The following is a 58,914-nucleotide window of genomic DNA, read 5'->3' on the forward strand; positions in this document are numbered from 1 at the left end:
CCCCAGTAATATAACACACCCAGAGGTCTGTATATCTCCATACCCCAGTAATATAACACACCAGAGGTCTGTATATCTCCATACCCCAGTAATATAACACACCCAGAGGTCTGTATATCTCTACACCCCAGTAATATAACACACCCAGAGGTCTGTATAACATATCTCCATTCCCCAGTAATATAACACACCCAGAGGTCTGTATATCTCCATACCCCAGTAATATAACACACCCGAGGTCTGTATATCTCCATAGCACTGTAATATAACACACCCAGAGGTCTGTATATCTCCATACCCCAGTAATATAACACACCCAGAGTAATATAACACACCCAGTAATATAACACACCCAGAGGTCTGTATATCTCCATACCCCAGTAATATAACACACCCAGAGGTCTGTATATCTCCATACCCCAGTAATATAACACACCCAGAGGTCTGTATATCTCTACACCCCAGTAATATAACACACCCAGAGGTCTGTATATGTCTATACCCCAGTAATATAACACACCCAGAGGTCTGTATATAACACACCCAGAGGTCTGTATATCTCCATACCCCAGTAATATAACACACCCAGAGGTCTGTATATCTCCATACCCCAGTAATATAACACACCCAGAGGTCTGTATATCTCCATACCCCAGTAATATAACACACGCAGAGGTATGTATATCTCCATACCCCAGTAATATAACACACCCAGAGGACTGTATATCTCTACACCCCAGTAATATAACACACCTAGAGGTCTGTATATCTCCATACCACAGTAATATAACACAGCCAGAGGTCTGTATATCTCCATACCCCAGTAATATAACACACCCAGAGGTCTGTATATCTCCATACCCCAGTAATATAACACACCCAGAGGTCTGTATATCTCCATACCCCAGTAATATAACACACCCAGAGGTCTGTATATCTCCATACCCCAGTAATATAACACACCCAGAGGTCTGTATATCTCCATACCACAGTAATATAACACAACCAGAGGTCTGTATATCTCCATACCCCAGTAATATAACACACCCAGAGGTCTGTATAACATATTTCCATATCCCAGTAATATAACACACCCAGAGGTTTGTATATCTCTATACCCCAGTAATATAACACATCCAGAGGTCTGTATAACATATTTCCATATCCCAGTAATATAACACACCCAGAGGTCTGTATATCTCCATACCCCAGTAATATAACACACCCAGAGGTCTGTATATCTCCATACCCCAGTAATATAACACACCCAGAGGTCTGTATATCTCCATACCCCAGTAATATAACACACCCAGAGGTCTGTATATCTCCATACCCCAGTAATATAACACACCCAGAGGTATGTATGTCCATACCCCAGTAATATAACACACCCAGAGGTCTGTATATCTCCATACCCCAGTAATATAACACACCCAGAGGTCTGTATATCTCTATACCCCAGTAATATAACACACCCAGAGGTCTGTATATCTCTATACCCCAGTAATATAACACACCCAGAGGTCTGTATATCTCCATACCCCAGTAATATAACACACCCAGAGGTCTGTATATCTATACCCCAGTAATATAACACACCCAGAGTAATATAATAATATAACACACACCAGAGGTCTGTATATCTCCATACCCCAGTAATATAACACACCCAGAGGTCTGTATATCTCCATACCCCAGTAATATAACACACCCAGAGGTCTGTATATCTCCATACCCCAGTAATATAACACACCCAGAGGTCTGTATATCTCCATACCCCAGTAATATAACACACCCAGAGGTCTGTATATCTCCATACCCCAGTAATATAACACACCCAGAGGTCTGTATATCTCCATACCCCAGTAATATAACACACCCAGAGGTCTGTATATCTCCATACCCCAGTAATATAACACACCCAGAGGTCTGTATATCTCCATACCCCAGTAATATAACACACCCAGAGGTCTGTATATCTCCATACCCCAGTAATATAACACACCCAGAGGTCTGTATATCTCCATACCCCAGTAATATAACACACCCAGAGGACTGTATATCTCTATACCCCAGTAATATAACACACCTAGAGGTCTGTATATCTCCATACCACAGTAATATAACACAGCCAGAGGTCTGTATAACATATTTCCATATCCCAGTAATATAACACACCCAGAGGTCTGTATATCTCCATACCCCAGTAATATAACACACCCAGAGGTCTGTATATCTCCATACCCCAGTAATATAACACACCCAGAGGTCTGTATATCTCCATACCCCAGTAATATAACACACCCAGAGGTCTGTATATCTCTATACCCCAGTAATATAACACACCCAGAGGTCTGTATATGTGTATACCCCAGTAATATAACACACCCAGAGGTCTGTATATGTCTATACCCCAGTAATATAACACACCAGAGGTCTGTATATCTCCATACCACAGTAATATAACACACCCAGAGGTCTGTATATCTCCATACCCCAGTAATATAACACACCCAGAGGTCTGTATATCTGAATACCCCAGTAATATAACACACCCAGAGGTCTGTATATATCTCCATACCCCAGTAATATAACACACCCAGAGGTCTGTATATCTCCATACCCCAGTAATATAACACACCCAGAGGTCTGTATATCTCCATACCCCAGTAATATAACACACCCAGAGGTCTGTATATCTCCATACCCCAGTAATATTACACACCCAGAGATCTGTATATCTCCATACCCCAGTAATATAACACACCCAGAGGTCTGTATATTTCCATACCCCAGTAATATAACACACCCAGAGGTCTGTATATCTCCATACCCCAGTAATATAACACACCCAGAGGTATGTATATCTCCATACCCCAGTAATATAACACACCCAGAGGTCTGTATATCTCCATACCCCAGTAATATAACACACCCAAAGGTCTGTATATATCCATACCCCAGTAATATAATACACCCAGAGGTCTGTATATCTCCATAACACAGTAATATAACACACGCAGAGGTATGTATATCTCCATACCCCAGTAATATAACACACCCAGAGGTCTGTATATCTCCATACCCAGTAATATAACACACCCAGAGGTCTATATATCTCCATACCCCAGTAATATAACACACCCAGAGGTCTGTATATCTCCATACCCCAGTAATATAACACACCCAGAGGTCTGTATAACATATCTCCATACCCCAGTAATATAACACACCCAGAGGTCTGTATAACATATCTCCATTCCCCAGTAATATAACACACCCAGAGGTCAGTAAATCTCCATACCCCAGTAATATAACACACCCAGAGGTCTGTATATCTCCATACCCCAGTAATATAACACACCCAGAGGTCTGTATATCTCTACACCCCAGTAATATAACACACCCAGAGGTCTGTATAACATATCTCCATACCCCAGTAATATAACACACCCAGAGGTCTGTATATCTCCATACCCCAGTAATATAACACACCCAGAGGTCTGTATATCTCCATACCCCAGTAATATAACACACCCAGAGGTCTACCCAGTAATATAACACACCCAGAGGTCTGTATATGTCTATACCCCAGTAATATAACACACCCAGAGGTCTGTATATCTCCATACCCCAGTAATATAACACACCCAGAGGTCTGTATATCTCCATACCCCAGTAATATAACACACCCAGAGGTCTGTATATGTCTATACCCCAGTAATATAACACACCCAGAGGTCTGTATATCTCCATACCCCAGTAATATAACACACCCAGAGGTCTGTATATCTCCATACCCCAGTAATATAACACACCCAGAGGTCTGTATATCTCTGTACCCCTGTAATATAACACACCCAGAGGTCTGTATATCTCCATACCACAGTAATATAACACACCAGAGGTCTGTATATCTCCATACCTCAGTAATATAACACACCCAGAGGTCTGTATATCTCCATACCCCAGTAATATAACACACCCAGAGGTCTGTATATCTCCATACCACAGTAATATAACACACCCAGAGGTCTGTATAAGAGGTCTGTATATCTCCATACCCCAGTAATATAACACACCCAGAGGTCTGTATATCTCCATACCCCAGTAATATAACACACCCAGAGATCTGTATATCTCCATACCCCAGTAATATAACACACCCAGAGGTCTGTATATCTCCATACCCCAGTAATATAACACACCCAGAGGTCTGTATATCTCCATACCACAGTAATATAACACACCAGAGGTCTGTATATCTCCATACCTCAGTAATATAACACACTCAGAGGTCTGTATATATCCATATCACAGTAATATAACACACCCAGAGGTCTGTATATGTCTATACCCCAGTAATATAACACACCCAGAGGTCTGTATATCTCCATACCCCAGTAATATAACACACCCGGAGGTCTGTATATCTCCATACCACAGTAATATAACACACCCAGAGGTTTGTATATCTCTACACCCCAGTAATATAACACACCCAGAGGTCTGTATATCTCCATACCCCAGTAATATAACACACCCAGAGGTCTGTATATCTCCATACCCCAGTAATATAACACACCCAGAGGTCGGTATATCTCCATACCCCAGTAATATTACACACCCGGAGAACTGTATATCTCCATACCCCAGAAATATAACACACCCAGACGTCTGTATATCTCCATACCCCAGTAATATTACACACCCAGAGATCTGTATATCTCCATACCCCAGTAATATAACACACCCAGAGGTCTGTATATCTCCATACCCCAGTAATATAACACACCCCGAGGTCTGTATATCTCCATACCCCAGTAATATAACACACCCAGAGATCTGTATAACATATCTCCTTACCCAAGTAATATAACATAACAGAGGTCTGTATATCTCCATACCCCAGTAATATAACACACCCAGAGGTCTGTATATCTCCATACCCCTGTAATATAACACACCCAGAGGTCTGTATATCTCCATACCCCAGTAATATAACACACCCAGAGGTCTGTATATCTCCATACCCCAGTAATATAACACACCCAGAGGTCTGTATATCTCCATACCCCAGTAATATAACACACCCAGAGGTCTGTATATCTCCATACCCCAGTAATATAACACACCCAGAGGTCTGTATATCTCCATACCCCAGTAATATAACACACCCAGAGGTCTGTATATCTCCATACCCCAGTAATATAACACACCCAGAGGTCTGTATATCTCCATACCCCAGTAATATAACACACCCAGAGGTCTGTATATCTCCATACCCCAGTAATATAACACACCCAGAGGTCTGTATATCTCCATACCCCAGTAATATAACACACCCAGAGGTCTGTATATCTCCATACCCCAGTAATATAACACACCAGGTCTATATATCTCCATACCCAGTAATATAACACACCCAGAGGTCTGTATATCTCCATACCCCAGTAATATAACACACCCAGAGGTCTGTATATCTCCATACCACAGTAATATAACACACCCAGAGGTCTGTATATGTGTATACCCCAGTAATATAACACACCCAGAGGTCTGTATATGTCTATACCCCAGTAATATAACACACCAGAGGTCTGTATATCTCCATACCCCAGTAATATAACACACCCAGAGGTCTGTATATCTCCATACCCCAGTAATATAACACACCCAGAGGTCTGTATATCTCCATACCACAGTAATATAACACACCCAGAGGTCTGTATATCTCCATACCCCAGTAATATAACACACCCGAGGTCTGTATATCTCCATACCCCTGTAATATAACACACCCAGAGGTCTGTATATCTCCATACCCCAGTAATATAACACACCCAGAGGTCTGTATATCTCCATACCCCAGTAATATAACACACCCAGAGGTCTGTATATCTCCATACCCCAGTAATATAACACACCCAGAGGTCTGTATATGTCTATACCCCAGTAATATAACACACCCAGAGGTCTGTATATGTCTATAACCCAGTAATATAACACACCCAAAGGTCTGTATATCTCCATACCCCAGTAATATAACACACCCAGAGGTCTGTATATCTCCATACCCCAGTAATATAACACACCCAGAGGTCTGTATATCTCCATACCTCAGTAATATAACACACTCAGAGGTCTGTATATCTCCATACCACAGTAATATAACACACCCAGAGGTCTGTATATGTCTATAACCCAGTAATATAACACACCCAAAGGTCTGTATATCTCCATACCCCAGTAATATAACACACCCAGAGGTCTGTATATCTCCATACCCCAGTAATATAACACACCCAGAGGTCTGTATATCTCCATACCCCAGTAATATAACACACCCAGAGGTCTGTATATCTCCATACCCCAGTAATATAACACACCCAGAGGTCTGTATATCTCCATACCCCAGTAATATAACACACCCAGAGGTCTGTATATCTCTATACCCCTGTAATATAACACACCCAGAGGTCAGTAAATCTCCATACCCCAGTAAAATAACACACCCAGAGGTCTGTATATCTCTACACCCCAGTAATATAACACACCCAGAGGTCTGTATATCTCCATACCCCAGTAATATAACACACCCAGAGGTCTGTATATCTGTATACCCCTGTAATATAACACATCCAGAGGTCTGTATATCTCCATACCCCAGTAATATAACACACCCAGAGGTCTGTATATCTCCATACCCCAGTAATATAACACACCCAGAGGTCTGTATATCTCCATACCCCAGTAATATAACACACCCAGAGGTCTGTATATCTCCATACCCCAGTAATATAACACACCCAGAGGTCTGTATATGTCTATACCCCAGTAATATAACACACCAGAGGTCTGTATATCTGCATACCCCAGTAATATAACACACCCAGAGGTCTGATTATCTCCATACCACAGTAATATAACACACCTAGAGGTCTTTATAGCATATCTCAATAGCCCAGTAATATAACACACCCAGAGGTCTGTATATCTCTATACCCCAGTAAAATAACAGACCCAGAGGTCTGTATATCTTTACACCCCAGTAAAATAACAGACCCAGAGGTCTGTATATCTCCATACCCCTGTAATGTAACACACCCAGAGGTCTGTATATCTCCATACCACAGTAATATAACACACCCAGAGGTCTGTATATCTCCATACCCCAGTAATATAACACACCCAGAGGTCTGTATATCTCCATACCCCAGTAAGTGATGGTGTTACCAGGTGTGAGAAGGAGTATCTGGTATGAGGGAATTTTATCAGAAATGAGAGTGTGTCTTTCAGGTGTGATGGTGTTACCAGGTGTAATGGTGTTACCAGGTGTGAGAAGGAGTATCAGGTGTGAGGGAGTTTTATCAGAAATGAGAGTGTGCCTTTAAGGTGTGATGGTATTACCAGGTGTGAGAAGGAGTATCAGGTGTGAGGGAGTTTTATCAGAAATGAGAGTGTGTCTTTAAGGTGTGATGGTGTTACCAGGTGTAATGGTGTTACCAGGTGTGAGAAGGAGTATCTGGTGTGATGGTGTACCAGGTGTGAGAAGTTTTGTGCAGAGTAGTGTGTCAGGCGTAGTAGGGAGTTTGTATCAGAAATGAGAGTGTGTCTTTAAGGTGTGATGGTGTTACCAGGTGTTATCAGAAATGAAGTGTGAGTATGGTGTGATGGTGTTACCAGGTGTGAGAAGGTGTATCAGTGTTAGGGAGTTTTATCAAAAATGAGAGTGTGCTTTTAAGGTGTGATGGTGTACCAGGTGTGAGAAGGAGTATCTGGTATGAGGGAATTTTATCAGAAATGAGAGTGTGTCTTTAAGGTGTGATGGTGTTACCAGGTGTAATGGTGTTACCAGGTGTGAGAAGGAGTATCAGGTGTGAGGGAGTTTTATAAAAAATGAGAGTGTACCTTTAAGGTGTGATGGTGTTACCAGGTGTGAGGTGTATCAGATGTTAGGGAGTTTTATCAGAAATGAGAGTGTGTCTTTAAGGTGTGATGGTGTTACCAGGTGTGATGGTGTTACCAGGTGTGAGTGAGGGATATCAGGTGTGTAATGTGTGATGGTGTTACCAGGTGTGAGAAGGTGTATCAGATGTTAGGGAGTTTTATCAGAAATGAGAGTGTGCTTTTAAGGTGTGATGGTGTTACCAGGTGTGAGAAGGAGTATCTGGTATGAGGGAATTTTATCAGAAATGAGAGTGTGTCTTTCAGGTGTGATGGTGTTACCAGGTGTAATGGTGTTACCAGGTGTGAGAAGGAATATCAGGTGTGAGGGAGTTTTATAAAAAATGAGAGTGTGCCTTTAAGGTGTGATGGTGTTACCAGGTGTGAGGTGTATCAAATGTTAGGGAGTTTTATCAGAAATGAGAGTGTCTTTAAGGTGTGATGGTGTTACCAGGTGTGAGAAGGAGTATCTGGTGTGATGGTGTTACCAGGTGTGAGAAGGTGTATCAGGCGTTAGGGAGTTTTATCAGAAATGAGAGTGTGTCTTTAAGGTGTGATGGTGTTACCAGGTGTGAGAAGGAGTATCTGGTGTGATGGTGTTACCAGGTGTGAGAAGGTGTATCAGCGTTAGGGAGTTTTATAAAAAATGAGAGTGTGCTTTTAAGGTGTGATGGTGTTACCAGGTGTGAGAAGGAGTATCTGGTATGAGGGAATTTTATCAGAAATGAGAGTGTGTCTTTCAGGTGTGATGGTGTTACCAGGTGTAATGGTGTTACCAGGTGTGAGAAGGAATATCAGGTGTGAGGGAGTTTTATAAAAAATGAGAGTGTACCTTTAAGGTGTGATGGTGTTACCAGGTGTGAGGTGTATCAGATGTTAGGGAGTTTTATCAGAAATGAGAGTGTGTCTTTAAGGTGTGATGGTGTTACCAGGTGTGAGAAGGAGTATCTGGTGTGATGGTGTTACCAGGTGTGAGAAGGTGTATCAGGCGTTAGGGAGTTTTATCAGAAATGAGAGTGTGTCTTTAAGGTGTGATGGTGTTACCAGGTGTGAGAAGGAGTATCTGGTGTGATGGTGTTACCAGGTGTGAGAAGGTGTATCAGCGTTAGGGAGTTTTATAAAAAATGAGAGTGTGTCTTTCAGGTGTGATGGTGTTACCAGGTGTAATGGTGTTACCAGGTGTGAGAAGGAATATCAGGTGTGAGGGAGTTTTATAAAAAATGAGAGTGTGCCTTTAAGGTGTGATGGTGTTACCAGGTGTGAGGTGTATCAAATGTTAGGGAGTTTTATCAGAAATGAGAGTGTCTTTAAGGTGTGATGGTGTTACCAGGTGTGAGAAGGAGTATCTGGTGTGATGGTGTTACCAGGTGTGAGAAGGTGTATCAGGCGTTAGGGAGTTTTATCAGAAATGAGAGTGTGTCTTTAAGGTGTGATGGTGTTACCAGGTGTGAGAAGGAGTATCTGGTGTGATGGTGTTACCAGGTGTGAGAAGGTGTATCAGCGTTAGGGAGTTTTATAAAAAATGAGAGTGTGCCTTTAAGGTGTGATGGTGTTACCAGGTGTGAGGTGTATCAGATGTTAGGGAGTTTTATCAGAAATGAGAGTGAGCCTTTAAGGTGTGATGGTATTACCAAGTGTGAGGTGCATCAGGTGTGAGGGAGTTTTATCAGAAATGAGTGCGTGCCTTTAAGGTGTGATGGTGTTATCAGGTGTGAGAAGGAGTATCTGGTGTGATGGTGTTACCAGGTGTGAGAAGGTGTATCAGATGTTAGGGAGTTTTATCAGAAATGAGAGTGTGTCTTTAAATTGTGTGATGGTGTTATCAGGTGTGAGAAGGTGTATCAGATGTTAGGGAGTTTTATCAGAAATGAGAGTGTCTTTAAATTGTGTGATGGTGTTACCAGGTGTGAGAAGGTGTATCAGATGTTAGGGAGTTTTATCAGATCTGAGAGTGTGTCTTTAAATTGTGTGATGGTGTTACCAGGTGTGAAAAGGTGTATCAGATGTTAGGGAGTTTTATCAGATATGAGAGTGTGTCTTAAAATTGTGTGATGGTGTTACCAGGTGTGAGAAGGTGAATTAGATGTGAGGGAGTTTTATCAGAAATGAAAGTGTGTCTTTAAATTGTGTGATGGTGTTACCAGGTGTGAGAAGGTGTATCAGATGTTAGGGAGTTTTATCAGAAATAAGAGTGTCTTTAAATTGTGTGATGGTGTTACCAGGTGTGAGAAGGTGTATTAGATGTGAGGGAGTTTATCAGAAATGAGAGTGTGTCTTTAAATTGTGTGATGGTGTTATCAGGTGTCAAGAGACAAACTGGTTACATATATATAAATACAAGCACAATACATAGAACAATTGATAAAGTTTTATTTGTGATGATCATCAAATCAGGTGACTGTCCGTTTCACTTCCAAACCTTATTAATAAAAATATGGTTCATAACACATCATTCCATCGAGTTATCTTTATGTTTGAGCAAGATTCCCAAAACTTATGTAAAGTTTACAGTGAGAGTACAGACCTAATAATACAAGTCTCACTGTACCAATTTATACAGCTGTAGCTATCAAAGTTTTCTCTTGGATCATCCTCACCAACGTTTGTCTATTTTTCCTCTTTTCTGACCACTGCAGCAAGGAACAACACTCTCCTTTTATATTTCCTCTGAGTCATCTTCTGGTCAAAATCTCACAATTTGCACAAAGCAGCATTTTAAATATGTACAACTATTCTTATAAGGATCTCATCCCCATATATATCCCTTACAGGGCCAGATCACCTATTTACACAATCTCCTCTCCTGAACCTGTCAGGGATGCTTCAGGATTAATTTGGTCAAAATCGATTCAGGGACAAGGTACAAATTCTATAGCAGAAGCTTTCCTTGGACTAGGTGAGTTAAATATGAGATAAATGGACATCACATTTTGTGTTTCTGGTATAAACAACACAGACTTGCAAGTATCTGTACAAAATATATTTTATTGTAGAACACATTGGTGTTCCAAGTGTGCTTTCTCTACAACATTCCATAGTTTGTTTTTACATGTTTGTAAACAGCTTCATCTGTACAGTATAATACAGTCATACTGGAAGCATGAGAACACAAGTGGTTATACACAATACTGCACATTTATAAAACACCAAGCCATCTCAACAGATAGGGACAAGGAAGAATACCGCTCGAAGGTCAAGACTAACATTAGGGCGATGGTCATTACAAAGGAGTGAAATGATGAGGAAAAAACATATTCAAGGTAAATTTAAAGGGGCTGGGTGAGGGTCAGATGAAATCGGTGAGAATGAAAAAGGGGTTGGGGGGTCAGATGAAGTCACTTAGAATGAAAAAGGGCTGAGGGGGGGGGAGTCAGATGAAGTCACTGTGAATGAAAAAAGGGGTTGGGTGGGGGGTTAGATGAAGACACTTAGAATGAAAAAAGGGGCTTGGTGAGGGTCAGATGAAGACACTGTGAATGAAAAAGGGGTTGGGTGAGGGTCAGATGAAGACACTTCGAATGAAAAAGGGGCTGGGTGAGGGTCAGATGAAGACACTGTGAAAAAAAAAAAGGGGCTGGGTGAGGGTCAGATGAAGACACTGTGAAAGAAAAAGGGGTTGGGTGGGGGTCAGATGAAGTCACTGTGAATGAAAAAAGGGGCTGGGTGAGGGTGGAATGAAATCGGTGAGAATGAAAAAAGGGGCTGGGTGAGGGTCAGACGAAGACACTTCGAATGAAAAAGGGGCTGGGTGAGGGTCAGATGAAGACACTGTGAAAGAAAAAGGGGCTGGGTGAGGGTCAGATGAAGACACTGTGAAAGAAAAAGGGGTTGGGTGGGGGTCAGATGAAGTCACTGTGAATGAAAAAAGGGGCTGGGTGAGGGTGGAATGAAATCGGTGAGAATGAAAAAAGGGGCTGGGTGAGGGTCAGACGAAGACACTTCGAATGAAAAAGGGGCTGGGTGAGGGTCAGATGAAGACACTGTGAAAGAAAAAGGGGCTGGGTGAGGGTCAGATGAAGACACTGTGAAAGAAAAAGGGGTTGGGTGGGGGTCAGATGAAGTCACTGAGATTGAAAAAAGGGGCCTGGTTAGGGTCAAATGAAGACACTGAGAATGAAAAAGGGGTTGGGTGGGGGGTTAGATGAAGACACTTAGAATGAAAAAAGGGGCTTGGTGAGGGTCAGATGAAGACACTGTGAAAAAAAAAGGGGGCTGGGTGAGGGTCAGATGAAGACACTGTGAAAGAAAAAGGGGTTGGGTGGGGGTCAGATGAAGACACTGTGAATGAAAAAGGGGTTGGGTGAGGGTCAGATGAAGACACTTAGAATGAAAAAAGGGGCTGGGTGAGGGTCAGACGAAGACACTGTGAATGAAAAAGGGGTTGAGTTGGAGTCAGATGAAGACACTTAGAATGAATAAAGGGATTGGGTGGGGGGGGGGGGGGGGGTCAGATGAAGACACTTAAAATGAAAAAAGGGGCTGGGTTGAGGTCTGATAAAGTCACTGAGATTGAAAAAAGGGGCCTGGTTAGGGTCAAATGAAGACACTGAGAATGAAAAAGGGGTTGGGTGGGATCAGATGAAAATGCTGAGAATAAAAACAGGGGCTGGGTGGGGGTCAGATGAAGTCACTGAAAATGAAAAAAGGGGTTCGGTTGGAGTCAGATGAAGACACTGAGAATGAAAAAAGGGGCTGGGTGAGGGTCAGATGAAGTCATTGAGAATGAAGAAAGGGGTTGGGTGGGGGGGTCAGATGAAGACACTGAGAATGAAAAAAGGTGCTAGGTGAGGGTCATATGAAGTCATTGAGAATGAAAAAAGGGGCTGGGTGAGGGTCATACGAAGTCATTGAGAATGAAAAAAGGGGCTGGGTGGGGGTCAGATGAAGTCACTGAGAATGAAAAAAAGGGGCTGTGTGGGGGTTAATATGCAGGGGGGAGAGGATGAGTAAGACAACTCTGAAAGTGAGATTTATCCAAGACACGGGTAATTATAATACATAATTTACCCAAGAAAGAGGGAATTACATAATTCACCCAAGACAAAGATATCTACATAACTTACCCAAGACACAGGGAATTTCATAATTTACCAAAGACAAAGATAATTACATAATTTACCCAAGACACAGGTAATTATATTACATCATTTACCCAAGACAAAGGGCGTTACAGAATTTACCCATGACCATGGGAATTACATAATTTACCCACAACAAAGGCAATCGCATAATTTACCAAGACACAGGTAATTACATAATTTACTGAAGACAAAGAAAATAACATAATTTACCCAAGACACAGGGAATTATATAATATAAAATACCCAAGACACAGGGAATTATATAATATCAAATACCCAAGACACAGGTAATTACATAATTTACCAAAGACAAAGGGAATTACATAATTTACCCAAGACCATGGGAATTGCATTTTTACCCATGACAAATGAAACTGCATAATTTACCGAAGACATGGATAATTACATAATTTACCCACGACAAAGGGAATCACATAATTTACCAAGACACAGGTAATTACATAATTTACCCAAGACAAAGAAAGTTACATAATTTACCCAAGACGGAATTATATAATATACCCAGGACACAGGGAATTACATAATTTACCAAAGACAAAGATAATTACATAATTTACCCAAGACACTGGGAATTATATAATATCAAATACTCTAGACACAGGTAATTACATAATTTACCAAAGTCAAAAGGAATTACATAATTTACCCACGTCAAAAGGAATTACATAATTTACCAAAGTCAAAAGGAATTACATAATTTACCCAAGTCAAAAGGAATTACATAATTTACCCAAGACACAGGGAATTATATAATTTACCCAGGACACAGGGAATTATATAATTTATCCAAGACACAGGGAATTATATAATTACCCAAGACACAGGGAATTATATAATTTACCCAAGACACAGGGAGTTATATAATATATCCAGGACACAGGGAACTATATAATTTACCCAAGACACAGGGAATTATATAATATATCCAGGACACAGGTAATTATATAATTTACCCAAGACAGGTAATTATATAATTTACCCAAGGCACAGGGAATTATACAATTTACACAGGACACAGGGAATTATATAATTTACCCAAGACATGGGGAATTATATAATTTACCCAAGACACAGGGACACAGGTAATTATATAATTTACCCAAGACACAGGGACACAGGTAATTATATAATTTACCCAAGACACAGGGACACAGGTAATTATATAATTTACCCAAGACACAGGGACACAGGTAATTATATAATTTACCCAAGACACAGGGACACAGGTAATTAAATCACTGTGAGGAATAAAATCTTTTACAATACTCTGTTATTGGATACCACTGAAAAACAAGGATTTGCATATTTTTTATCACTGGGCAGCAATTTTTAGGAAGTGAAACAGAAAATGTTCAAAAAAAAAAAAAAAAAAATGCATATATCAAGATAATAACCATGACAGCCACTGGTCTAAAAAAGAGAGTTTAAATATACAATGAAATTAAAATCATTTCATTAACATTAATAATTCTTCTCATCATCAATAAAAGTTGGATGTCAAAACACAAGCATACCAAGATATAAAATTATCATGATCATTCATGATCAGCATAAAAACAAGCAAAAGGCATAAACGATCCATATCATCATATACAACTGAATGCCCAATGCTTTTAGCAAACATTTTTTATTATCAACCTTTGACCTTCAAAGTATGTCATGGTTAAAAATTTTGAAAAATAACAACTGCACTACAGAAAAAAATATTGCTAATGTTAGCAGATAACAGATCATTGCAGAAAGTGTCATTTTTTCCACTATGGTAAAGATCTTCACTTGAAGGAACTTCATCATGTATACTCTAAGCTTAGGGCCTGTGACAGAATACACCAGTCAAAGTATGCAATCATACCAGCAACTGCAAATAACTACACACCTCAGCATTGGAAGTTGTAAGAAGATTTAGGAGTTATGACACCTGTAATGAAGCCACTCCAGTCACTCAGTCTAATACACATACACTACTTTATAAATTGACTAGGTCAGGAGATGATCAAGCAAACAGAGCTCAATTTTGTTTACAATGAGACATCTTAACAAACAATGTATTTTTACAATTAGACATCATCTTTAAAACATAATAATGTTTATATTTAAAATGAGATACTGTACCACTTGAGAGACTGTACCACGTGAGAGACTGTACCACGTGAGATGCTGTACCACTTGAGATACTGTACCACGTGAGAGACTGTACCACTTGAGATACTGTACCACGTGAGAGACTATACCACTTGAGATACTGTACCACGTGAGAGACTGTACCATGTGAGATACTGTACCACCACATGAGAGACTGTACCACGTGAGATACTGTACCACGTGAGAGACTGTACCACTTGAGATACTGTACCACGTGAGAGACTGTACCACTTGAGATACTGTACCACGTGAGATACTGTACCATGTGAGATACTGTACCACCACTTGAGAGACTGTACCACCACATGAGAGACTGTACCACGTGAGATACTGTACCACTTGAGATACTGTACCACTTGAGAGACTCTACCATGTGAGATACTGTACCACGTGAGAGACTGTGCCACTTGAGATACTGTACCACTTGAGATACTGTACCACGTGAGATACTGTAACAAGTGAGAGACTCTACCACGTGAGAGACTCTACCATGTGAGATACTGTACCACGTGAGAGACTGTGCCACTTGAGATACTGTACCACTTGAGATACTGTACCACGTGAGATACTGTAACAAGTGAGAGACTGTACCACGTGAGAGACTGTACCATGTGAGAGACTGCACCACGTGAGATACTGTACCACGTGAGAGACTGTACCACTTGAGATACTGTACCACGTGAGATACTGTACCACATGAGAGACTGTACCACGTGAGAGACTGTACCACTTGAGATACTGTACCACTTGAGAAACTACCATTATTGAGAGACTGAACAATTTTTAACAGTAATTTACAGTTGAGTTATATCATTGTTAATAAACAATATTATATCTTTTCTAATTCAATATTCTGAATGAGGAACATTTTATCACATTGATAATGTAATTACATCTAATACATCCATGATGTTATAACTATGTGTAATAACATGTCTAGAAAAGCTAGGTTTGGCTAAAGGTTCCCTTAGTCTCTTTTGTGACGTCATAACTTCACGGTGTCAAAAGCATTTCAACATTATCAAAGAAAGAAATTTATAGTTAGAATATTGCCAATTTAGATCACACATCAGCTCGATAAAATGCTACTTTCACAAATAGCTGTCAAATTATCATATGTTTACCATTTGATGTTGATAAACAATCATGTTTACAGATATTGTCTCTGATAAACATTATGAATACAGTAAGATATTATACTTACTGAAGATTATCATAATTATGTATGTTACCAAGTAATTTCAGGTGAGTAAGATAAACATGTTCCACATCACATGCAAATTTACTACATGATTTGTATATAATTTGATACAATTGTTCACATGCTTCATGATTATGCAATATCATTTATCCAGTAAATCCAGATCTTTAAAGACATTAAGACTCCCCCCCACCCCTTCCACCAAAAAAAAACAAAACAAAATAGTAACACAACAGATCTCCATTACTCCACTGGATATAGCAATCATGGAAAACTATAACTATATTGATCATAAGAATTATGAAAAAGGAACATTAAAAGGGGTTGGGGAGGGGTGTGTGAAAAAGGAACATTAAAAAGGGGCGGGAAGGGGTGTGTGGAAAAGGAACATTAAAAAGAGGTGGGAAGGGGTGTGTGGAAAAGGAACATTAAAAAGAGGTGGGAAGGGGTGTGTGGAAAAGGAACATTAAAAAGGGGCGGGGAGGAGTGTGTGTAAAAAAGGAATATTAAAAAGGGGCAGGGAGGGGTGTGTGTGAAAGGAACATTAAAAAGGGGCGGGGAGGGGTGTGTGGTAAAGGAACATTAAAAAGGGGCGGGGAGGAGTGTGTGTAAAAAAGGAACATTAAAAAGGGGCAGGGAGGGGTGTGTGTGAAAGGAACATTAAAAAGGGGCGGGGAGGGGTGTGTGTAAAAGGAACATTAAAAAGGGGCGGGGAGGGGTGTGTGTGTTTCCCTTCGGCTAATTCATTTTGCATGTCCATGTTATAAGGTGCTGATCTCCAATGTTTTTCAAGTTTTAATTCAAGGAATAAGACCCCATGGGTTTGTAAGATCCTGGGAACAGTAGCATGAACTGGTTGTGTAAAACCCAGCAATTATATACAGAGATAGGAAAAGGTGAATTGATCATGTCAAACCCAGCAATTATATATACAGATAGGAAAAGATGAATTGATCATGTCAAACCCAGCAATTATATATACAGATAGGAAAAGGCATCAAATTTATTTTCTATGATTCTGTAAATAAGTTGTATGAAGTGGGTAGTCAATCCCAGTAACATAGTTAACATTTCAAGTGTGGTAATTGTACATACGTTTAGTTATAAAGATCAAGAGAGGCCATTCACTGGGGTGAGCAAATACATACATAGTCACAACAATCCAAGGGAGAAAGTTAAGACGTTTGGCTAAATTAGTCCTCCTTTCATAAGGAGGACTTTACATAATCTCAATTGAACAGGATCAATATTCCTCAAACAAATTTAATAATGCAACATATTCAGATAATACCTATTTGGTCATTTCTCTAGGCGACTTGAGTTATTTCTGGGAGTTCTCCTTTATAGAATTATTGACACCATTATCAGTATATATACTCACTGGTTCAATACATTAAAAAAAAGAAACAATAAATAAACAGATTGTAAGGAAGCAAAACAAATTCTGAATGCTGCTAAGTCAGTGAGGTAAAAACATGTAACCCTGTTGTTCTAAAATACATAAATTATATATCTACAGCAAGTGTACATAGCTTACATAGAAATCAGGAGTTGGCTTATTGAAAATAGTAACTACAGATTACAGATTAAATGGAATTTGGCTTCATGGTCACTAAAAAGATGACTTTCATATTAAATTGCACACTAATATATACAATGAATAAGTATAATAATCTGTTGTTTGTATAACATTATGGACTAGCCACTCTCAGTGGACACTAAGGACTAGCCACTCTATGTGAACACTAAGGACTAGCCACTCTCTATGAACACTAAGGACTAGCCACTCTCAGTGGACACTAAGGCCTAGCCACTCTCAGTGGACACTAAGGACTAGTCACTCTCAGTGAACACTAAGGACTAGCCACTCTCTATGAACACTAAAGACTAGCCACACTCTATGAACACTAAGGCCTAGCCACTCTCAGTATACACTAAGGACTAGCCACTCTCAGTGGACACTAAGGACTAGCCACTCTCAGTGGACACTAAGGTCTAGCCACTCTCAGTGGACACTAAGGACTAGCCACTCTCAGTGGACACTAAGGACTAGCTACTCTCTGTGAACACTAAGGACTAACCACTCTCAGTGGACACTAAGGACTAGACACTCTCAGTGGATACTAAGGACTAGTCACTCTCAGTGAACACTAAGGACTAGCCACTCTCAGTGGACACTAAGGCCTAGCCACTCTCAGTGGACACTAAGGACTAGTCACTCTCAGTGGACACTAAGGACTAGCCACTCTCAGTGGACACTAAGGACTAGCCACCCTCAGTGAACATTAAGGCCTAGCCACTCTCAGTGGACACTAAGGACTAGCCACTCTCAGTGGACATTAAGGACTAGCTACTCTCTGTGAACACTAAGGACTAGCCACTCTCAGTGGACACTAAGGACTAGCCACTCTCAGTGGATACTAAGAACTAGTCACTCTCAGTGCACACTAAGGACTAGCCACTCTCAGTGGACACTAAGGCCTAGCCACTCTCAGTGGACACTAAGGACTAGTCACTCTCAGTGGACACTAAGGACTAGTCACTCTCAGTGGACACTAAGGACTAGCCACTCTCTCTTTCTTTCTCTCCATTTATGATGTCGGATGTAGATGCCATCAAGTTCTGTCACTTACATCAACCAGGAGGCAGGATCAGCCATATCAGGATGATCTGCTCAACATCACATGACCATAGGGCTGGTTGTCACATGATAAACCTACTCAGCATCACATGACCACATAGCTAGATATCAAATGACCACACATTTCAGCATCACATAACCACATGGCTAGCTATCATGTGATCATACTTCCCAGATCGTATGACCACACAGCTGAATATCCTATGTCAGCAACCCTCCTGGCTGTATGACAATTCACAATATCTCAAGAGTCAGATTATCAAACACAGCCAGTAAGGAAAGACCAGATTAACAGGGCATAGATTTGTCTTATCTAAACAAGCGAGCAAATTCCCTCAGTCCGTTGGACACCTGCTTCACATTTTCAGCGCTGGAAGAAAAAAAAAATTATTATATATTGAATAAATTAAATCCAGGGGTAGAGCCAACGCCGTAAACTCTTATTGAGGTTCCGTTGGTTCTTTATATCCCTTGCCCAGATACCACTCGGTATGCAGGAAGGTCCTGAAGAAGCCCACTGTTCGGGCGAAAGCGGTAGACGTTTCATACTAATAAAAACTCAACTTATTCCGAACCTGTTGCGATTGACTTATGTACTTAGTTTTCTCTATTCTTCAAGGTCCTGAAGAAGCCCACTGTTCGGGCGAAAGCGGTAGACGTTTCACACTAATAAAAAATCAACTTATCCCGAACCTGTTGCGATTGACTTATATACTTTGTATAAATTAAGGAACAATACAGGAGTGTTGAGCAAACAGACTTAATGAGGAATGATAATTGAAACCAGAAACAATCTAGACTGCAAAGAAGATGTTAAAGTTGACAATTCCATGGAAATCTGTGAGTGGCTCATGAGTTTGAGACACCATATAGTATTAACTTTTTACCTGGTCACAGCTTTGTGGAAATCTGTGAGCTGCTTGTGAGTTGCTGTCACTGCACCTCCACTACTCTCAGTCTGAAGTGACTTTAACATGACTTCAAGCCATTTACAGAAAACCTAATAAGAAACATTAGATATTAGTTATAAATACAGCATCAAAACATAAAAGGTTAATTATTAGAATAATCAATCATTTACACATCAATCTATTCACTAACAATGAAATACACACTGAAGCACACTGATTCATTCAAGGTCAGCAAACCTTTTGACCCCACTCCATCCTTCTAAGGTAAGATCCTACTTTGGTCCTATTCCATCTTCCCAAGGCAGCCACACCCTTTGGTCCTATTCCATCTTCCCAAGGAAGCCACACCCTTTGGTCCTATTCCATCTTCCCTAGGCAGCCTCACCCTTTGGTCCTATTCAATCTTCCCTAGGCAGCCACACCCTTTGGTCCTATTCCATCTTCCCTAGGAAGCCACACCCTTTGGTCCTATTCCATCTTCCCTAGGCAGCCACACCCTTTGGTCCTATTCCATCTTCCCTAGGCAGCCTCACCCTTTGGTCCTATTCCATCTTCCCTAGGCAGCCACACCCTTTGGTCCTATTCCATCTTCCCAAGGCAGCCACACCCTTTGGTCCTATTTCATCTTCCCTAGGCAGCCACACCCTTTAGTCCTATTCCATCTTCCCTAGGAAGCCACACCCTTTGGTCCTATTCCATCTTCTTAAAGCAGCCACACCCTTTGGTCCTATTCCATCTTCCCAAGGCAGCCACACCCTTTGGTCCTATTCATCTTCCCAAGGCAGCCACACCCTTTGGTCCTATTCCATCTTCCCAAGGAAGCCACACCCTTTGGTCCTATTCCATCTTCCCTAGGCAGCCAAACCCTTTGGTCCTATTCCATCTTCCCTAGGAAGCCACACCCTTTGGTCATATTCCATCTTCCCTAGGCAGCCACACCCTTTGGTCCTATTCCATCTTCCCTAGGCAGCCACACCCTTTGGTCCTATTCCATCTTCCCAAGGAAGCCACACCCTTTGGTCCTATTCCATCTTCCCTAGGCAGCCACACCCTTTGGTCCTATTTCATCTTCCCTCGGCAGCCACACCCTTTGGTCCTATTCCATCTTCCCATGGCAACCACCTTTAGTCCTATTCCATCTTCCCATGGCAGCCACACCCTTTGGTCCCATCCCTTCTCTCCAAGGTAAGCCACATCCTTTTGTCCAAACCAATCTTCCCAAGGAAAGTCACATCCTTTGGTTCCACTCCATCCTTCTTAGGTAAGCAATATCATTTGGTCCCTTCCCCTCTTCCCAAGATAGCCACACCCTTTGGTCTCAACCCAATTTCCCACATTAAGCTACATCCTTTTGTCCCATTCCATCCTTCTTAGGTAAGTCATATCCTTTGGTCCTTTCCCATCTTCCTAAGGTAAGCCACATCCTTTGGTCCCCATTCCCAATCTTTCCAAGGTATATGACTAACCATTGACCACACTCCATCCTTCTTATGTAAACCACACTCTCTGGCTCTATCTGATCCTCTTAAATTGAGCCATACTCTTTTAGATTTACTACATCTACTTCTTCTATTCAGCAAAAATGCTGCTCTACTTTCCAAGAAAGTTTAGTATCTTTAACTTAACCCTTTTCACCTCTCATAATTAATAGCATTTTTAAGGAACATTTGATAACAGGTACTTGCTAAAATTTGTGAATTTCAAAGCTCACTACCAATAAGCCAAATAAATACATACCAGCCTGTCGATGACCATGAGCTCATAGATGACCTCTCCAATATCAACAGTCATGAATGTGGGCAGTGAGAATATACAGCCATTGACTAGAGCATTTACCAAAGCTTGTCCATGTTCAGTGAGCAGTGCTTTAACCACTGTCTGTCTCACTGCAAAGTCTTCTTTGTCCTGTAATAAATATATTATATACTCTTCTACATTGTGGATAGTAGAATTATTGTTTGCCCTGTAGAAACAATATAACATACTCTTTAACACCATGAGAAGTAAAAGTATCTGTTTGTCTTGTTGAAAGAATATTACATGCTCTTCAACACTGTGAGAAGTAAAATTATCTGTTTGTTTTGTTGTTTTGTTGAAAGAATATGGCTCTTCTACACTGTGAACAGTAAAATTACCGTTTTTTGAAAGATTATGTGACTACCATGAACTCTAAGGATACAAACCTCTTTGCGAGTGGCACAACCAAGGAAATCTGTGAGATATTTCATGACAGAGGCATTTGCATCACGATGGCTACCACAGACAGAAAGGTTAATGTAACCCACAGTAAAAACCTACCACAGATAGAAAGGTTAATGTAACCCACAGTAAAAACCTACCACAGACAGAAAGGTTAATGTAACCCACAGTAAAAACCTACCACAGACAGAAAGGTTAATGTAACCCACAGTAAAAACCTACCACAGACAGAAAGGTTAATGTAACCCACAGTAAAAACCTACCACAGACAGAAAGGTTAATGTAACCCACAGTAAAAACCTACCACAGACAGAAAGGTTAATGTAACCCACAGTAAAAACCTACCACAGACAGAAAGGTTAATGTAACCCACAGTAAAAACCTACCACAGACAGAAAGGTTAATGTAACCCACAGTAAAAACCTACCACAGACAGAAAGGTTAATGTAACCCACAGTAAAAACCTACCACAGACAGAAAGGTTAATGTAACCCACAGGAAAAACCTACCACAGACAGAAAGGTTAATGTAACCCACAGGAAAAACCTACCAAAGACAGAAAGGTTAATGTAACCCACAGTAAAAACCTACCACAGACAGAAAGGTTAATGTAACCCACAGTAAAAACCTACCACAGACAGAAAGGTTAATGTAACCCACAGTAAAAACCTACCACAGACAGAAAGGTTAATGTAACCCACAGTAAAAACCTACCAAAGACAGAAAGGTTAATGTAACCCACAGGAAAAACCTACCACAGACAGAAAGGTTAATGTAACCCACAGTAAAAACCTACCACAGACAGAAAGGTTAATGTAACCCACAGTAAAAACCTACCACAGACAGAAAGGTTAATGTAACCCACAGTAAAATCCTACCATAGATAGAAAGGTTAATGTAACCCATAGTAAAATCCTACCATAGATAGAAAGGTTAATATAACCCACAGTAAAAACCTACCACAGACAGAAAGGTTAATGTAACCCACAGTAAAAACCTACCACAGACAGAAAGGTTAATGTAACCCACAGTAAAAACCTACCACAGACAGAAAGGTTAATGTAACCCACAGTAAAAACCTACCACAGACAGAAAGGTTAATGTAACCCACAGTAAAAACCTACCACAGACAGAAAGGTTAATGTAACCTACAGTAAAAACCTACCACAGACAGAAAGGTTAATGTAACCCACAGTAAAAACCTACCACAGACAGAAAGGTTAATGTAACCCACAGTAAAAACCTACCACAGACAGAAAGGTTAATGTAACCCACAGTAAAAACCTACCACAGACAGAAAGGTTAATGTAACCCACAGTAAAAACCTACCAAAGACAGAAAGGTTAATGTAACAGAAAGGTTAATGTAACCCACAGTAAAAACCTACCACAGACAGAAAGGTTAATGTAACCCACAGTAAAAACCTACCACAGACAGAAAGGTTAATGTAACCCACAGTAAAAACCTACCACAGATAGAAAGGTTAATGTAACCCACAGTAAAAACCTACCACAGACAGAAAGGTTAATGTAACCCACAGTAAAAACCTACCACAGACAGAAAGGTTAATGTAACCCACAGTAAAAACCTACCACAGACAGAAAGGTTAATGTAACCCACAGTAAAAACCTACCACAGACAGAAAGGTTAATGTAACCCACAGTAAAAACCTACCACAGACAGAAAGGTTAATGTAACCCACAGTAAAAACCTACCACAGACAGAAAGGTTAATGTAACCCACAGTAAAAACCTACCACAGACAGAAAGGTTAATGTAACCCACAGTAAAAACCTACCACAGACAGAAAGGTTAATGTAACCAAATGATGGCATCCTCCAGAAATGTTAATGTACTATTGGTATTGTTTATCTGCAATAAATGACTGCAGACTACAGAAAGGTTAATGTACTGTTCGTATGGTATCTTCAGTAAAGGATGGTAGACTTCAGAAAGGTTAATATACTGTTCGTATGATTCATCTGCTCTACAGGATGGCGTACTACAGAAAGGTTAATGTACTGTTGGTATGGTTCATCTTCAGTAAAAGATGGCAGACTACAGAAAGGTTAATGTACTGTTGGTATGGTTCACTACTCAATAAATGGGATGCAGACTACAAAAAGGTTAATGTACTGTTGGTATGATTCCCTCGGTAAACGATGACAGACTACAGACAGGTTAATGTACTGTTGGTATGGTTCATCTTAAGAAATTGAAGACAAACTAGGGAAATGTTAATGTACTGTTGGTATGATTCATCTGCTCTACAGGATGGCGTACTACAGAAAGGTTAATGTACTGTTGGTATGGTTCATCTGCAGTAAAAGATGGCAGACTACAGAAATGTTAATATACTGTTGGAATGGTTCATCTGCTCTAAAGGATTGCAGACTACAGATAGGTTAATGTACTGTTGGTATGGTTCATCTGCAGTAAAAGATGGCAGACTACAGAAATGTTAATATACTGTTGGTATGGTTCATCTGCAGTAAAGGATTGCAGACTACAGAAAGGTTAATGTACTGTTGGTATGGTTCATCTTAAGAAATTGAAGACAGACTACAGAAAGGTTAATGTACTGTTGGTATGGTTCATCTACAGTAATGGAAGACACACTACAGAAAAGTTAATGTATTGTTGGTATGATTCATCCGCTCTACAGGATGGCGTACTACAGAAAGGTTAATGTACTGTTGGTATGGTTCATCTTAAGAAATTGAAGACAAACTAGGGAAATGTTAATGTACTGTTGGTATGATTCATCCGCTCTACAGGATGGCGCACTACAGAAAGGTTAATGTACTGTTGGTATGGTTCATCTGTAGTAAATGATGGCAGACTACAGAAAGGTTAATATACTGTTGGAATGGTTCATCTGCAGTAAATGATTGCAGACTACAGAAAGGTTAATGTACTGTTTGTATGGTTCATCTGCAATAAATGATGGCAGACTACAGAAAGGTTAATGTAATGTTGGTATGGTTCCCTCAGTAAAGGATTGCAGACTACAGAAAGGTTAATGTACTGTTGGTATGGTTCATCTGCAATAAATGATGGCAGACTACAGAAAGGTTAATGTACTGTTGGTATGGTTCATCTGCAATAAATGATGGCAGACTACAGAAAGGTTAATATACTGTTGGAATGGTTCATCTGCTCTAAAGGATTGCAGACTACAGAAAGGTTAATGTACTGTTGGTATGGTTCATCTTCATCAATTGAAGGCAGACTACAGAAAGGTTAATGTACTGTTGGTATGGTTAATCTGCAATAAATGACAGCTGACTACAGAAAGGTTAATGTACTGTTGGTATGGTTCCCTCAGTATAGGATGACAGACTACAGAAATGTTAATGTACTGTTGGTATGGTTCAACTGCAGTAAAAGATGACAGACTACAGAAAGGTTAATGTACTATTGGTATGGTTCAATCAGTAAACGATGGCAGACTACAGAAAGGTTAATGTCCTTTTGGTATGATTCATCTCCAGTAATGCAAGGCAGACTATAGAAAGGTTTATATACTGTTGGTATGATTCATCTGCAGTAAAGGATGACAGACTACTGAAAGCTTAATGTACGGTTGGTTTGGTTTATCTGCAGTAAAGGATAGCATACTCCAGAAAAGTTAATATACTGTTGGATGGTTCATCTGCTGTAATGGAAGACAGACTAATGAAAGGTTAATATACCGTTGGTATGGTTTCCTCATTAAAGTATGTCAGACTACAGAAAGGTTAATGTACGGTTCGTATGGTTTATCTGCAGTAAACGATGGCATACTACAGAAAGGTTAATGTACTGTTGGTATGGTTCATCTGCATTAAAGTATGGCATATTTCAGAAAGGTTAATGTATTGTTGTTATGGTTCATCTGCATTAATGGAAGACAAACTACAGAAAGGTTAATGTACTGTTGGTATGGTCCATCTGCAGTACATGATGGCAGACTACAGAAATGTTGATATACTGTTGGAATGGTTCATCTGCTTTAAAGGATTGCAGACTACAGAAAGGTTAATGTACTGTTGGTATGGTTCATCTGCAGTAAAGGATTGCAGACTACAGAAAGGTTAATGTACTGTTTGTATGGTTCATCTGCAATAAATGATGGCAGACTACAGAAAGGTTAATGTACTGTTGGTATGGTTCATCTGCAATAAATGATGGCAGACTACAGAAAGGTTAATGTACTGTTGGTATGGTTCATCTGCAATAAATTATTGCATATTAAAGAAAGGTTAATGTGCTGTTGGTATGGTTCATCTACAGTAATGGAAGACACACTACAGAAAGGTTAATGTACTGTTGGTATGGTTCATCTGTACTAAATGATGGCAGACTACAGAAAGGTTCATGTACTGTTGGTATGATTTATCTGCTCTACAGGATGGCGTACTACAGAAAGGTTAATGTACTGTTGGTATGGTTCATCTGCAGTAATGGATAGCAGACTAAAGAAGGATTAATGTACTGTTGGTATGGTTTATCTGCAGTAAATGATGACAGACTACAGATAGGTTAAAGTACTGTTCGTATGGTTCATCTGCTCTAAAGGATTGCAGACTAGAGAAAGGTTAATGTACTGTTGGAATGGTTGATATGTATTAATAGATTGCAGACTACAGAAAGGTTAATGTACTGTTGGTATGGTTTATCTGCAGTAACGGATGACAGACTACAGAATGGTTAATGTACTGTTGGTATGGTTACCTCAATAAAGGATTGCAGACTACAGAATTGTTAATGTATTGTTGGTATGGTTCCCTCAGTAAAGGATGACAGACTACAGATAGGTTATAGTACTGTTCGTATGGTTCATCTGCTTTAAAGGATCGCAGACTACAGAAAGGTTAATGTACTGTTGGTATGGTTCCCTCAGTAAATTGATAGCATACTCCAGAAAGGTTAATGCACTGTTGGTATGGTTTATCTGCAATAAATCACGGCTGACTACAGAAAGTTTAATGTACTGTTGGTATGGTTTTCTCATTAAAGTATGGCTGACTATAGAAAGGTTAATGTGCTGATGGTATGGTTCATATGTAGTAATGGATTGCAGACTGCAGAAAGATTGATGTACCGTTGGTATGGTTCATCTGCAATAAATGATGGCATCCTCCAGAAATGTTAATGTACTATTGGTATTGTTTATCTGCAATAAATGACTGCAGACTACAGAAAGGTTAATGTACTGTTGGTATGGTTCCCTCAGTAAAGGATGGCAGACTACAGAAAGGTTAATGTACTGTTGGTATGGTTTATATGTAGTAATGGATGGCAGACTACAGAAAGGTTAATGTATTGTTGGTATGGTTCCCTCAGTAATGGATAGCAGACTACAGAAAGGTTAATATAATGTTGGTATGGTTCATCTGCAGAAAAAGGATTGCAGAATATAAAAAGGTTAATGTACTGTTGGTATGATTCAGCTGCTCTACAGGATGGCGTACTACAGAAAGGTTAATGTATTGTTGGTATGGTTCTCCTCATTAAAGTATGGACAGATTTCAGATAGGTTAATGTACTATTGGTATGGTTCAACTGCAATAATTGATGGCAGACTACAGAAAGGTTAATGTACTTTTGGTATGATTCATCTGCTCTGCAAGATGGCGTACTACAGAAAGGTTAATGTACTGTTGGTATGGTTCATCTGCAGTAAAGGATGGCAGACTACAGAAAGGTTAATGTACTGTTGGTATGGTTCATCTGCAGTAAAGGATGGCAGACTACAGAAAGGTTAATGTACTATTGGTATGGTTCATATGTATTAATGGATTGCAGACTAAAGAAAGGTTAATGTACTGTTGGTATGGTTCATCTGCAGTAAAGGATGACAGACTACAGAAAGTTTAATGTACTGTTGGTATGGTTCATCTGCAGTAAAGGATGGCAGACTACAGGAATTTTAATGTACTGTTGGTATGGTTCATCTGCTCAGTAAAGGATGGCAGACTACAGCAAGGTTAATGTACCGTTGGTATGGTTAATCTGCAATAAATGACAGCTGACTACAGAAAGGTTAATGTACTGTTGGTATGGTTTCCTCAGTATAGGATGACAGACTACAGAAAGGTTAATATACTACTGGTATGGTTCAACTGCAATAAATGATGGAACTACAGAAAGTTTAATATACTGTTGGAATGGTTCATCTGCTTTAAAGGCTTGCAGACTACAGAAAGGTTAATGTACTGTTGGTATGGTTCATCTGCAATAAATGATGGCAGACTACAGAAATGTTAATGTACTGTTGGTATGGTTCCCTCAGTAAAGGATGACAGACTACAGAAAGGTTAATGTACTGTTGGTATGGTTCATCTGCAGTAAAGGATAGCATACTCCAGAAATGTTAATGTACTGTTGGTATGGTTTTCTCAATAAAGTATGGCTGACTACCGAAAGGTTAATGAACTGTTGGTATGGTTCATCTGCAATAAATGACAGCTGACTACAGAAAGGTTAATGTACTGTTGGTATGGTTCATCTGCAGTAAAGGATGGCAGACTACAGAAAGGTTGATATACTGTTGGAATGATTCATCTGCTTTAAAGAATTGCAGACTAACGAAAGGTTAATGTACTGTTGGTATGGTTCATCTGCAGTAAAGGATAGCATACTCCAGAAATGTTAATGTACGGTTGGTATGGTTTTCTCATTATGGTATGGCTGACTAGAGAAAGGTTAATGTACTGTTGGTATGGTTTATCTGTAATAAATGACAGCTGACTACAGAAATGTTAATATACTTTTGGTATGGTTTTCTCAATAAAGTATGGCTGACTACCGAAAGGTTAATGAACTGTTGGTATGGTTCATCTGCAATAAATGACAGCTGATTACAGAAAGGTTAATGTACTGTTGGTATGGTTCCCTTAGTAAAGGATGGCAGACTACTGGAATTTTAATGTACTGTTGGTATGGTTTTCTCATTAAAGTATGGCAGATTTCAGAAAGGTTAATGTACTGTTGGATGGTTCATCTGCAGTAATGGAAGGCAGACTGCAGAAAGGTTAACATACCATTGGTATGGTTCCCTTAGTAAAGGATGGCAGACTACTGGAATTTTAATGTACTGTTGGTATGGTTTTCCTGCAATAAATCACGGCTGACTACAGAAGGGTTAATGTACTGTTGGTATGGTTCCCGCAGTAAAGGATGACAGACTACAGATAGGTTAATGTACTTTTTGTATGGTTCATCTGCAATAAATGATGGCAGACTAGAGAAAGGTTAATGTACTGTTGGTATATGATACAGAAAGGTTAATGTACTGTTGGTATGGTTCATCTTCAGAAATTGAAGGCAGACTACAGAAAGGTTAATGAACCGTTGGTATGGTTCATCTGCAATAAATGATGGCATACTCCAGAAATATTAATGTACTGTTGGTATGGTTCATCTGCAGACTACAGAAAGGTTAATGTACTGGTAAAGGATGGCAGACTACAGGAATTTTAATGTACTGTTGGTATGGTTCATCTGCAGTAATGGATGGCAGACTACAGAAAGGTTAATGTACTGTTGGTATGGTTCATCTGCAATAAATGATGGCAGACTACAGAAAGGTTAATGTACTGTTGGTATGGTTCATCTTCAGAAATTGAAGGCAGACTACAGAAAGGTTGATGTACTGTTGGTATGGTTCATATGTATTAATGGATTGCAAACTAAAGAAAGATTAATGTACTGTTGGTATTGTTTCCTCATTAAAGTATGGCTGACTGTAGAAAGGGTAATGTACTGATGGTATGGTTCATATCTAGTAGTGGATGGCAGACTGCAGAAAGGTTAATGTACTGTTGGTATGGTTCATATGTATTAATGGATGGCAGACTAAAGAAAGGTTAATGTACTGTTGGTATGGTTCCCTCAGTAAAGGATGGCAGACTACAGAAAGGTTTATGTACCGTTAATATGGTTCATATATAGTAATGGATGGCACATTACAGAAAGGTTAATGTACTGTTAGTATGGTTCCCTCAGTAAAGGATGACAGACTACAGATAGGTTAATGTACTGTTGGTATGGTTCATATGTAGTAATGGATGGCAGACTACAGAAAGGTTAATGTACTGTTGGTATGGTTCAACTACAATAAATGATGGCAGACTACAGAAATGTTAATATACTGTTGGTATGGTTCATCTGTAATAAATGATAGCAGACTACAGAAAGGTTAATGTACTGTAAAGGATGGACTACAGAAAGGTTAATGTACTGTTGGTATGGTTCATCTGCAAAAAATGATGGCAGACTACAGAAAGGTTAATGTACTGTTGGTATGGTTCATCTGCAATAAATGATGGCAGACTACAGAAAGGTTAATGTACTGTTGGTATGGTTCCCTCAGTAAAGGATTGCAGACTACAGAAAGGTTAATGTACTGTTGGTATGGTTCATCTTAAGAAATTGAAGACAGACTAGAGAAATGTTAATGTACTGTTGGTATGGTTCATCTACAGTAAAGGATTGCAGACTACAGAAAGGTTAATGTACTGTTGCTATGCTTCTCTCAGTAAAGGATGACAGACTACAGAAAGGTTAATGTACTGTTTGTATGGTTCATCTGCAATAAATGACGGCAGACTACAGAAATGTTAATATACTGTTGGTATGGTTCATCTGCAATAAATGATGGCAGACTACAGAAAGGTTAATGTACTGTTGGTATGATTCCCTCAGTAAATGATGACAGACTACAGATAGGTTAAAGTACTGTTCGTATGGTTCATCTGCTCTAAAGGATTGCAGACTACAGAAAGTTTAATGTACTGTTGGTATGGTTTATCTGCAATAAATGATGGCAGACTACAGAAAGGTTAATGTACTGTTGGTATGGTTAACTCATTAAAGTATGGCAGATTTCAGAAAGGTTAATGCACTGTTGGATGGTTCATCTGCAGTATTGGATGGCAGACTACAGAAAGGTTAATGTACTGTTGGTATGGTTCATCTGCAGTAAAGGATGGCAGACTACAGAAAGGTTGATATTCTGTTGGAATGATTCATCTGCTTTAAAGAATTGCAGACTACAGAAAGGTTAATGTACTGTTGGTATGGTTTATCTGCAATAAATGACAGCTGACTACAGAAAGGTTAATGTACTGTTGGTATGGTTCATCTGCAGTAAAGGATGACAGACTACAGAAAGTTTAATGTACTGTTGGTATGGTTCATCTGCAATAAATGATAGCAGACTACAGAAAGGTTAATGTACTGTTGGTATGGTTCCCTCAGTAAAGGATGGCAGTCTACTGAAAGGTTAATGTACTGTTGGTATGGTTTATCTGCAATAATTGATGGCAGACTACAGAAAGGTTAATGTACTGTTGGTATGGTTCAACTACAATAAATGATGGCAGACTACAGAAATGTTAATATACTGTTGGTATGGTTCATCAGCAATAAATGATGGCAGACTACAGAAAGGTTAATGTACTGTTGGTATGGTTCATCTGCAATAAATGATGGCAGACTACAGAAAGGTTAATGTACTGTTGGTATGGTTCATCTGCAATAAATGATGGCAGACTACAGAAAGGTTAATGTACTGTTGGTATGGTTCATCTGCAATAAATGATGGCATCCTCCAGAAAGGTTAATGTACTGTTGGTATGATTCATCTGCAGTAAATGATGGCAGACTACAGAAAGGTTAATATGCTGTTGGAATTGTTCATCTGCTCCAAAGGATTGCAGACTACAGAAAGGTTAATGTACTGTTCGTATGGTATCTTCAGTAAAGGATGGTAGACTTCAGAAAGGTTAATGTACTGTTGGTATGGTTCATCTGCAGTAATGGAAGACACACTACAGAAAGGTTAATGTACTGTTGGTATGGTTGGCAGACTACAGAAAGGTTAATGTACTGTTCATGGTTCATCTGCTCAATAAAGGAAGACTACAGAAAGGTTAATGTACTGTTGGTATGGTTCCCTCAGTAAAAGATGACAGACTACAGAAAGGTTAATGTACTATTGGTATGGTTCAACTGCAATAAATGATGGCAGATTACAAAAAGGTTAATGTACTGTTGGTATGGTTCATCTTCAGAAATTGAAGGCAGACTACAGAAAGGTTAATGAACCGTTGGTATGGTTCATCTGCAATAAATGATGGCATACTCCAGAAATATTAATGTACTGTTGGTATGGTTCATCTTAAGAAATTGAAGACAAACTAGGGAAATGTTAATGTACTGTTGGTATGATTCATATGTAGTAATAGATTGCAGACTACTGAAAGGTTATTGTACTGTTGGTATGGTTCATCTGCATTAATGGAAGACACACTACAGAAAGGTTAATGTAATGTTGGTATGGTTAACTCATTAAACTATGGCAGATTTCAGAAAGGTTAATGTACTGTTGGTATGGTTCATCTGCATTAATGGAAGACAGACTACAGAAAGGTTAATGTACTGTTGGTATGGTTCATCTTCAGAAATTGAAGGCAGACTACAGAAAGGTTAATGAACCGTTGGTATGGTTCATCTGCAATAAATGATGGCATACTCCAGAAATATTAATGTACTGTTGGTATGGTTCATCTACAATAAATCATTGCAGACTACAAAAAGTTCAATGTACTGTTGGTATGGTTCATCTGCAATAAATGATGGCAGACTACAGAAAGGTTAATATACTTTTGGTATGGTTCATCTGCAATAAATGATGACAGACTACCGAAAGGTTAATGTACTGTTGGTATGGTTTTCTCATTAAAGTATGGCTGACTTCAGAAAGGATAATGTACTGATGGTATGGTTCATATGTAGTAATGGATGGCAGACTACAGAAAGGTTAATGTACTGTTGGTATGGTTCAACTACAATAAATGATGGCAGACTACAGAAATGTTAATGTACTGTTGGTATGGTTCCCTCAGTAAAGGATTACAGACTACAGAAAGGTTAATGTACTATTGGTATGGTTCATCTGTAGTAAATGATGGCAGACTACAGAAAAGTTAATATACTGTTGGAATGGTTCATCTGCTCTAAAGAATTGCAGACTACAGAAAGGTTAATGTACTGTTGGTATGGTTCATCTTCAGAAGTTGAAGGCAGACTACAGAAAGTTTAATGTACCGTTGGCATGGTTCCCTCAATAAAGGATGACAGACTACAGATAGGTTAATGTACTGTTGGTATGATTCATCTGCTCTACAGGATGGCGTACTACAGAAAGGTTAATGTACTGTTGGTATGGTTCATCTTCAGAAATTGAAGGCAGACTACAGAAAGGTTAATGTACTGTTGGTATGGTTCATCTGCAATAAAGGATTGCAGACTACAGAAAGGTTAATGTACTGTTGGTATGATTCATCTGCTCTACAGGATGGCGTACTACAGAAAGGTTAATGTACTGTTGGTATGGTTCATCTGCAGTAAAAGATGGCAGACTACAGAAATGTTAATATACTGTTGGTATGGTTCATCTGCAGTAAAGGATTGCAGACTACAGAAAGGTTAATGTACTGTTGGTATGGTAGACTCATTAAACAATGCCAGATTTCAGAAAGGTTAATGTACTGTTGGTATGGTTCATCTGCATTAATGGAAGACAGACTACAGAAAGGTTAATGTACGGTTGGAATGGTTTATCTGCTTTAAAGAGTGCAGATTACAGAAAGGTTAATGTACTGTTGGTATGGTTCATCTGTGGTGAAGGATTGCAGACTACAGAAAGGTTAATGTAGTGTTTGTATGGTTCATCTGCAATAAATGATGGCAGACTACAGAAATGTTAATATACTGTTGGTATGATTTATCTGCAATAAATGATGGCAGATTACAAAAAGGTTAATGTACTGTTGGTATGGTTCATCTTCAGAAATTGAAGGCAGACTACAGATAGAATAATATATTGGAATAAAATTTGGGACCACACAAAAAAGTCAATACAACAAGGTATTCAAATCATCAAAGTTTCATTCATGGAAGTTTGATTGGATATGGTAGTACTACAGAAATGGTATAGAAACGCCATGGATAAAATGGCACTGGAAAAGCGTAATGGTCGGTATGTAAAATAGCTATGTACTTTACAAATTTTTACCTTAAACAGAGTCGGAATAAATCATCAACGGTGTCTGGGTGGTTCCTCAGCCCATTGTGTTCCTCTAGAATTTTAAATGTGGGAACACAGAATGCCTGCAAAGATGAGGAAAAGCATATTGACAGAGTAATGGTGAAGTCTGAATGGAAACAGGTGTAAATAATTATATATAGAAGAGGTCTAGTGGCCGTGACAGTCACCTGAGATAAACAATATTGATTATAAAGGTTAAAGGATAAGTAGCTTTCAAGTGTCATGAAAGAGAACTTGTGACATTGATGATAGTAACCCAGTGTCAATACATGCACACCATCAAAACTGTCATCCTATATTGATAATTCTTACAAAGTCACTTCCAGTAGGAAATAAACAAGGTATGCTTACAAGTGCAATTTTCCCAATAAAAATAACTGTAAAGTTAACCTTCTCCCCAGGAAGAAATGTGAGACCCATTTTGGTAATGAAAACACCTAAGATGCTTCCATCCAAGAAGAGCATTTGATTCTGCCATATCTGGGTGTTGAGGAAAAGATTTTTGAAATCTGAGTCAGTTTGACCACTTTTGTGCCTGCCAATCAGCCCTTAGTGGTCAGATAAGATCAATATAGGCATAACATTAAGCTGTCATCCCTAACTCATGATTTTAACCAAGTTTGAAATATTTCCAAAGGATATTTAACAAATTATGCTCAAAATTCTAGTTTTTATAAACTTCTGTAAACTTTACCCCCTCCAATGTGGATATGTATGATCCTGCGGCCATGAAATTCATATTTTTAGTAAATCACCTTAAGACGCTTCCATCCATGAAGAGCATTTGATACTACCATATCTGGGTGTTGAGAAGAAGATTTTTTTTAAATCTCCGGACCCCAAGGGGTGGGGACAATGTAATTCACTAACTTGTTTCATCTTAACCCAGGGAAGGTTTCTGCAAAATTGATTGAAATTGGTTCATGGGTTTTGAGAAGAAGTCGAAAATGTCTAATTGTTAACAGGCGTATGTAGCCAGATGAAGGTGATTGCAATAGGTCACCATGAGACTTTCTCTCAGGTGACCTGAAAAACCAAAACATTACCTGTAACATATTAAGAAGTCCTGGCTGACATGCCTCCTCCATGCCATACTCGTCTACAAGTATACTGCCTAAGTAGAGGAAACAGGAGTGTTGATGGACCTGGTACAGTGTTATCATCTGTCAATATATAAACACTCATGTCACAAGTATGACAGAAGTAAATACAAGACACACGTGTGTATCACAGGGGTAAATACAAGACACACATATGTATCAAAGGGGTAAATACAAGACACACGTATGTATCACAGGGGTAAATACAAGACACTCATATGTATCACAGGGGTAAATACAAGACACTCATATGTATCACAGGGGTAAATACAAGACACACATATGTATCACTGGGGTAAATACAATACACACATATGTATCACAGGGGTAAATACAAGACACACATATGTATTAAAGGGGTAAATACAAGACACATATGTATCACAGGGGTAAATACAAGACACACATATGTATTAAAGGGGTAAATACAAGACACATATGTATCACAGGGGTAAATACAAGACACATATGTATCACAGGGGTAAATACAAGACACACATATGTATCATAGGAGTAAATACAAGACACATGTATGTATCACAGGGGTAAATACAAGACACTCATATGTATCATAGGGGTAAATACAAGACACATGTATGTATCACAGAGGTAAACACAAGACAGTGTATTACAGAGTTAAACACAAGACACAATGTATTACAGAGTTAAACACAAGACACAGTGTATCACAGAGTTAAACACAAGACACAATGTATCACAGAGTTAAACACAAGACACAGTGTATTACAGAGTTAAACACAAGACACAGCGTATCACAGAGTTAAACACAAGACACAATGTATCACAGAGTTAAACACAAGACACAATGTATTACAGAGTTAAACACAAGACAATGTATTACAGGTAAAGACAATGTACAATTCCTTACACAATAGACATGTGTATAGTATGATATATAACAACAAGCTTGTGTATACTATACCTGTGACACTAAAGGACTGAGAAGGGAGGCTGAACTTTTTCCTAGGCACCTGATAGCAAAACGTATACAGCGACAACACCGCTCTACAATGCGGATATCAGCCTGGTATTTATCACAAGCCTGCGATAGAACTGGCCATACCTGGATACAGAAACAATAGCGACAATGTCTTTTATTACCAATCTCTGCCCATACAATACCCCCTTCCCTTCTCTCATTCCCTAACAATAAAACCTCTTCCTTATCTGCAAGAAACACTGCATTAATCATTTAATACACCTGTATTTCGCAAATAAGCCCCCTTCCACAAATAAGCCCCCCCCGCCCCACCACCTTTTCCAATTTGCCAGGAATAGGGGGTATTCGCAATTAAAGTGTACCCTGAGAGGTCAGCTATGTTGAGCTTAAAAAATAGTTCTGCACATAAAATACACATTGCCGAAAACGCAAAAGCTGTGAATTTTCCGTTACTGAGAAATTGCGACTTTTCTGAAAACACACCTTGGCTGAGAGGCGTTGACCTCGTTTTCGGGCATCCAAACCTGTGAAGTCATAAGTTCAACGCTTTTGCTGATGCAGCCATATTGGCATTACTTTGCTACATGTGACTGTGATCTATTTTTGGATTTTCCGGGGTAATTTCTTTGTTTATTTACGTGAAAGCACTTCACATCTTCGCAATATTTAAGGTAGTGAACGAGGGGTCGGTGAATTAGCACTTAAATCCGCTAAAATGGCTTCCTATCGAGGAGGGAAGCGGTGTGCAGCGTACGTTTGTCCTAACGGTCCCAGGAATTTTCGTACTGAAGAAAATCTGTCTCGGGTATTTTCGTCCCGAAAATTTTCGTACTACTATTATACAGTAATACTATAGAATAGGTTATGTGTAGAGATGTCATCTAAATTCATAATCACACCTGTGCCAGGCTAGGTAATTAGCGCCTCTGTGGCTTGAAAAAACAATGGTGAGACGACGCGCCTGTCGGCTAACAACAGACGCATACCAGTAATTGGGTAAAAACCAATCAAATCATTGTATAAACTTCTAAAACATCAAATTTTTATTATCAACACAGCCGAGGGTGTTATAATTGGTTGTTGACATCCTATCTATATATATCCATAGTGCTACGAAAATTCCCTTTGGATGAAAATTCTTCGGACAAAAATTCCCGACACCGTCCTAACACTAACACGGATGGGCTGGATTCCGTCTTAAGAAATATCATCCATAACATAATCAGACTCCTCAAAACTCATGTTCAAATCACTATCAGGTGCGGTGTAGTTGTCACTCTCAGTCATGTTGGCTTCCATTTCTGTTGAACTTATGACCTCACGAGTAGAAGCGCCTCGATTCCGCGGAAATGACCATTACGCTGATTAGGTCTGAGCAGACAGGTGAAAATCGACAACTTTGTGCTTTAATAACTCGACACAGGTGCGACAGATTTTAACGGGGTTTTCGTTATTATTATTTTTACGGCATTCTTAACATTATATCTAAATATGAAATTACACTCAGGGTACACTTTAAGCCCCCCTTTTTAAAAAAAAAAACAACACATGCGACGATGAAGCAGTACTTACATTTAATTGCCAGGTGTAATTAGTAGGGGCTTGTTTTTCTAGTGTTTACAGATGTCCACTTATTTTTTATTTCAACTGGTGATAATTAGGTAACAATCACAGCGACTGACTGAGAGGGCTGCGCTCAATACATGCTAAAACAACACAGTGTCGCTTTGACGTTTTGAGAAGACTTTGACACGTTGAGTCCCAAGCCATATCAGTGTCGTTAAATAGAGAGTAAAAATCCAACCATGACAAAAATCATCATGCCTGCTACACGAAGACGTTACACAGTTAAGGAGAAGTTGGACATTGTAACTGGTTGCAGGACAATGGCCGAAATCGCCAGAGATTTCTCCGTCGACAGGAAACTTGTCAGACAGTAGGGCAGAGACTGAGAATTTCCTTGGCCATGGAAAAGGGTCAGACTCCAAGAAGAAGAAGCTTGGCACCAACCCAGTGCCCAGGTCCTTTAAGCTTGACAACACCGTATCTGACTGGTTCGTTGAGGAAAGCGAGGAGGGTCGAGCCGTCTCCAATTATCAGCTGCAGTCTAAGGGGAGAGAACTCGCCAGCCAACTCCGCACTGACAACTTCATTGCCTCCAATGGATGGTTACGTGGTAGGAAACAGCGTTTCAGCGTTGGAATACGTTGATCTCAGTAAAATATTTTGTTATATTGTTAATAAAATTATTGATCCTATTTTCGTCTTTGGGTTATTTTTGATGACAGATAGGTCAAGTTATCGTTCCTTATGACGAGAAATCCAAGATGGCGAACACACGTACATATCGTGAACAGGGGGATTGCCTGCAAATAAGCCCCCTCCCCTCTTCTGACAAGTCTTTTTGAACTGGGTGGGGGCTTATTTGCGGTAAAATACAGTACTGTCCCTCTCCCCATCATCATTATCACCTAATGATGTCACCACTCACTCCTACTTACTCCACCATCTCCTCAATACTGTCACTCCCCCATTCCAAACACTAACATCTCATCTTCACCATATTAGAATCACTGCATTAATCAACTTTCTCCACCATTTCCTCAATACTGTCACTCCCCCCTCCCCCTCCCAAACACTAACATCTCATCTTCACCATATTAGAATCACTGCATTAATCAACTTTCTCCACCATCTCCTCAATAATGTCACTCCCCCCTCCCCCTCCCAAACACTAACACCTCATCTTCACCGTATTAGAACCACTGTGTTAATCATCTGTTCTCTCTTTCTCCCTACTATCATAGTAAGCCTCCACTCACTGCCACTTCCCGTCCCCACCTTGCCCAGTAAGAGATAATTGATGATAACATACCTCCTGGATTGCTGACAAACATGGATGTGTTGTTCCATTGGTCACTGTTGGGTTTGTATGTCTAAAAGATAAACACAAACTTTTAATATAAAATACAGTGATCCTCTTGTGATCAAATGTCTTAGTTCAGTAGAAAAAAAATGTTAAAAAAAATAAAAAGGAGCTTGGCGGCCACCATTGTTTGATCTTTATTTGTTTAAGTGTTGGATCTTTTTCGTTCTTTTTTTTTTCTCTGTTTTTGCTCTGAATGAAAATAAATTTGAACATTCCTTCACAGAAATAGCGATGATAATCTTTACCTCCAAAATTCAAAATAGTCACCTGGAAGCCATTTTCTTAATTCATATTAGTCCCAAAATCAGACAGGCACAAGTAGAGACCAAAGAGAACATATGCATAGAATTTGAGAGATCCATTCAATACTTCTTAAAAAATAGGGATAACAGATAACAATCTGTCAGCCATTTCATTTTCTTCTATCAGTCTAAAAATTAGACAGGTAAATCTGGGGACAAAGAGGAACCTATACATGAAATTTGAGAAAGATTTATGTAGTATTTCTCGAGAAATAGCGATAACAACTCTAAGATGACTGCCTGTTGGCCATTTTCTTTTTCTAAATGTTACCAAAATCAAACAACAACAATTAGGGATCAAGGGAAACAAACACACAAAATTTGAGAAAAATCTATGTTGTTGTTCACAAGAAATAGTTCAAAGTCAAAATTCAAAAGTGCTGCCTGTCCATCATTTTGTTTTCCTAAGAAGACCCAAAATCCAATGGACACAACTAGGGACCAAAGGAACCTACATGTTAAAGTTAAGAACGATCCATCCAGTACTTCCTAAAAAATAGTGATAAAAATCTTGCAAAGTCAAAATCAAAGATGGCCACCTGTTGGCCATTTTGTTTTTCCCAAAACCAAAAATTGAATTGGCGCAACTAGAGACCAAGGGGTATCTAAATATGAAAGTTGAGAAAGGTTCATCAATTTCTTCTCAAGAAATAGCTATAACATACTGGCAAAGTCAAAATCAAAGATGGCCACCTGTTGGTCATTTCATTTTTCTCATCAGTCCCAAAATTAGAGGGGCACAACTAGAGACCAAAGGGTATCTACATATGAAACTTGAAAGAGATCCATCCAGTACTTTTCAAGAAATAGAGATAACAATCTTCATTGGAAAAATCTATAATGGTCATCTGTCAGCCATTTTTTTCTGATCAGTCCCAAAATCAAACTGGCAAAACTAGGGACCAAGGGGAAACTACCCATGAAATCTGAGAAAGATCATCAAGTACTTCTCAAGAAATAGCGATATTAAAAATTGTTTATGGACAGACGGATGATGAATCATGGACATAGGACGGGCCTAACAGAAATAAGAACTAATAAGACATATCAAAAAACTCAGAAATGACTAGATAATTATGGTCCGAATTTTACAATGCTTCAGAACAGCTTTCTATTCCTGAAGTGTAAAGTACTTCAGAGGTTTTTTTATAGTCATTTATAAAATGTTTCAGGTTTCAAAATGTATCAGATTCTGAAGTTTCAGGAATAAGAAGATAAGAAATGTTCAAATACATTATGATTGGCACAATAATACCTAAATATGGCTGCCAGTCTGTCAAGCCAGATAGCTGGATCCTCTGAACTTCCCTGTTTAGGTTTGTTGTTCTCTGCAGCTATAATCTGTAAGATAGAACACAGAAAATGATTGGCATTAACACTTCCAACACTTGTACATTTGTTCAACTGTTGTTAGGTCTTCCAACTCAGGGATAGCTCTTCTGAGTTTTAAGATTTCAGTGATACATTGTAATTACATAATATGCTATCACAAATGTAGTCTTACTAGAAACAAAAAGCAGGGTCAGTAAAATGGATACATCTGTAGTATAAACAAACAAGGCAAAACAATACAAGGCCCATCAGAAACAGGTTATGTTCCCCGGTGGGGACAAAATTTAATTATGAAAAATAACAAAAGGCAATAAAATAGTGATGATTCTTGCGCACTGCCTTTCTACTTGTTGAGACCTAACTACCTCGAAAGTTTCGTGTTGATACCTCTTATAGTTTTATTGTAATGCTCCAGACCAAACTTAACTTTGAAAAATAACAAAGGGCAATAACTCTTAAATCATGCAAAAGAGACTGATGGTTCTGTTACATTGCCCTTGTACTAAATACAGTTGCCAAAACCAACTGTGGCATTAGATGCTAGTGTGTACTAAATTCTATACGAATCAATTCATTAAATCCATTAAAACATAAAGATACAGTGGACTATAGGGTTTCTACATGTCCTATGGACATTGCTGATTCGTGACTGTACCTTGTTTAGTTATGGACATTGCTGATTTGTGACACTACCTTGTTTAGTTATGGACATTGCTGATTTGTGACACTACCTTGTTTAGTTATGGACATTGCTGATTCGTGTCACTACCTTGTTAAGTTAAGGACATTGCTGATTTGTAACACTACCTTGTTTAGTTATGGACATTGCTGATTTGTGACACTACCTTGTTTAGTTATGGACATTGCTGATTTGTGACCCTACCTTGTTTAGTTATGGACATTGCTGATTTGTGTCCGTACCTTGTTTAGTTATGGACATTGTTGATTTGTGACACTACCTTGTTTAGTTATGGACATTGCTGATTTGTGACACTACCTTGTTTAGTTATGGACATTGCTGATTTGTGACACTACCTTGTTTAGTTATGGACATTGCTGATTTGTGACACTACCTTGTTTAGTTATGGACATTGCTGATTCGTGTCACTACCTTGTTTAGTTATGGACATTGCTGATTTGTAACACTACCTTGTTTAGTTATGGACATTGCTGATTTGTGTCCGTACCTTGTTTAGTTATGGACATTGCTGATTTGTGACATTACCTTGTTTAGTTATGGACATTGCTGATTTGTGACTGTACCTTGTTTAGTTATGGACATTGCTGATTCGTGACTGTACCTTGTTTAGTTATGGACATTGCTGATTTGTGACATTACCTTGTTTAGTTATGGACATTGCTGATTTGTGACTGTACCTTGTTTAGTTATGGACATTGCTGATTTGTGTCCGTACCTTGTTTAGTTATGGACATTGCTGATTTGTAACACTACCTTGTTTAGTTATGGACATTGCTGATTTGTGACCCTACCTTGTTTAGTTATGGACATTGCTGATTCGTGACTGTACCTTGTTTAGTTATGGACATTGCTGATTTGTAACACTACCTTGTTTAGTTATGGACATTGCTGATTCGTGACTGTACCTTGTTTAGTTATGGACATTGCTGATTTGTGACACTACCTTGTTTAGTTATGGACATTGCTGATTCGTGACTGTACCTTGTTTAGTTATGGACATTGCTGATTTGTGACACTACCTTGTTTAGTTATGGACATTGCTGATTCGTGACTGTACCTTGTTTAGTTATGGACATTGCTGATTTGTGACACTACCTTGTTTAGTTATGGACATTGCTGATTTGTGACCCTACCTTGTTTAGTTATGGACATTGCTGATTCGTGACTGTACCTTGTTTAGTTATGGACATTGCTGATTTGTGACACTACCTTGTTTAGTTATGGACATTGCGTGACTGTACCTTGTTTAGTTATGACTGTACCTTGTTTAGTTATGGACATTGCTGATTTGTGACACTACCTTGTTTAGTTATGGACATTGCTGATTTGTGACACTACCTTGTTTAGTTATGGACATTGCATTGCTGTTTATTATGGACATTGCTGATTCGTGATTGCGCTGATTCGTGACACTACCTTGTTTAGTTATGGACATTGCTGATTTGTGACACTACCTTGTTTAGTTATGGACATTGCTGATTCATGACTGTACCTTGTTTAGTTATGGACATTGCTGATTTGTGACACTACCTTGTTTAGTTATGGACATTGCTGATTCGTGACTGTACCTTGTTTAGTTATGGACATTGCTGATTCGTGACTGTACCTTGTTTAGTTATGGACATTGCTGATTTGTGACACTACCTTGTTTAGTTATGGATATTGCTGATTCGTGACTGTACCTTGTTTAGTTATGGACATTGCTGATTTGTGACACTATCTTGTTTAGTTATGGACATTGCTGATTTGTGACATTACCTTGTTTAGTTATGGACATTGCTGATTTGTGACACTACCTTGTTTAGTTATGGACATTGCTTGTTTAGTTATGGACATTGCTGACTGTACCTTGTTTAGTTATGGACATTGCTGATTTGTGACTGTACCTTGTTTAGTTATGGACATTGCTGATGTACCTTGTTTAGTTATGGACACACTACCTTGTTTAGTTATGGACATTGCTGTACCTTGTTTAGTTATGGACATTGCTGATTTGTGACACTACCTTGTTTAGTTATGGACATTGCTGATTTGTGACACTACCTTGTTTAGTTATGGACATTGCTGATTCGTGTCACTACCTTGTTTAGTTATGGACATTGCTGATTTGTGACACTACCTTGTTTAGTTATGGACATTGCTGATTCGTGACTGTACCTTGTTTAGTTATGGACATTGCTGAACCTTGTTTAGTTATGGACATTGTACCTTGTTTAGTTATGGACATTGCTGATTTGTGACACTACCTTGTTTAGTTATGGACATTGCTGATTCGTGACTGTACCTTGTTTAGTTATGGACTTTGCTGATTCGTGACTGTACCTTGTTTAGTTATGGACATTGCTGATTTGTGACACTACCTTGTTTAGTTATGGACATTGCTGATTTGTGACACTACCTTGTTTAGTTATGGACATTGCTGATTTGTGACACTACCTTGTTTAGTTATGGACATTGCTGATTTGTGACACTACCTTGTTTAGTTATGGACATTGCTGATTTGTGACACTACCTTGTTTAGTTATGGACATTGCTGATTTGTGACTGTACCTTGTTTAGTTATGGACATTGCTGATTTGTGACATTACCTTGTTTAGTTATGGACATTGCTGATTCGTGACTGTACCTTGTTTAGTTATGGACATTGCTGATTTGTGACTGTACCTTGTTTAGTTATGGACATTGCTGATTCGTGACTGTACCTTGTTTAGTTATGGACATTGCTGATTTGTGACATTACTTTGTTTAGTTATGGACATTGCTGATTCGTGACTGTACCTTGTTTAGTTATGGACATTGCTGATTCGTGACTGTACCTTGTTTAGTTATGGACATTGCTGATTCGTGACTGTACCTTGTTTAGTTATGGACATTGCTGATTTGTGACTGTACCTTGTTTAGTTATGGACATTGCTGATTTGTGACATTACCTTGTTTAGTTATGGACATTGCTGATTCGTGACTGTACCTTGTTTAGTTATGGACATTGCTGATTCGTGACTGTACCTTGTTTAGTTATGGACATTGCTGATTCGTGTCCTTACCTTGTTTAGTGGAGTAAGTTGATAGGAACACAGTTGACTAAGACCATCCCCAACTTTATCATATGGTAAACGTCCAAGTATCGTAGCAGTTCCTGAAAATAAAAAAAAAATTGATTGGACAATAAAGCAAGTGAGTCTATACCCATTATGTCTATGTCAAAAAGTGTTTCAGCCAGATTGGAGATAGGACAGGAATGTGAGGGTTGCTAGGTAAAGAGTTTGGGGCCAGATCGGTGCTATCTAGGTGAAATTTGGGGCCAAATTGGTGCTATCTAGGTGAAATCTGGGGCCAGATTGGTGCTATCTAGGTGAAATTTGGGGCCAGATTGGTGCTATCCAGGCGAAGAATTTGGGACCAGATTAGTGCTATCTCAGTGAAAAATTTGGGGCCACATTGGTGCTATCTAGGTGAAGGATTTGGGACCAGATTCGTGCTATCTAGGTGAAGAATTTGGGACCAGTTTGGTGCTATCTAGGTGAAGAATTAAGGACCAGATTGATGCTATCTAGGTACAGAATTTGGGGCAAGATTCGTGTTATCTACGTGAAGAACTTGGGACCAGTTTTGTGCTATCTAGGTAAAGATTATATAGGTGTCAGGTAAAAAATTGAGCTGGTTTCAGTACACCTACCTTTGAGAAGACCTATTGCAGCCTCAGATGACAGGTTGAATGTGTCTATGGCCTGTACAATTTGTAGAAGCCCTTGAAAATGGTCTATCATTTTCTCTCTACATGTAGTTGATATTGACTGGAGAGAGTTAGCTGCTACAGATGCTAACTTTTGATCTTGTAATCCTCGCAACAGAAATTGTAAAACTGGGTCTGTTATGGAATAAAAAAGAAAATGTCACAAATTAAAAAAAAAAACCACCAAAATCTTGATTACAGACATGTCAGGAAGGGCTTTGCAATATATGTGTCTGATTCTAAACCTAAGCTTAATCATTATACTGATAAAGAAATATAGCTTACACGTCTTTACATCCCCCTGATACACATACACTTTATTCAATTCAAATCAGATCTGACTTGTTATATGTAGACACAAAAATAATACCTCATAAGGAATAGAATACTGACATTGACATTTCAGTGATTCAATTCATTTTGATTTTTTCTGGTTCATTATGTCAGAACATTTACAGCAAAATGCTCTAAATACTTGACATTGACCCCTATCCAATGACATTGACTTTTATGGTATTTTTTACGAATTAACTTTGCTTCACAATGTTATGAAAAAAAATGACCAATTAAAGAGATACATAATGTGACCTTAACTTTGAACCCTTTGACATTGATATGACATTTCCAGGTATGATTTTGGTAAACTTTGCATAATAATAACATGAAATATTTATCACTGATATTTAAAATTTGACCTTGACATTTGATATAGTGACCTTGTCTTGAAGTCAACTAACGTCTCATTTGATTCTAGACATAATGTCATAACAAAATATTTACCAATAGAAAATTTAAAATCTGACCTTTGACATTGTGACCATGACCTGTAGTGGGACAAATTCTCATTTGATTTCTCTTAATTTTTCTTTATAACGTTATAAAGAAATATTTACAAGAAACATAATAATATTATGTACTTCTGTATTCAATTGTGTACATGTACATCATGACCTTCTAAATTCTGAGAGATTTTCTGGAAACAAATGTGCTAATGGGAGACATTGTAATTACTATACCAGGTTAGCACAGGGTTAAGATACAAGTGTACATGTGTGTGTTTAGGTAAAACACAAAAAAATATGTAAAATTCTTCTTGTACAAACAAGTTGTATACCTAGGAATTCCGGGTGTTTCTCTATCCATTCGCATAGCTCTCCAAACAGACGTATACTGGTGTGACGTACAGACACATGGGCAGTGTCAGGGATTGATAGAATCGCATTCACAACCTCTGGTACAATTTCATTCTCTTCTCTGAAAAACATTTCACCAAACAAAAAGTCAGCATATTCTATCAAAAGACGTAATCAGCAGATTTCCTCTTTTTTTATTATTGGGTTAATCCCCCCTGTGAACAGTCAGGGCTATTTTGCTGTAGAGCTTTCAGTAACTGATGGCTACCTCAAAAAACATTAAACAGGAGGCCCATCACATACCCTGACAATAAGTGTCTCACCAAACGACTCAACCACATCAAAACAGACACGTCTGCTTCTCTTTTTCCTCATCAACTGCTATGGGTAGGGAGCACATTTTCCAAAAACATATCAGAACATTTTTCACAAAACACACCATCACATTTACTTTATGGTAACAAGTTTTTGGTGACAGCTGTCAATACCTTCACTCATGGTAACAAGTTTTTGGTGACAGTTGTCAATACCTTTACTCACAGTAACAAGTTTTTGGTGACAGCTGTCAATACCTTTACTCACAGTAACAAGCTTTTGGTGACAGCTGTCAATACCTTTACTCATGGTAACAAGTTTTTGGTGACAGCTGTCAATACATTTACTCACGGTAACAAGTTTTTGGTGACAGCTATCATTACATTTACTCACAGTAACAAGTTTTTGGTGACAGCTATCATTACATTTACTCACAGTAACAAGTTTTTGGTGACAATAGTCTTTACATTTACTCACGGTAACAAGTTTTTGGCGACAGCGGTCATAACAAACAGAGATGCCTCAGTTACCTCCCATGAGGCAGATGTTGTCTGGGACTTCAAGTTTTCAAACATCTGTAACAGAAAGGCTTTTGTTGTGTTAGAGGAACACAAATGCTCCTGCTGACAGACATGGAGAATTTTGAAATCCTTTAGTGTTAATGGCTTAGAGGTGTACACATGAACTTGATCCAAAAATGTTTGCCAAATCTTTCGTGAAAAATTGAGAATGAACTAAAAGTTTTGTCAGTAGATAATTTGTTGTTTTTAAATAATCAGTGAGTTAAGCAAAACTGAAATAATGATGTTTTTGTGAAAATTCTAATTAAAATAATAAAAGTAAGATGCAATTTCAAAGCCAATCACAGTTGTACATTTGTAGCCATTAAAGATTAAATGATTAGAAATAATGCTTTTAAGTTAGTCTCAATTAGTTGCCAGATATACTGTAATTTATTCACCCAGAGTTTTAGCTTAAGTGTAAAAATTATCTTTGTTTCAATTTCTATTTCAATTTTCTCAATCCTTTTTCAGTAAACATTTGCTTAGATTGTTTTTACATAATTTTATCATAATATGATAACAGATGTCATTAACACAGGTCCTATCAAATCACAGATCAATTTTCACTATGTCGTTCATTCAGCATAATTTAGTGAAAATATCATCCCAGTGACTATATGGTACATTCAATGATATTGCTGATTCTTTATTGAATCACATGCACTCTCCAAGACTTACCTGGTTAAAACATCGTGATGATCCCACAATAAATATCACATCTTTAATGAGTTCTGAAACACGTATTCGAAATTCTCCGAAGTCATCAGACTCATCTGGCACACCCTCCTGAAAAATGCAATTAACAGATTTCAATCTGGATCTTTGATATCTGTGTAACAAATCTGTGTATTGACAGTGTAAACTAAATCTCTGGTGTATAACACCTACCAAATGATTCAATATGACTATGTATGAAAAGTTTGAACTCTGCTTTTACTTAATGGACCTTGTCTGTTCACATTTTACTTACATGATCAGTGTCCATCTGACAATGATGACACAGGGCTATAATAAGTCTTTGTATGTAGGGTTTGAAAACATCAGTTAACATGTCCTGACTTCGCTGATACAGGTCTTCAGACAGGCGATACCAAAAATTAAATGTTATTTCTGTCACCTGAAAGAAAATAAAAGATCCACTAATACAGACATACAAAAAACTGACGAACATGAATGACTTCTAGATCCACTACCACAGACATACAAAAAAACTGACAAACATGAATGACTTCTAGATCCACTACCACAGACATACAAAAAACTGACAAACATGAATGACATCTAGATCCACTACCACAGACATACAAAAACCTGACAAACATGAATGACGTCTAGATCCACTACCACAGACATACAAAAAACTGACAAGCATGAATGACTTCTAGATCCACTACCACAGACATACAAAATACTGACAAACATGAATGACTTCTAGATCCACTAGGTGAAAAGTTCATACTGTGTATGTTATTTTTGTCTGTAAGGATCGAGTTGTAATCTTCAGAGCATTTCTGATTGAAATTGCAGAGATACACATTGTATATATAACAACTTTGTGATAATACACCATTATGGAGCTTATACAGTAATGGATGAATAAATTATGTGGCAAAACATCAGCATGGTAGTGTCATGTACAAATCTGACCACGAGTAAACTTAATATGACATGAATTCTGTCAACTATTAATATCACATTCTGCTTATTATCACAATCCCACCTGACAAATAGAACATGATATAAAGTGGGTTTCACTATACTACCGCAAACGTGGAATAGTATCTAGATCACCATATTGTGTTTTTGAGGACACCATGTAACTCACCTCATATAAATGGTGACCGACGCATGTCAGCAATATTTCTAAGATTCTTAGGTCTCCTAACCCCTAGAAAATAAAACAATGAGAACATTTTTAAGTAATTTCATGCATAGAGATAAAAGCAGGATACAGTTGAATTCCTGGAAATCAAATGGTGAAGATTTAGATTTTTCAATGTGTCAAGCTGAAGACAAAGTCCAGAATTATTTTCTAACATAATGCATTACGTTTTACTACTTTTTTTTTTTAGTTTTTATCCAATTATTTTCTTTTTTGTTTTGTTCAAAAGTAAGAATACAGCCTGTTTCTTACACACCCGTTGAGATTTATAAAACAAATAAAAAACAAGAGGCCTATTGGATTTGGCGTCACCTTAGATAATCAATATTGATTATAAAGGTTAAAGGATAGTTATCATGTGTCATAAAAACAGAGTTTGTGACACTGATGATAGTAACCCAGTGTCAATACATGCACACCATCAAAACTGTCATCCTATACTGATAATTCTTACAAAGTCACTTCCAGTGGGAAATAAACATTATGTTCAAAAATGTAATTTTTCTATAAAAAAGAAAGTAAATTAATGGGAGGAAGACATGCGAGACCCATTTTGGTAGTGAAAAACTTTAAGACACTTCCATCCATGAAGAGCATTTGATTCTGCCATACCTGGGTGTTGAGAAGATTTTAAAAATTGAAGTCAATTTGACCCCATTTGGCCCCATCTATCAGCCCCTGAGGGGTAATCAGGATCAATTAATGCATACCATCTTGCCATTGTCCCTTGCTCAAAATTCTAAGTTGAAATATTTTCAATGGAAATTAAACAATTATGCTGAAAAATTATTTTGCCTTCATAAAACATACAAACTACATTAAACTTTAGCCCCTCCCCATGGAGATATGCAAAACCCTGGGGCCGTGAAATTCACAATTTTGTAAAGCACCTTAAGATGATTCCATCCGCGAAGAGCATTTGATCTTACCATATCTAGGTGCTGAGAAGTTTTTTGAAATTTGAGTTAATCTGAATCCTTTTGGCCTGGCCCTCAGGCCCCTGTGGGGTGGGGACTGTTTTGTTTTATCTTAGAACAGGAAAGGTTTCACAATATTTCATCAAAAGCGGTTCTGGGATTTTTGAAAAGACATTGAAAATGCTAAATTGTTTAGGGATGCACGACCCCGAAGGTGATCACAAAAGATAGATTTTAACATCAAGCCTAACAAATACTTTCAGGCTTCTCAGGAAATATGGCAAAGTGTGTTTACAGCGGTAGAGATTAACCTGGAATAGTGTGTCTACAGCAGTAGATACTTACCTGGTGTTTAGTGTGTTTACAGAGGTAGATATTTACCTGGTGTACAGTGTGTTTACAGAGGTAGATATTTACCTGGTGTATAGTGTGTTTACAGAGGTAGATATTTACCTGGTGTATAGTGTCTACAGAGGTAGATATTTACCTGGTGTATAGTGTCTACAGAGGTAGATATTTTCCTGGTGTTTAGTGTCTATAGAGGTAGATATTTACCTGGTGTACAGTATGTTTACAGAGGTAGATATTTACCTGGTGTATAGTGTGTTTACAGAGGTAGATATTTACCTGGTGTATAGTGTCTACAGAGGTAGATATTTTCCTGGTGTATAGTGTCTATAGAGGTAGATATTTACCTGGTGTACAGTGTGTTTACAGAGGTAGATATTTACCTGGTGTATAGTATGTTTACAGAGGTAGATATTTTCCTGGTGTATAGTGTGTTTACAGAGGTAGATATTTACCTGGTGTATAGTGTCTACAGAGGTAGATATTTACCTGGTGTATAGTGTGTTTACAGCGCTAGATATTTATCTGGTGTATAGTGTCTACAGAGGTAGATATTTACCTGGTGTATAGTGTGTTTACAGAGGTAGATAATTACCTGGTGTATAGTGTCTACAGAGGTAGATATTTTCCTGGTGTATAGTGTCTATAGAGGTAGATATTTACCTGGTGTACAGTGTGTTTACAGAGGTAGATATTTACCTGGTGTATAGTATGTTTACAGAGGTAGATATTTTCCTGGTGTATAGTGTGTTTACAGAGGTAGATATTTACCTGGTGTATAGTGTGTTTACAGCGCTAGATATTTACCTGGCGTATAGTGTCTACAGAGGTAGATATTTACCTGGTGTATAGTGTGTTTACAGCGCTAGATATCTACCTGGTGTAAAGTGTCTACAGAGGTAGATATTTACCTGGTGTATAGTGTGTTTACAGAGGTAGATATTTACCTGGTGTTTAATGTGTTTACAGAGGTAGATATTCACCTGGTGTATAGTGTCTACAGAGGTAGATATTTACCTGGTGTATAGTGTCTACAGAGGTAGATATTTACCTGGTGTATAGTGTGTTTACAGCGCTAGATATTTACCTGGTGTATAGTGTGTTTACAGAGGTAGATATTTACCTGGAATAATGTGTTTACAGAGGTAGATATTTACCTGGTGTACAGTGTGTCTATAGAGGTAGATATTTACCTGGTGTTTAATGTGTTTACAGAGGTAGATATTTACCTGGTGTATAGTGTCTACAGAGGTAGATATTTACCTGGTGTATAGTGTCTACAGAGGTAGATATCTACCTGGTGTACAGTGTGTTTACAGCGGTAGATATTTACCTGGTGTATAGTGTGTTTACAGCGCTAGATATTTACCTGGTGTATAGTGTGTTTACAGAGGTAGATATTTACCTGGAATAATGTGTTTACAGAGGTAGATATTTACCTGGTGTACAGTGTGTCTATAGAGGTAGATATTTACCTGGTGTATAGTGTGTTTACAGAGGTAGATATTTACCTGGTGTTTAATGTGTTTACAGAGGTAGATATTTACCTGGTGTATAGTGTCTACAGAGGTAGATATTTACCTGGTGTATAGTGTCTACAGAGGTAGATATTTACCTGGTGTATAGTGTGTTTACAGCGCTAGATATTTACCTGGTGTATAGTGTTTACAGAGGTAGATATTCACCTGGTGTACAGTGTGTCTATAGAGGTAGATATTTACCTGGTGTACAGTGTCTATAGAGGTAGATATTTACCTGGTGTATAGTGTCTACAGAGGTAGATATCTACCTGGTGTACAGTGTGTTTACAGCGGTAGATATTTACCTGGTGTTCAATGTCTACAGAGATAGATATTTACCTGGTGTAAAGTGTGTTTACAGAGGTAGATATTTACATGATACATGGTGTCTACAGGAACGTACCTGGTTTGGTGTGTCAACAATTGCTTCTAAGAGAGACTCAGCAAGTTCTGTAAATATTCTACAAAAATTGATTGATCTGAAAAACAAACGTGTGAAAAGAAATTAAGTTTGTTCATTATAATTATGCTTTGAGTTGAATATAAAATATCAAGTGACATCCACACAACCACAGACATCATTCTGAAATTATATTTACAAGCATTCCCTTTCTCATCATATCTATCTAGTACCTATGTAGTACTTAATTATGGGAATCTAGTTATAATTGATAATTGCATGGATACCAAACCTATTAGACTATCAAAATCAATTACAGATTTTCATTAAATTCAATCAACCACTGTTCAGGATGCAATCCTTAACATGTTTTTAAATGTTTTTGACAAGCTTGGACAGTGATGAAAAATAAGTCAGTAATTTAGCAGATGAATAGACACACAAGGTGATTCAGTGTTGAAACTTTACAATTTTAAATGTTTTGACGTACTTATCAGTGTCCTCCAGGGCAACAGTCATATGATAGGCTTCCTGTAATGTCAGACTTCCATGGTACAAGGCTTCAGCTAGCTGTAAATGTTTCCGCAGATCCTACCAAAAACAATTGTTCTTACAAAGTATATGATATCAGCCAATCTATAGGGTTAACTTATACAATATATCAGTCAGTCAATCTTTTGAATCTTATACAGTTGAAACTCATTGTCTCCAAATCGCTTGTGTTGAAATTTTGTTTGAGTCAAAATAATTTTCAAGTCTCAATTTTTTTTATCCTTCTATATCTTCATATTTTTAGTTCGGATAACTGAAATTTCTTAAAATACTGTAACATCAATCTTTTGGAATTGTAGCCAATAAACTGTTACGTCAATCTTTTGGAACAGTATATGTAAGGCCAAACAGTAATGTTCTTTTGTATACTTGGACCAAACAATTTCTATACAACTATTTAAGACAGTAGTCTCCCCTCATTTGGAATAGGTCGCTAGTGTGTGGAGCCTATACAAAGTGAAAAACGTTATATTTATGTTACGGGATATTTGACCATCATATAGAAACCAGAAAAAGTGGCAATTCACAAAACTACAGAAAAAATACTGCAGGTTGGATATCTACAATTGTCAATGTATGGGACAGCCTATTGGAAATGGTTGTACAAGCAACAACCATTAAACTAATCTGGACAGCTAATGGAGCTACTTAGAAATAAAATTTACTTGCTAGCTTCTATAGCATGAAGTGACAATAAATAAATTTCATATATTCTATTGCAGTATAAAATATACTGTTACATCAATCTGTCCTATATACATTAAATACAAAATGGTTCAACATTAATACATTTATGCCACAATCAAACAGCTGATATGAATATTTGTCTGTTTATGCTGTTTAATCACATAGTTACCCCTACCAATATAATTCTTTTACCAACAACTGGTATCAAGTACTAGAAATAATGTTAGTTGTTAATGTATTCTAGAACTATAGAAGAAAAAATCATGATTGTAAATTTGTGAAAAAAACCCATTTGATTCTGATATCCTCTGGAGAAGAAAGCTGTAGACCTATTTATAAAACTGGATATGAAACCTTACTTGCTTGTTAACATGTTCTTTAAACTGAAGCAGAAATACTCAATGATATGTGTGGAGGAACTTACATCTGCACAGTAAAGGGCAGAGCATATACAGTCTGTGGCAGCCTCATGTAAAACAGAGGGACAGTCTTGTGCAACCTATAATAAAGAAACAAGATAATGTTTTATCAATAAAAACATCTGGGGGGATATATCAGGTAAAATATCTTAAACTAAGTCACATCACTAAATCATCAATTACCTTATCAAGATCTTGACAAGAAGTCTGATTCCAAAATGGGCAGTCTTGGATTTCAAAATCTATTTCATTTCAGTATGTTTCTATTAATATACTAACCAGAACTTGGAAGGGAGCCATCAGGAGTTTATTGTGTGTGATACAGTCATCCTGTACAACTCCAAGGGCAAACCAGCTGCCCATACAGCGAAACACTTTGGCCTGTGCTCGTGGATCACTGGTGCATGTCTCAAGACATGCTGTCTACAAAGAAGAATGTATCATATTGTATAATGTACTGTTATCAGAAATACTATAGGTATATCTACTAGTAATACTACAGGTATATCTGCCTATCAGTAACACTACAGGTATATCTATTAGTAATACTACAGGTATATCTACCTACCAGTAATACTACAGGTATATCTACCAGTAATACTACAGGTATACCTGCCTACCAGTAATACTTCAGGGTTATCCACCTACCGGTAATACTACAGGTATATCTACCAGTAATACTACCTACCAGTAATACTACAGGTATATACCTACCAGTAATACTACAGATATATACCTACCTACAGGTATATCTACCTACCAGTAATACTACAGGTATATCTACCTACCAGTAATACTACAGATATATCTACCAACCAGTAATACTACAGATATATCTACCTACCAGTAATACTGCAGGTATATCTACCTACCACTAATACTACAGGTGTATCTACCTACCAGTAATACTACAGGTATATCTACCTACCAGTAATACTACAGGTATATCTACCTACCAGTAGTACTACAGGTGTATCTACCTACCAGTAATACCTACCAGTATATATATCTACCAGTAATACTACAGGTGTATCTACCTACCAGTAATACTACAGGTATATTTACCTACAAGTAATACTACAGGTATATCTACCTACCAATAATACCACAGGTATATCTACCAGTAATACCACAGGTATATCTACCTACCAGTAATACTACAGGTATATCTACCAGTAATACTACAGGTATATCTGCCTACCAGTAATACTTCAGGGTTATCTACCTACCAGTAATACTACAGATATATCTACCTACCAGTAATACTACAGGTATATCTACCAGTAATACTACAGGTATATCTGCCTACCAGTAATACTTCAGGGTTATCTACCTACCAGTAATACTACAGGTATATCTACCAGTAATACTACAGGTATATCTGCCTACCAGTAATACTACAGGTATATCTACCTACCAGTAATACTACAGGTATATCTACCTACCAGTAATACTTCAGGTATATCTACCAGTAATACTTCAGGTATATATACCTACCAGTAATACTACAGGTATATCTACCTACCAGTAATACTACAGGTATCTCTACCTACCAGTAATACTACAGGTATATCTACCTACCAGTAATACTACAGGTATATCTACCTACCAGTAATACTACAGGTATATCTACCAGTAATACTACAGGTGTATCTACCTACCAGTAATACTACAGGTATATCTACCTACCAGTAATACTACAGGTGTATCTACCTACCAGTAATACTACAGGTGTATCTACCTACCAGTAATACTACAGGTATATCTACCTTCCTGTAATACTACAGGTATATCTACCTACAAGTAATACTACCGGTATATCTACCTACAAGTAATACTACAGGTATATCTACCTACCAGTAATACTACAGGTATATCTACCAGTAATACCACAAATATATCTACCAGTAATACCACAGAAATATCTACCAGTAATACCACAGATATATCTACCTACCAGTAATACTACAGGTATATCTACCAGTAATACTACAGGTATATCTACCAGTAATACTACAGATATATCTACCAGTAATACCACAGGTATATCTACCTACCAGTAATACTACAGGTATATCTACCAGTAATACTACAGGTGTATCTACCTACCAGTAATACTACAGGTATATTTACCTACCAGTAATACTACAGGTATATCTACCTACCAGTAATACTACAGGTATATCTACCTACCAGTAATACTACAGATATATCTACCTACCAGTAATACTACAGGTATATCTACCAGTAATACTACAGATATATCTAGCAGTAATACCACAGGTATATCTACCTACCACTAATACTACAGGTGTATCTACCTACCAGTAATACTACAGGTATATCTACCTACCAGTAATACTACAGGTATATCTACCAGTAATACTACAGGTATATCTACCTACCAGTAATACTACAGGTATATCTACCTACCAGTAATACTACAGGTATATCTACCTACCAGTAATACTACAGGTATATCTACCAGTAATACTACAGGTGTATCTACCTACCAGTAATACTACAGGTATATCTACCTACCAGTAATACTACAAAGATATCTACCTACCAGTAATATTACAGGTATATCTACCTACCAGTAATACTACAGATATATCTACCTACCAGTAATACTACAGGTATATCTACCTACCAGTAATACTACAGGTATATCTACCTACCAGTAATACTACAGGTATATCTACCTACCAGTAATACTACAGGTATATCTACCTACCAGTAATACTACAGGTATATATCTACCAGTAATACTACAAATATATACCTACCAGTAATACTACAGGTATATCTACCAGTAATACTACAGGTATCTCTACCTACCAGTAATACTACAGGTATATCTACCAGTAATACTACAGGTATCTCTACCTACCAGTAATACTACAGGTATATCTACCAACCAGTAATACCACAGGTATATCTACCTACCAGTAATACTACAGGTGTATCTACCTACCAGTAATACTACAGGTATATCTACCTACCAGTAATACTACAGGTATATCTACCTACCAGTAATACTACAGATATATCTACCTACCAGTAATACTACAGGTATATCTACCTACCAGTAATACTACAGATATATCTACCTACCAGTAATACTACAGGTATATCTACCTACCAGTAATACTACAGGTATATCTACCTACCAGTAATACTACAGATATATCTACCTACCAGTAATACTACAGGTATATCTACCTACCAGTAATACTACAGGTATATCTACCTACCAGTAATACTACAGGTATATCTACCTACCAGTAATACTACAGGTATATCTACCTACCAGTAATACTACAGATATATCTACCTACCAGTAATACTACAGGTATATCTACCTACCAGTAATACTACAGGTATATCTACCTACCAGTAATACTACAGGTATATCTACCAGTAATACTACAGTATATATCTACCAGTAATACTACAGGTATATCTACCTACCAGTAATACTACAGGTGTATCAGGTATATCACCTACCAGTAATACTACAGGTATATCTACCTACCAGTAATACTACAGGTTTATCTACCTACCAGTAATACTACAGGTAATACTACAGGTATATTTACCTACCAGTAATACTACAGGTATATCTACCTACCAGTAATACTACAGGTATATATCTACCAGTAATCAGGTATATCTACCAGTAATACTACCAGTAATACTACCAGTAATACAGATATATCTACCTACCAGTAATACTACAGGTATATCTACCTACCAGTAATACTACAGGTATATCTACCAGTAATACTACAGGTATATCTGCCTACCAGTAATACTACAGGTATATCTGCCTACCAGTAATACTACAGGTATATCTACCTACCAGTAATACTACAGATATATCTACCAGTAATACTACAGGTATATCTACCTACCAGTAATACTACAGGTATATCTACCAGTAATACTACAGGTATATCTACCTACCAGTAATACTACAGGTATATCTACCTACCAGTAATACTACAGGTATATCTACCTACCAGTAATACTACAGGTATATCTACCTACCAGTAATACTACAGATATATCTACCTACCAGTAATACTACAGATATATCTACCTACCAGTAATACTACAGGTATATCTACCTACCAGTAATACAACAGGTATATCTCTACCAGTAATACTACAGGTATATCTACCTACCAGTAATACTACAGGTACCAGTAATACTACAGGTATATCTGCCTACCAGTAATACTACAGGTATATCTACCTACCAGTAATACTACAGATATATCTACCAACCAGTAATACTACAGATATATCTACCTACCAGTAATACTACAGATATATCTACCTACCAGTAATAGTACAGGTATATCTATCTACCAGTAATACTTCAGGTATATCTACCAGTAATACTTCAGGTATATCTACCAGTTATACTACAGGTATATCTACCTACCAGTAATACTACAGGTATACTACAGGTATATCTACCTACCAGTAATACTACAGGTATATCTACCTACCAGTAATACTACAGATATATCTACCTACCAGTAATACTACAGGTATATCTACCAGTAATACTACAGGTATATCTATCTACCAGTAATACTACAGGTATATCTATCTACCAGTAATACTTCAGGTATATCTACCAGTAATACTTCAGGTATATCTACCAGTTATACTACAGGTATATCTACCTACCAGTAATACTACAGGTATATCTACCTACCAGTAATACTACAGGTATATCTACCTACCAGTAATAGCACAGGTATATCTACCTACCAGTAATACTACAGGTATATCTACCAGTAATACTACAGGTGTATCTACCTACCAGTAATACTACAGGTATATCTACCTACCAGTAATACTA

General features: G+C 38.1%; 1 protein-coding gene across 1 annotated transcript; it reads right to left on the reverse strand.

Annotated features, from left to right (window-relative positions):
• Positions 1–19,189: 19,189 nt before the first annotated feature.
• On the reverse strand, positions 19,190–54,458 carry LOC132553181 (transportin-3-like; the record flags this gene model as incomplete). The annotated part of the gene is given in 20 exon segments (XM_060217407.1): positions 19,190–19,403; positions 19,921–20,033; positions 21,682–21,849; positions 22,128–22,320; positions 34,210–34,304; positions 35,289–35,405; positions 36,286–36,426; positions 39,179–39,239; positions 40,790–40,875; positions 44,611–44,702; positions 45,243–45,434; positions 46,414–46,553; positions 47,225–47,322; positions 47,989–48,096; positions 48,281–48,427; positions 49,136–49,198; positions 52,381–52,456; positions 52,868–52,968; positions 54,041–54,115; positions 54,315–54,458. Coding segments are annotated over 20 exon segments (2,271 nt in total), but the record flags the coding sequence as incomplete, so codon positions are not given.
• Between the last annotated feature and the right edge of the window lie 4,456 nt (positions 54,459–58,914).

Source organism: Ylistrum balloti, unplaced genomic scaffold, assembly GCF_031769215.1.
Source record: "Ylistrum balloti isolate Yb309-2 unplaced genomic scaffold, AGI_CSIRO_Ybal_v1 Utg370304, whole genome shotgun sequence".
Classification (NCBI taxonomy): Eukaryota; Metazoa; Mollusca; class Bivalvia; order Pectinida; family Pectinidae; genus Ylistrum; species Ylistrum balloti.